The sequence below is a fragment of the Balaenoptera physalus genome (assembly GCF_965194825.1).
Source record: "Balaenoptera physalus genome assembly, chromosome: 3".
Taxonomy (NCBI): Eukaryota; Metazoa; Chordata; class Mammalia; order Artiodactyla; family Balaenopteridae; genus Balaenoptera; species Balaenoptera physalus.
The window spans coordinates 175718859-175789767 of NC_138890.1; the positions used below are offsets into that span (position 1 = coordinate 175718859).

The window sequence follows — 70909 nt, forward strand, 5'->3', positions numbered from 1 at the left end:
TGTGTTCCGGAGGGCCTCTCACCTGCACGGGGGTGTGTGGGACCGCAGGGCACGTTCCCGAATCGGAAGAGGCAGCGGGCTCCGCGGGGGGCGAGGGGGGGCCTGGGCCGGGGCAGCACGGGAAGAAGGCCCCCCGAAACACAAACTAGAGCGTGCCCCGAATTTCGACGGTGCCATCGGCGGGCGCTCCAGAAAGGAGGGCTGCACCCCTGCCAGCTGGGCCTCGGCCTGGGGACCGGGGGCAGGAAGAGGGAAAGGCAGGAAATGGTCCTCAGCCCGAGGGGAGCGCTGGCGAGGTGAGAGTTTAGCTGGCGCGGCCAACGGGTGGTACAGTGACCCTGGAAACCGAAGGTGGAGGACTGGCTCAGCCCAGAGATATGGGGAAGAGTAGGGGGGAAAGCGCCGACCTGCGCGGCTGACCTGCCAAGCCCGCCCGCGGGGCTCCCCTGCCCCTCCTCCAGAGAACCAGGGCTGCTTTGTTCTCAGTGTGAACTCTTGTCCCCCAGACGCCACCTGAGTCTACCTGCCTGGGGGCCGCAGCTCCCTGTCCCTTCAGAGCGCAGTCCTAGGTGTTCTCTGCATTGATTCTGAATCCCTCCTGGAGTCTGTAGTTCGTACACATGTGGTGGTTGGATTGTGCTCCCCCGACCCCCTAGAAAAGATGCAAATGTGACCTTCTTTAGAAATAGGGTCTTTGCAGATGTGATTGAGGCAAGCATCGGCCCAGATTGGGAGGGCCTAAGTCCAAGACGGATGCCCTTCTAAGAAGGGGAGACAAGGTGGAAGGCCACCAAACACTGAGGCAGAGCTTGGAGTGAGGCCACCGGGAGCCCAGAGACAGAGGCTGGGGCACCAGATGCTGAAAGAGGCCTCAGGAGGGAGCTCGGCCCCGGGACAGCTTGATTTCAGAGGTCTGGCCTCCAGAGCTGTGAGGGAATACATTCCTGCTGTTTTAAGTCACCCCTTTGGGGGTCATTTTTTACATCAGCCACAGGAAACAAATACAACTGGAATTCCATTCTGTTCCCTATGAGACTGGAAGTCTGTGCCCACATTCCCTGGATATGCCCACCTCCCCACACTTTTAGGAAGCTCTCTCTTGCTTCCCTCAGGTTTCTGCTTAAAGGTTCCCTTGTCAACGTGACCTCTCATGGCCTCTGACAAAATAGCCCCCTGCTCGCTTGCCCTGTTGTCCTGTTCTCCCCAGCACTTCCCACCACCTAAGAAAACAGATGGATTCAGTGGATTCTCCCGGCAAAGTCATCTCAGGTACGTGTCTCCTCAACAGCAGACACCTCCTGGGGCCTGGGCCCAGCCTGGCCCTGCAGACCCTGTACCTGGTCCCTCTCTAACCTGTTGTTTACCAGGTCTGCACCTGTCCTGCCATGAGAACTGATGGGACTTGACCACAGAGACAAGCCCCAGCTTTGTGCCCATGGGATTCAGGGATGCCTTACACATGGATGTGTCTACGTCTGCCAGCAAAGACCTACAGAAGATCCATCAGGTAGAGACCCCAGTCCTCATTCTACCCTTAGAGCACAAGCCTGGAATCCAAGTTGGTGGAGAAGACCAGCCACCTGACACACACGGACCTGGAAATGTTATTCTGTCCAACAGCAAAGGCAATGGAGGCACAGGTGAGAAACCGTGATTACATCACAGTTGATTAAAACCACGTTGGATTTTCTTAATTTTTTCATGAGTAAATCAAGTTTCCTTTGATTTGCTGTCACTTGCTTGCTTGCTTAAGCTGCAGTTTAGAACTGAAGATTCAGTATTTGTTTCAGGTTTTCGGACGTTTTTGCATTACCAATAATCACACTAATTCCTAAAACTCAACTACCTTTTTTGTCTTTTTCTTTATAACTTCTTATGCCTTTTGAAAAGGGCTTTTATCAAACCAACAAAATACATGGAAGCCTCAGCCAATGGAATGTATCATATTAATGTGAAATTTGCATTGCTAAAACAGCACTAATTTTGTCTGAATATGAACTAAAAGCACAAGATAAAAATGTTTATCTTTTTTTTTAGATTATCATGATATATTAAGAAATAAAGATTGGAATGAAGATGGAAAAACAAAACCAAAACAAGCAAACAAAAAACATGTTGGAAATGGATACAGGTGAAGGGGAAGCTCATTGGAAACAAAACTGTAATACTTTTTTTTTGGCCACACTGTGGCACGCAGGATCTTAGTTCCCTGACCAGAGATCGAACCCGGGTCCCCTGCAGCGGAAGCTCGGAGTCTTAACCACTGGACCGCCAGGGAATTCCCGAAACTGTAATACTTTTAAAAATGAAAATGAAAGCACACTCTAAGCCCTAGAAAGATGAACGTATCCTTCAGCAAACTTGAGAGACAATGAGAGAAACCAGAAGAGCATCAGTGATGAGGGGATATCGGAGTCTGAACGCCGGCCTGTGCCCTGGAGCACGTGGGATGCATTGGGGAAAGTTGGTCACCACACGGGATTCTGCGTGAGGTGGCTGGAGTCTCTTCGGATGTTGGCAGGAGACTCCTGTTTTGAAATTCCAGCACTCTCTGTTCTGCATCATTTTATATATTACATAACCTGGTTAAGGTTGGCGTGCGTGTCTCTCCCTGTCTTCTAATGGGTACAAGAAGAAACTCTGCTGTAATCTCTCTCTGCCCCACAGTGCGGGGTTCTTCTGTACAAAGTCAGCACACAATAAAGGTGTACGTAAGTGAATAGAACACTCCGGTGCCACTGTTCATTCCAGCTTTGGTTCCCTCTTCTGTGAACACAGGAACGAATTCCCAAAGGGAATAGCATTAGATCTCACTGACAGCCCCTTCTCACCCAACCTGCACAAAGTTTGGGGGGGGCCGCTGTGGTCTTCGGTGTCTGCATCAGCCCCTGGCAAGTGGTGGTGCCTGGGGAGCATAGGGGCTGCTTGCCTCACCTCCCAGTCTGCTAGTAGTCTGCCAGTTGGACACCGTGACTTCTATTCTATTGAGCCCCATCTCCAGGGACAGGTCATCTGGGAAATGTAAGTGGCAAATTACATGCTCCCTTAACTTGATGGTAGGGTCGAGGGTAGCAAGAGGGAGATTGCTGCAAACCAGGCGGAAGAGAGGGGTCACAGTCAGGAAAGGCAGTAGGAGGCTCATGTGGGCATGGCCACTGGGGAATGAGTGAATTTCCATCCTCACCCCCAGCTGAGAATAAACCCCATGCGACCACACCTCTTTTTTTCCCATACTCATAATGGCATTCACGAAGGTGGACCTAGTGGCTCTTACTTCACAGGTGTTTGTATCATCTGCTCCGGCTGCCCTAACAAAGTACCAAGACTGAGCGGCTTAAACAACCGGAATTTATTTTTGCACCTTTCTGGAGGTCAGAAGTCCAAGATCAGGGTGTCCACAGGGCTGCTTCCCTCTGAGGCCTCTCTCCTGGACGTGTAGAAGGCCATCTCCTCCCTATGTCCTCACATGGTCGTCTCTGTGTGTGTGTCTGTGTCCTAATCTCTTCTCCTTCCGAGGACACCACTCATACGGCAGCCGGGCTCGCTCCAATGACCTCACTTCAGCTTAATCACCTCTTTAAAGACTGTATCTCCACACACGGTCACATTTGGAGGCACTGGGGGTTGGGACTTCCACATATGAATCTGGTGGGTCCTCAGTTCCTCCCATAACCGTTTTCCAAAAGTATTTGTTGGCATATTTAACTAACTAACTAATTAAGAGAAAAAGGAAGATAAGTCAAATGTGACTTCAGATTCTCTTACACCCTCGGGCATGAGGACAGAAGGTCCCTGGGTAGGTACAGTGTCTGGTCAGGTGTGGAGGGCGAAGCAGAAGATGGGGAGCCTGAACACCTCAAGGTTACATGTTGCAGAGTCGCCCAGGGTTGATGGTGATGAGACAGGTCACCTGTGCACTGTGGACCACAATCTAACTCTCCTGATGATGACTATTTGGGTTGTTCCCAGTTTGGGGCTATGATAAATGATGCTACAATAAACATGGGGGTCAAATGGTTGGCGGGACACTTGTTCTCTTTTCTCTTGGGCAGACCTAAGAGTAGAATTTCTTGGGCACGTGGTAAGAGTATGTTGAGGCTCATATCAGACGGCCCAGATGGTTTTCTGAAGTGCTAGCCCAGTTTTACATTTCCACCAGGAATGATTTAGAATCTCAGCTGCTCTCCCTCATCAACAACACCTGATATTGTCAGTCTCCTTAATTTTAGCCTCATTCTAGAAGGTGAGTAGTGGAACCTCACTGGGATTTGTTTGCATTTCTCTTACAACTGCTGGTGTTGACCATTTTTGAAATTATATCTTTTTTGACAAGTGTCTTTTCAAGACTTTGCCCACTTTTTATTAGACTCCTCATCTTATTGAAATGTAAGATGTGTTTGCATATGCAAGTGTTTTGTCAAAAAATATGCTATATATAATATGTCACAGACAACAAATTATACACTGTGGCTTGCCTTTTTATTTTATCGTCTTGGTCACTTAAAGAGAATTTTATGAAGTCCAATTTATCCCTTTTCACTCTCATTTTTTAAAATTTCTTTCTTTATTTTATTTTAGGCTGCGTTGGGTCTTCGTTGCTGTGCGCAGGCTTTCTCTAGTTGTGGTGAGCAGGGGTTATTCTTTGTTGTGGTGCACAGGCTTCTCATTGCGGTGGCTTCTCTTGCTGTGGAGCATGGGCTCTAGGCACACAGGCTTCAGTAGTTGTGGCTCGTGGGCTCTAGAGCGCAGGCTAAGCAGTTGTGGCTCACGGACTTAGTTGCTCTGCGGCATGTGGAATCTTCCCGGACCAGGGCTCGAACCTGTGTCCCCTGCATTGGCAGGAGGATTCTCAACCACTGTACCACCAGGGAAGCCCCTCTCCCCTTCTCTCTTTTTTTTTTAAATTTTATTTATTTATTTATGGCTGTGTTGGGTCTTCGTTTCTGTGCTAGGGCTCTCTCCAGTTGTGGCAAGCGGGGGCCACTCTTCATCGCGGTGCACGGGCCTCTCACTATCGCGGCCTCTCACTATCGCGGCCTCTCCTGTTGTGGAGCACAGGCTCCAGACGCGCAGGCTCAGTAGCTGTGGCTCACGGGCCTAGCTGCTCCGCGGCATGCGGGATCTTCCCAGACCAGGGCTCGAACCCGTGTCCCCTGCATTGGCAGGCAGATTCTCAACCACTGCGCCACCAGGGAAGTCCCTTTCCCCTTCTCTTTTAAGGGTATTCTTATGTGTGTCCTCTCTAAGGAATACCTTCAAATTGTAAAAGTTTACTCCTATGTTTTAGCCTTTGCATTTAGGTCTATGATCCATTTCAAAATAATTTTGTATATGGTGTTAGGTAGCAATTATTATTTTTTTCTCATATGGATGTTGAGTTGTTCTAACACCAGGGCATTTTTGTCAATATTAAGTAATCACAAATGTGTAGATCTATTTCTCAGCTCTCTATTCTGTTCTGGTGATCTATGTGTCCATCTTTTCACCAATAGCAAGCTGTCTTAATTACTGTAACTTTATAATAAGGCTTGAAATCAAGTAGCAGAAGCTCTCCAGTCTGGTTCTTCTTCTTCAAAATTGCTTGACTATTGTCCTTTGAAATTCTAAGTAAGCTTTAGAATCAATCATCAGTTTTTACAAAAATTCCTACTGAGGTTTTGATTGGCACTGTACTCAATTTACATATCAATTTGGGCAGAATGAATGTCTTCACGATATGGAGTTTTTCAATCCATGACTATGTTATATCTCTCATTTTATTTATATTTCCTTTAATTGCTCTCAGTACTACGTTGTAGTTTTCCATGTAGAATTTGTATGTTTTACATTTGATTTAGTTTATTTCTATTTGTTTAATATTTCAACAATACTATAAATGGAATTTTAAAAATTAAATTTTCTTATTATTTGTCACCACTGTGTGGAAATACAACTGATTGACATTAATGTGGACTTTGTGTTTTGTAACCTTGTTAAATTCACATAGTAATTCTAATAGGTATTTTGTTTTGCATAGGCAATTGTGTTGTCTAGGAAACCTTTCCAAATTCTGTCTTATTTCTTGTTTGTTTGTTATTTACGTATTGTCTTATTACCATGGTTAAGACTGTGAATATGATGTTGAATAGAAGTGGACACCTTTGTCTTGCTCCCAATCGTGGAGAGCATGCAATCTTTCATGATTAACAGTGGTGTCAGCTTTAGGTGTATGCTGATGTCCTTTGTCAGTTTGAAAATTTTTCATTCTACCCATAGTTTTCTGAGTGTTGTTAATAAAGGAATTGTAAGTTTTGTCAAAAGTTGTTTCTGCATTTATTGAAATAATCATATCATCTTTCTCCTTTATCTTGTTAATATGATGAATTACATTGGTTGATTTTGCCAAGTTGAGTCAACCTTAAATTCCTGAGATAAACCCCATTTGTGCATGATCTGTCATCCTCTGATAAGTTGCTGGACTCGATTCATTAACATATTTGAAGATTTTTGTTTCTATATCATGAGACGCACAGGCCTGTAAAATGATAACGTACCCATGACCAAGTGAAGTTCATCTCACTAATGCAAGGTTGGTTTGACATTTGAAAGTCAATTAATGTAACATACTATATTAATAGAATTAAATTTTAAAAAATATGTTTATTCAATAGATACAGAAAAATAAGTTTCAAGAAAGTACAGCCCCCATCCATGATTAAAAACTCATAGCAACCTAGGAAAAAAGGGAAATCTTCCAAACTTAAGGACATCTTCAAAACTTACAGCAGCACCATGCTTAGTGAAGACAGACTGACCTTCCCAACTCGGGTGATGGCAAGGATGCCTCCCTCACACTTCTGTTGCATCACACCAGAGATTCTGGCTAGTGCAAGAAAGGCAGACAATGAAGGAGACAGCAAGCAAGCTGGAAAGGTTGGAATAAAACTTTATTCACAAAAGACATAATCATTTATACAGAAAATTTTACAAATCTACAGAAAGCTAATACAACCAACAGCCAAAGTTAGCAAGATTGCAGAACACCTGGTCAATATACAAAAATTACTTGTACTTCTATATAAACAATGTCAAAATATGTCTCACAAAGGCATTCCCAATGGCTTAAATAAATAAATAAAATGCTTAGTAATAACTTTAATAAATGTTGTTCAAAATTTCTACCCTAAAAATTATAAAACATTCCTGAGAAAATTTTTAAAGGCCTAAATAAAAGGAAAGGTAGAGTATATTTACGGATTGAATGAGTCAATATTTTTTAAGAGAGCGGTTTTCCACGACTTGATTTATATTATCAATTAAATCCCAATCAAGCCCCATGGGCCTTTTTGTAGAAATTGAGGAACTAATTCAAAATTTACATGGTAATATAAAGGACTTAGAAGTTCCAAAACAATTTTATGAAAGAAAATTAAAATTAAAGGACTTATGCTTTTAATTTTAAATCTAAGACTTTCTGTAAAGAGATAAAAACAAAACAATATGGTATTGAGCTAAGGATAGACAGATCTCAATGGGACATTGTTGAGAAGCCAGAAATACACCCACACTCAAACGGGCAACTGTATTTTTTGGCAAAAGTGACAAGATAATTCACTGGGTTAAGTATAGTCTTCAATAAGTGGCACTGAAACAACTATGTACTAGATGGGGAAAAAAATAATGTTGACTCTTACTACATACCACACACAAAATTACTCCAAAATGAATCATAATAGGTAAATGTAAGAGCTAAAATCATAACAATTGCAAAAATTACATAGGAGAAAATCTTCATGACCTTGGATCAGGCATATATTTCTTTAAAAGGACACACAACACACATACACATCCCACAAGGCAAAAAGAATGATTTTTGAAAATTGAATTTTATCAAAATGGGAAGTTTTGCTTGTTGAAAAACTCCATTAATAGAATAAAAAAAATGAAAATGCAAGCCACAGTTTGGGAGAAAATATCTGCAAAACCTATATCTGAAAAAGGACTTGTGTCCAGAATATATAAAGAACTCTTATAATGCAAAAATTAGAAGAAAAACAATGCATTTTAAATATGACCACAAGAATTGTACAGCCACTTCAGAAAATAAGGTATATGGATGGCCAACAAGCACATGCAAGGATGATCAGCATCATTAGTTATTTGGAAAATTCACATTAAACCATAATGAAATGCCACTTTGTTCTGAAACATACGTGTGGGATTTTACCTCAGGGGGGTGACTGAGTTCCAATATTGAGAGGTTAATGCCATCGAAAGAAGAATTTATTACTCACTTTTCACATATCAGATCAGGCAACATTCCGAGTTTCTTTAAACAGTCTACACTGGTTGGGATGTGAAGAAACGTGCAGTCTCTTATACTGATATTTGGAGTACAAAACAGAACAGAAATTTGGCAATTCCAGCTAAAACCACACATTTAGTCACCCTACGGCCCAGACATCCCATTTCTTAGGTTCCAGGCTGAAGCTGCGCCTTCCCCAGCAAGAGCCTGTAAGAAAGCTGCCTATCGCAGCACTATTAATAAAGTACAAGCTTATAACCAGCACAAAGGCCCTTCACTCAGGGTCTGGTTGAATAACTATGATGCACCCTTGAAGGCAATATTACTCAGGTACTTTTGGGAAAAAAGGGAAAATTCTGTAGAAAGTAATTCGTAGTGATCTCCTTGAGTTATTGTTAAGAAAACATAGCAAGTTTGGGAAGGAGGTATGTAACCTGAGAAAGAAAGGGAGAGGGTTTATTGACTTATGGTCATGAACGTGTGCATGTATTTGCTCACATTTGCAAAAAGGAATGCTGGGAAGACTTGTAGAAGTTAATGAGGGCAGAGACGGTCAGCTGGAGGGCAGGAGAGATGGAAAACGGGGGAGACAAAGGGGCCAAGACTGTTGAGCACAATTCCCGTGACTCTTGACCATGGAAGTTATTGAATTACAAAAATTCAGTCAAAAAGAGGAAAAGTCCTAAAATTAATTTAGGTAGGAAAAAAATAAATCTTTGTGTAAAATTGATGAAAGTTAAAATACTATCTTCAAGTAATTTTGAATACTGTTTTGTGGATCCCAATTGTGATATGTTCTATATGCAAAATGATTTACAAAGAAAAAAAAAACTGTACTGAGTGATTTATTGTTAGTAGTAATGTTGATATTTATGGTTTTGAAACTTTATGTATATTTCAGAATAAATCAATAAATATACATTGGTGAAAGAAACAAGACTTTCAATATATGAGGAGAGATATAAAGAAACTTTAACATTAAATATGAGTTGAAATATATGTGTGCTTATTTCAGATATAATTTAGTATCTACCATAATTCAGGATCTCTATATATAATATATATTTTTTCTCAGACTAATGTAAAAATCTAGAAAAGTCAGAGATTTCAAAAGATAAATATAAAAACATGCTCTTCTTCTCATCCCATTACAGTATACACCCAATTCATCATATTTGTATATAATTTTTAAAAATTCAAGTATAGTTGAGTTACAATGTTTTGTTGGTTTCAGGTGTACAGCACAGTGATTCTATTGTATGTGTATATATATATATATATATATATATATATATATATACACACACACACACATATGTATTCTTTTTCAGATTCTTTTCCATTATAGGTTATTATAAGGTATTGTATATAGTTCCCTGTGGTATACAGTATGTCCTTGTTGTTTATCTATTATACATATATAATAGATTTGTTAATCCTAAACTTCCAATTTATCCCTCCCCCGACCGTATATAACTTTTAAAAATCACCAAATATTTATAAAAGTCAAAAAATATAGAAGGCAGTTCCTGGCTTTGCACCTCCAGGAGAATGCTTCCTCTACCGTCCCCTTGTCACGTGCCCTGCCTTCCTGTGCTCAGAGAGGGCATCATATAATGTGGGTCCCACATCTTCTCCAGCCCTCATGCCCTGAGTGTCTCTGAAGACACACACAGTCAAGGTACTGACCCTTATCACCACAAGGTTCCTTCCTGTTCCCTTTTGTAAACACGCCCCCTCCCTCTTACTTCCTAACTCCCTCACTTTGTCTCTCCTACCTGGCAACCACCAAACTGTTCTCCATTTCTCAACTTTTGTAATTTCAAAATGTTCTCCTGGTGGAATCACGCAGTGTATAACCTTTGGCATTGGCTTTTGTCTTTCGGCCTCATTCTCTGGAGATTCATGAGAGTTCTTGTGTGGACCAATAACTCACTCCAGCATACGGTTGAGCATTAGTTCGTTCTACCTACTGAAGGACATCTGGGCCGATTCCAGTTTCTGTCTATTATACATAAAGCTGCTATGAACATCCGTGTACAGGGTTTGTGTGAACATAAGTTTCTGTTTCTCTGGGAATGATGCCCAAGAATGCAATCTCTAGACTTCATGGTAGCTGCAAGTTTAGTTTTATAAGAAACTGTCAAACTAGTTTCCAGAGTGGATTTACCATGTTATATTCCCACCAGCACTGGATGAATGATCTTGTTTCTCTGCATTCTCACCAGACTTTGATGTTATCTCTATGTTATTTTTTTTATTTTAGCCATTCTGATAGGTGCATATATTTCACTGTGGTTTTAGTTTGCATTTCCTTGATGGCTAATGACGTTGAGCATCCTTCATATGCTTATTTGCCATCTAGATATCCTTTTTGGTGAAATTTCTTTTGACTAAATTTTAATTGGACTGTTTTTTATTGTTTTAGTTTACTATTTTGCTTTGAGTATTCTTTATATATTCTAGATACTAGTCCTTTGTCGGATATATGGTTTGGCCAAAAAGTTTGTTCAGTTAGTGAGTACATTGTTGAATAAAATTTCTGGTGAAAATGAAAAATGTGTCTTTTATTTTTACTTACAACCAAACAAACTTTTTGGCCAACCCAATATTTTCTGTCTGCAACTTACCTTTTCATTCTTTCAGAGAACAAAAGTTTTAAATTGGATGAAGCCCAACGTATCAAATTTTCCTTTTATGGATTGTGCTTTTGGTTTCCAGTCTACAAATTCTTTGCCTTGCTCTAAATCTTGAAGATTTTCTCCTCTATTTTTCTAAAAGTTTCATAATTTGACAGTTAAGTCTGTGATCCATGTTCAGTTAATTTTTGTATAAGATATGAGACTGGGTTGGAGTTTGTGTGTGTGTGTGTGTGTGTGTGATTTATGGATGTCCAATTGCTCCGACACCATTTGCTGAAATGCTTTGCACCTTTGTCAAAATACGTCAGGAATATTCATCTGGGTTTGTTTCTGGATTGCCTTTTCTGTTCCAATGATGTCATGTCTTGATATCCGGTAGACTGATTCGTCCCACTTTATTCTTCTTTGTCAAAATTGTTTTAGCTATCGTAAGGTTTGTGCCATTAAAAATAAGTTTTACAGTAAGATTGTCTGTATCTACAAAACCCTTGCTCAGATCTAAGTAGTGCTTTAAACACTTGTTCTCACTGAATTTTTCACTAAAAATATCATAAAAGTCCAGTTTGCTTTTGGTCAAATTTCCTTTTTCCCAAATGTCTGTGTGCTGGGAACAGGTCATTTGAGATGCAAAAATAAAAATGCACGCTCACTTTCCTCAAGGAATGCAAGGTTTGGGGCTGATTGCTAACTCAGGAATTTATTTTTAAAACTAAATGTTGTTTTAAGTGCGTATTTCCATTGGGCCCTAAAATCTAACATCCCAAATCAACCGTGCTTTACACTGGAGAGCAGGGCTCCTGAGGCGTGATCGGATCTGCCTAGATTACGAGTGTCCATGACACTCAGGTGCAGAGGAATCTCCAAGGAGGGAAGCGGGGGTAAAACATAAGCAAGTGTCCCTGTGATTTTTTTGTTTCTTTCCCTCAACACCCTGCTGTACCTTTTAGAAGTAAAGGTGAATAACCAAGAGCAAGCCATCCACTCATTCTTTCATTCATTCAATCAATACTTGTCTAGCTCCCACGATTTGCCAGGCCTGAAGGCAGAGGCAGCACTGAGGTCAGAGAACCTTCACACCCAGACGCCAGCAGCAGCTCTGGCTGCGGCTGCCACAGAGCCCAGAGGCAGAGGGATGAAGGAGCCCCGTGGGCAGGATGCTCTCAGGGGAAGCAACGTGTAGAGGCTGATGTGCGAGGGGGCGTGGCTGCAGGAAGAAGGGTCAGCAGGCCAGGGGGCCCGAGCAGAGAGCAAGGGGGCAGCCAGCCCGATGGCTGCCTGCCAGTGGAAGTAAGCCGCAAGGGCCTTCCACCCGGTGGTGGACGCAGGGGAGCCTTTGGAATTGTGGGGATTCCCAGGAAGCAGCACCCTTTCCTAACCTGGCTCTGAGCAGGTTGGGGAATAGAATGGAACGTGGAGGCCTCTGTAATCACTGCCGGGGCCAAGCTGCCGGCCTCTCTGCCTGAGCAAGGCCTCTCCGCAGATGTGTGTGCAAGATCCAATCCGTTTAGCTGAAATGGAGAGAATGAGAGCAGAGAGAATTGTTTCTAGAAGCAGCTTAAGTGCCAGAAAGGCACAGAGTTGTATTCTGGGAGTGAGGGCTGTGTGGGGGGTGAGGGCCTGCCGGGGCCTGGAGTCTTCCTACCCTGCCCCAGCCTCTCTTCTGCTTTCCTTTCTAGGCTACACTCTGCCCTCCCCCTTGGCCATCCCCCCATCTTTCTGTCTTCCACAGCCCTTCTCTCTAATCGTAACTTTCATTTTCTAAAATACATGTACTGTGTGTAGAGAGAAGATGCAGAATTCCATCCAGGGCAAAGGCATCTCTCTCCCCATAGACGCGTGCAGGTGGCCGGTGGCAGCAACGCTGTCCTTCCCCTCCAGAGCCCTCTGTGACGGTGCCTCGGCCCTGAGCAGAGCAAGTGGCCATGGGGTGAGCCGCTAACCTGCAGGTCCCAGAAGAGGGGCCCAGGGTCCTGTAGGGAGCGTCCTGCCCAGGAAGCCCCTCTCTACCTGCCATGCTCTGGACGATGGCCCAAAGACACATGGGTGACTGTCCGTTCAAAGGTCTAAACTGCAAATCCAAGACTTTGTTTACCTTTATATTTTGAAGGGTAGGGGGATGAAGAGAGGAAGAAAGAGACAGAAATGCAAATTTTTGAGAACCTGTTTTTTTGTGTTTTTTTAAAGAAAGCTCTCCTAAATTAGTTCACTCTACTTCTGTGCTATGACTCTTCTTTTTAAATGATAACACATATTTTTCTTTTAATTTTCAAAGTGTGAAATATTTCACATGGTAGGAATGTACAGAGTAATAGAATCCCACGTAACCATCATTCCAAGTTAATAATCTTGTGTGACGTTGGCAGCAGATGTATTTTTCAGAAATAAAACATGACTAACACAGTGGAGTCCCCTCACCCCCCTTCCCAGGCACTCAGTGGGCCTGCGGCGGAGGGGAGACCTTCCTCCCCACAGCATTACTGCACTCCCCACCCCATGTGTAAATAGCACACATATTGCTGGGTCTTGTCAAATTCTGTCATGGGCATCAAGTTGTCCGTATCCTTTTAAAAAAAATTATTATTATTTTCCCCGCTCAACTCTGTATTCTCAGGACTCACTCATGTTGATACCAGCAGAGCTATCTTACTCACTTTCATCCCTGGGGAACATTCTGTTCCATGGAATATGCCACAGATTCTGTATCCAGGCCTCTCCTGCCATTTAGGACGTTTCCAGCCCTGCACTTTGCAAACAATGCTGCAAGGGCTATGCTGGGGCCTCCGTGACCCTGCCTGGCATTTTTCTTGTGGTGGACGATAAGGCAAGGCATCCAAGGGTGAGAGGGAGTGGGCATCTCCTGCTCTTTCAGATGTGGCCAAATGTCTCCCTAATTCCTTTGTAGCCATTTCAACTAGCATGGCAGGGAGAGTGAGTGCCCTGTCTCTGCACACCCTGGGCCTCGTTTGGTGTCATCCAGTGGGCGTAAAGAGGCATCTTATACACTGTATGATTTCCCTGTCAAGAGTGACTGTGAGCCTCTGCGAACTTGGCTCTTAGGTCTCCTCTGTGTGGAGGGTCTCTGCCCGCATCCCTGACCCATTTCTCCACTGGGTGGCTTGCCTTCACCCGTTGACCTTGGGAACCCTTCCTGATTCTGCAGAGCAGTCTTTGCCGTTTAGGTGGGCTGCAAATATCTTCTCCCCGGTTGGTGTCAGCAATTTATTTTCTATCCAACTTAAGTTTTTACTTTTAATGCAATCAAATGTATCAAACTTTTCTTTCTGCATTCCCTCCAGAATTAAAAAAAAAAAAAAAAATCCTCCCTTACCCCTGGCTCTGCAACCCAGCTGTGTCAGAGTGTGTGGGAGAGCTTGGGGAGGGCTGGTGTGTGCGCCTGACTACGCGCCGCCGAATCGTGGTCTGGGCGAGCCATTTGGGTGCACAAACCGAGAGTTAGCAAAAGGATATGAAGCGTGGCCCCAGACAAACGCCCTATACAGCCTCGCTTCTCTGATGAAAGCAATTGTCAAAACACACTTCCTTCTCCTCCCATGTTTTCTTGCGAGCGAGGATCCTACCTGCTCCGGCCGGTCGGAGCGACTCGCGCGGTCTCTGCAGCCCCCTGGGCGCGCTCACACCCGCACTCACGTCCCACGGTGCGCTCCGGAGTGTAAAACGGAGAATGCGAAGCGAGTGATGGAGTAGCTGCCGGAGGAACTGAGGGTGGGGTGGGGAGAGGTGGGGGATGGAGGTGAACGAAGTTCTTCCAACGACTGTCTTGCAGAAACACTTAAAGAAAAGTGAAAAGAACAAACTGAGAACTCATCTCTCTCCACTTGCCCAGAGCAGCTCCCGCGGCGCGCGGACCTCCCCGGGCAGCGCGCGTGTGCGCGCGCACGTGTGTGCGAGTCCACGCCGTGAACGTGGAGGGCTGAGGACTCCCGAACACTTCTCCTTCCAGGCAGCCGCCGATTGCAGGACGAGGGCGCTCGGGTCTTCGCTGCTCCGGAAACGGGTCTCCGGTAACTCGGATCCCTCATCCCGTACCCGGCCCGCGCCCCTCCCCCCCCGCACCCGCCATCCAGTTCCCGCTCGGCGCTCCAGGCCCGGGACTCGGACGCCGGCGGGGACCTGGGCGCGGGGCCGCGCGCACGCCTCGCCTCTAGGGTCTGCGGTTCCGGGCGGGGAGGAGGGATGAGCCGAGAGCCAGGGGAGCACGCAGGCCAAGCCTGCGGGATGCTGAGAAATGGCGAGGGGAGGATTCTCGGGGCGCAGCGCGGGAGAAACTTCAGGAAGCGCGTCGGAGGCGGGGCATCTGTGCTGCCACTAAAGGAAACCGGGAGGGACACACGTTAGCGGCCAGGAGACCTCGCAGTCGTCCGAGCTCCGAGGTCGAGCCGCTGGTGGGAGAGCCGGGTCGCCGGCTGAGCCCAGAAGGTGCAGAAGAGAGCTCCCTGCGTCCTGGGGCCCCAGCCCGGGTGCCCACCCGCGGCGCTGCCCGCAGGGCCCAGGCTTTCGGGCCCGTTTGAAAACCCCGGGCCGCGTCCCAGCTCGGGGTTCCTGGACAGGAGCGTCGGGGACCCCTGGGCCTCGCGCGGGTTCGCCTACGACTTTGTTTTCCAGACACACGTGGCCGCATCAGAAGAGAGTTTGAGAACCTCGCAAATCCAAAGTGTCCACAGAATCGTGAGCGGGCTCAACCCCGCTTGGAAGGCATTTACGTTTCAGTTTGACTTAAATTTTGTACAATTTATAGCGACGTATTTCGGTTTTCCAAAAAAGAAAAGAAAAACAAAGAAAAACGCACAACCGAACTCTCGTGCTCTTTCTCCTGGTTCTTGCTGTCACTCGCTCCGCAGTCCCGCCAGGAAGTGCGGGCACAGGAAGAGAACTCGATTAGGAACACACTGGAAATGTGCCTTATACACTGAAACGACTTACATTTCACACGTGACTTTATTCGGGGGAACCACGTAAAATGTGTCTCTTTAATCTTAACTGACCCCCCCTCCAAATTTACACGCTCCACAATGGCACCTATTTTCCCACCAAACTCTTACAAACTCCCCGGAAGACAGGGCAGAAGGCGGAACGAGAGAAAGGTCGAGTGAGGCTCAGGTTTTATTGAAATGCTCCAGTGTTATTGTCCTTCTTCCCCGAATCAAACCGACGTGGGAGGAGGCAGGTCCGGGACTCCCGCCGCCCGTCGGTGGCCGGGGACAGCGCCGGGGCCACCGCGGCGGGGACGAGGCGGCAGCCGTGGGCCACAGCGCCCCCTCGCCGCCCGCGCGCACGACTTCGGGCCGCGTCGCCGCTCAGCCTGCCCGGCTCCCGGGAGCCCCAGGAAGGAGGTGGAGGGCGCCACGGTCTGCGCCGCAGCCGCTTTCCGGAAAGGGCCCGGAGCCCAAGCCCGCGAGCGTTTCTGCCGTTTCCCAGAGCTTGGCCTCCAGGAAACCACAGCTTCTTGAAACGTGCATGTCCACGCCGACTTGTTCCAAAGGCATCGGCCACTGTTGGGACAAGAAACAGAAATGTGACAGTGCTAACCATCACCACCCCCGCTTTTTTTTGTTTTTTTTTTTTTTGAATCTATACCTGGGGCAAAGGGGCGAGGGGATCCACCGTAAACCTGAAAGCTCACTGCCCAGGTTAATGGTTCCGTGTGAGCGCGCTTTCCCGGCACTTAGCCGGTTGGCCCTGCGTGCCGGCCCTTCTCTTTAAATCCAGCTCGGAGGGCAACTGAAAGCCACAGAAGCCAAGTGTACGTCCGGACGCAGACGCTCCACAGGCCTGAACGCCCTCCACGCCCGTGAGCGAAGCATCTAGGTCCCTGCTCTCGGAGAGAGGCGGCCTGGCGGCCCGGGGCGCAGCCGAGCGCTCCCCGCGGTGACCCGAGACGCAGTTCCAGCGAATCCAGGCCACCGTCGCAGGCGGCCGCGCTCCCAGCCACCGCGTCGAGCCTCGACACATGCAGCCTGTTCTTTCGATTGAGTTTTTAAAAAGAAGACCCAGCCAACTTTAATCTATGAAAAGGGAAAGTGATTTTAAAAAATCAGAGAGCTTTAAAGCGAAACGGAGTTTATATATCCCAATAACAATGCAGAGCGTTAAGTTTTAATGTCTCTGCGTAGGCATTTTAATTTGCTACAGTCACTACTAATAAAAACGGCATGTAGGGCGATTCGACTGTTTAATAGTGCAAGGTAGACGGGTTTTATTAGTAGCAGGCAGCAGTACGGAAAATTCAGATTTCAGTGGAGGAGTATAATTGCTGGGGGATAAATACACTCGGAGAAGAGGCTGTCTTCAGAATCAGCAGCGCCGAGCTAGAGGCAGAGGGAAGAGCCTGGCAGCCCTTTCTGGAGATGCACCCTGGGCGAGTCGAGACCCTCCAAAGCCACGTGCACATGTCTGGTTATACACTTAATTGATGTCAAAATCGAGTGTATCGGAGCTTATGCTTCTGCTCCAAACCGGGGATGTTTTTGTAATAATTCGCTGTTTTCTTTTCTGCCCCTGGCAGAGATCAGGCCCAGGAGAGAGATCGGGGGAGGGGGAGGGAGGGCGAGGGGGGGCAGGCCCAAATGCTAATGAGACAACAGCAGGAACTGGTCTTTAGAAATGGAAATACTCAAGCCAGTCTTCCTTGGAGATAAAAATTAGACCTGATTTTTTCACTTAAACTATGTAATTGGAAGCGAACCGAAGGCCTGTAACCTGATCTGTTGCTGTTTATGTTGGTCATCCAACGTGTGTCTGTCTCATTTATGGCCTCTTCCCGGCCGAATTCCCTCCCAGGAAGACCACAGATGCCGTGGGTCCTGTCAAAGGCATGCTCCACAGGGCTGCTGGGGCCTCTGGCTCTCTCTCCTTCTCTTTCCTTTTTAACGCTAGGATAATTGATTTAAAATATCTGCCCTGAACTGAATTAGGACGTCCTGCTTGGGGTCACAGCATTGTTGAAACTCCCCTGCTGGGTCCTCACAGCGGCCCAGAGTGTGTGGGAAGTAGTGGGGGAGGGGCGGGGCGGAGGAGGGTGTGTTGGGGGGGAGGTGGCCAGTGAGGTGCGGCGGGAGCGGGCTGGGGTTTGTAGGCAGCGTGGGGGGACAGGTGGGGGCGAGTGGTTTGGGGGCTCAGGGGACAGGCGGCTTGTTAAAGGGCCTGGACCGCACCTACCAGGAGCCACCCACCCGCAGGCCAAGGACGGTGGGTTCTGCTCAAGCCCGGCACTGCCGTTTACAACTGGTCCCCTGGACCTAGGGAAAGACAGACGCACCCTGACTGCCTCGAAGGTGCCGCAGGCGACCAGGCCGCAGACTGGGGCCTCATGGTCCCCGCGCTGCAGCCGCAGCCAGCAGAGCGGCCGCAGGACGCGCGCGCGGCGCCCGCGCGACCGCGACCCGAAAGCGATAACTCTGGTCACTCTGAGAGCTGCCCAACCAACAGGGGGCTGCGGGAAGGGGGGGGTCTGCGGGCCGGAGCTCCCAGCTACCGCGTTCTCCCCCTACAGGTCACCCACCCGAGACGGCCGCCGAAGAAGTGACACCTGTTGTGTGGGCCACCCCGCCGTATCCGCACACACCCGACCCCCCGTGGACCTCCTGAGCGCCACCGGTGACCTCCCCAACCCTCGGCCCCCCCAGCCCAGTCGCCAGACGCCCGCTTCCGCTGGCCCAGCCCCTGGAGAAGGTATGGGGAGAAGGGTGTTTTCGAGGGACTGGGGGGTCCCAGGGCCCTTTGCTAAGCATCTCGCCGCTGGGCCCTGCGAAGCACCTCCCGAGTCGCCTGTTACCTGAGCTACCTGTGCTGCCGACTGCGCCGCCCTTGCCACCAGCCTGTCGTTTTCTCGTCCCTTCCCGAGTGACAGCGAGGCTTCACGTCGCGCCAGAGGCGGTCTGTCCGGTGACAATCATTCCCCCGAGTGTTTTACAACACAAATCCGAAAGAGGAGTCAACTTATTAAAACAAAATAAAATAAAACCCTTTGGGGGGGCTGCGTCTTCCCGGACGAAGCACTGGAGGCGTGGGCTAAAACGCTTCCTAGAGCAGAAAGTCCAAACACCCCGGGACCGGCTTGCCACTACGGATTTCGGGGCAGAAAGCTCACCTCAGGGCCCTCCTGGCAGTTCGCAACGAAAGTGCCCCGGATCCGGGTCCCGCGGGGACACGCCGGGCGGCGCGGGGCCGGAGACCAGACGCGAGGCCACGCGGGGAGCTTCGCACCGTGCGGCAGGCAGGGTGGACGCAGGAAGGTGGAAGTGAGAGCCACGCACGGCACCCCCAGGAGGACCCGGGCCTCGGGTGCCACACTCCCGCCCCATCACCCGCGGCTCTCGGCCCTGGCACTAGGGTCCTGCGCTCAGTCACCCGGGCGGAGAGGGGGCACGGGCAGTTCGTCTCCCCAAGTGGCAGCCCGGCGGCCTCTGCCGGGTTCTCGCGGGCCAAGCTGGGGGCGGGGCAAGGGAAGGGGGCCAGCGCGGCGGGGTCTGGGGGGCTGGCAGCGGAAGGTGGGAGGGCGGGTGCCGGGAGTCCGCGCGAGTGGGAGGGGGTGCGCACTGCTCGGCCCCGCCAGGCTGCGGGGCCGCGAGCCGCGGGCTGGGTCTGCGCGAGAGTCGACTGCGCCACAAAAGCCTGCGCGTCCCCACCGCCTCCTCTTCCCTCCCTCCTCCTCCTCCTCCCTCCTCCTCCTCCTCCCTCCCGCAGCCCGCTCCTCCGCCCCCCTCCCCGGCCCGTCTCCGCCCCTCCCCCGGCCGCGGCCTGGCGGCTGGAGCGGGCGAAGCGGGCGGGGCAGGGGAGGGGGCGGGCGCCCGAATATGCAGATGAGCTCGTGACGGACAGCTCCGCGTTCCAATGTCCCTCGGAAACTCGAGCGCTCCTTCCTCAACTCCTCACTCCCGAGTCCAGACTCCCCCAAACCCCGACCGCCGGCCTGGCGCGCGGCTGCGCCCACCGGCTCCGCGCTGCCGCCGCCGCCGCCGCCGCCGCCCAGCCGCTCCCCCGGCCCGCGGGCCGCCCGGGCTAGTGCGCAGGCCGGCCTGCCTCGGCCGGCGGTCCCCGCGCCCGCCTCCGCCGCGCCGCGCCCCGGCCGGGCGTGGATGGAGGGCGCCGCGCGCCCTGCCCGCTGCTCGGCGTGACGCGGGCCCGGCGCCCCGCGCCCACCATGTCCTACCCGCAGGGCTACCTGTACCAGGCGCCCGGCTCGCTGGCGCTATACTCGTGCCCGGCGTACGGCGCGTCGGCACTGGCGGCGCCGCGCAGCGAGGAGCTGGCGCGCTCGGCGTCGGGCTCGGCGTTCAGCCCTTACCCGGGCTCCGCGGCCTTCACCGCGCAGGCGGCCACGGGCTTCGGCAGCCCGCTGCAGTACTCGGCCGACGCCGCCGCCGCCGCCGCCGGCTTCCCATCCTACATGGTAACCGCGCGCGGGCGGGCGGGCGAGCGGGACGCGGGACGCGGGACTCCGGGCGCGGAGACACTGATCGCGGCGCTGGCGGAGCGGGGCCGGGGATCCGCGAGCTGGGCGGCGGGGAACGTGCCGTGGGAGGTGTCTCCGCAGTCGCCGACTGGGGTCGCCGCGCTGCTGGCGGGACGAGAGTCCAGGGCAAGAGGCAGGGCGGTCGGCCGGCGACGTTCTGAGCGTGGGCCGAGTCTCGCGCTCCACGCCCTTCTCCTCGGCTGCAGGGGTCATTTTCCCCAAGAGCCTGTGAAGTGCGACTCCTTTGGGGTCGGGATGGGATCTGTCCTGGGTGGTCCTTCTTTCAGGCGCCGAAGCTCGGCCAGGAGTCCGGAGCGGGCCGGGGCTCGCTTCTTTCGGCGCGGGGCGCTAGGGTCGGCGCCACTGGGGCCTCCGGGGCGATTACCGAGTGTTTAGCATCTACTTGTAGGAGCTTGGAGGTCACCGGGCTGGGGAAGGGAGGGAGCATCGGCAGAGGCTCTGGGGCCCGGCCCGGCCGCCAAGATCTCAGCCTTAATCTGTCCCACAGGCCATGCTTCGGAAAAACGTGTCGGCCGGCGTTTGGCCAGCTAAGTGCCGCCTCGGTCCCCTGCGCACCGAGAGCAGCTCCTGCTTCCCCGACCCGGGGTCGGCCCGCGCTCCTCGGGGTCTGCAGCTGGGCCCAGCCGGGTGTGGCAAAGCGCGTTTTAGATGGTGGAGGCCGTAACGGGGGCTGGTGGCCACCTCCCGCCCTCGGCGGAATTCCAGGGCAGCGATGGAGTAGCTGGGGCCTCGGCGAAGGCTGTAAAAGTCTCGAATTTAAACGTTAAAGGCTGAATTAACATGCTAATTACCACGTATTTGAAGAATTCGAAACGGTGACTGGCTTCTTAGGTGCAAATTGGATTTGCCGAGCTTTAGGATGGTGAATAGCGGATCGGGGGCTCTGGAGTAGTTTTTTAACCATATAAGGGCGGGGGAGGAGGAGTAGGGGAGGCAGCCGCACTTAACATCCAGAGAAATTTAGATATCAAGAAACTACCTGTGGGCCTGTATGTGCGTTCGTCTTTGTGTACGTCTGTACCGGCGGCCCAGGGGCATTTGGGGGAAGATGAGTCATTTTAGGAAAGTGAAATAGTTGGAAATTTTGAGAATAAAACCATATCGCTTTCCTTGATCAACAGCTGGCCTTAAATTACCCGCTGCGTCCTTTTGCTCTGTTGCTGCGGGAAGCGCAGCTCTAGCGCCGGAGGCATCGTGGGAAAGGCGGCCACGGGCGGGTGGAGGGGTCGCCTTGGCGCTGACGCCCGGCAGGTCCCCAAGGGACCCGCTCACCAGGCTCTTGTCGGTTGCAGGGTGCGCCCTACGACGCACACACGACCGGGATGACGGGCGCCATCAGCTACCACCCTTACGGGAGCGCGGCCTACCCGTACCAACTCAATGACCCGGCCTACCGCAAGAACGCCACGCGGGATGCCACGGCCACGCTCAAGGCCTGGCTCAACGAGCACCGCAAGAACCCTTACCCCACCAAGGGCGAGAAGATCATGCTGGCCATCATCACCAAGATGACCCTCACGCAGGTCTCCACCTGGTTCGCCAACGCGCGCCGGCGGCTCAAGAAGGAGAACAAGATGACGTGGGCCCCCAGGAACAAAAGCGAGGACGAAGACGAGGACGAGGGCGACTCGGCAAGGAGCAAGGAGGAGAGTCCGGACAAGGCGCAGGAGGGCACCGAGACTTCGGCGGAGGACGAAGGTGAGAGGGGCCGAGGCGGGCGCAGGGTCGCAGGAGCTTTCTTCCCAGGCGGGGCGCCAAGCTGAGGTCAGGGAGGATGAGGTCCGGGGTGGGGGGTGGGGGGGGCGGGTGCTGCCCGCCCGACGCTCCAGGTTCGGGCTTGGAGTCTCGGCCGCCTGGCAGCTCCGGGGCCGAGAAACTCCTCGGTGAGCGCGTCCTGGGAGGTCACGCTCTCTCGAGGACGCGGCTCGGGTTGGGTCGAAGTGAGGGAGCAGGCGGGGCAGAGAGCCCCCGGGTGCCACAGACCGTGCCCGCGCCCCTGCAGGGATCAGCCTGCACGTCGACTCGCTCACGGATCACTCGTGCTCCGCCGAGTCGGACGGGGAGAAGCTGCCGTGCCGGGCCGGGGACCCCCTGTGCGAGTCGGGCTCGGAGTGCAAGGAGAAGTACGACGACCTGGAGGACGACGAGGACGACGACGAGGAGGGCGAGCGGGACCTGGCGCCGCCCAAGCCCGTGACCTCGTCGCCGCTCACCGGCGTGGAGGCGCCGCTGCTGAGCCCCCCATCCGAGGCCGCGCCCCGCGGGGGCGGCGGCGGCGGCGGCAAGACGCCCCTGGGCAGCCGGACGTCGCCGGGCGCGCCGCCGCCCGCCAGCAAGCCCAAGCTGTGGTCTCTGGCCGAGATCGCCACGTCGGACCTCAAGCAGCCGAGCCTGGGCCCGGGCTGCGCGCCGCCGGGGCTGCCAGCGGCCGCCGCGCCCGCCTCGTCCGGGGCGCCGCCGGGCGGCTCGCCCTACCCCGCGTCGCCGCTGCTCGGCCGCCACCTCTACTACACGTCGCCTTTCTACGGCAACTACACAAACTACGGGAACTTGAACGCGGCGCTGCAGGGCCAGGGGCTCCTGCGGTACAACTCGGCGGCCGCGGCCCCCGGAGAGGCGCTGCACGCGGCGCCCAAGGCTGCCAGCGACGCGGGCAAGGCGGGCGCGCACCCGCTGGAGCCCCACTACCGGCCCCCCGGCGGCGGCTACGAGCCCAAGAAAGGTAGGCGGCCTGCGGCCCGCGGGGCCCTGGGGGAGGGGGCGCCGGCGGGTCCCCGGTTGGTGAGCAGCCTCGAGGAGCCTGGGAAGGGGCCGGGGGACCTGTAGGTCTGGCCAGGGAAGCTTTGTCGCTTACACGAGAACAGGAAAAAGGACGTCTTTGGACGGTGGTTCTTGGACTACAAGTTAGCAGCGAAGGGGTGGTGAGGGCAGAAAGGGGGCGGAGGGCCAGGCGATCCTGCCTCGCAACGGGACTTGCCCCCTTATAACTGACTTTTCATTTGATTTATCATTATTACCGTTATTAGTATTCTCGTGACTGTTTTCATTTGGGCAAACACAAATTGCCACAAGATGCAGCTGACAGCTTTCCCCCTGCTGACTGAGCCTAAGCTTCTGTATTTTCTGTCCGTTTATAGAGTCTCAGCTGAATCTCCTCTTCTGCCTTTGGCTGGAAGGAAACAAAACGTTCTAGTTCTTCCCAGAGGCCTTAGTTTTTAAATCTTCAAAATAGAAAACGAGAACCTATTTTCTTTCCCTCCTTTTCTTTATATCGTCTATGTTGCTCATAATTCAGGCTTGAGCTGATAAGACCTGTAAAAGGAGTCGAGGGGGAGAGAAAATGAGGACGCGGAAACGTGACCGAAGTCTGTCTCAGGCAGTGGTGGTGGAGACAGCGGGCTCCCCCAAACTGCTCGCTGGGCGCAGGGGACAAGGGCATTGCAAGCGTTGGTGTGCGGGCTGGTGGCTGTGCTGCTGTCTGGGAGACTGATGGCTCTGGGGGTGGGTTCTGACTAACTGCCCCCTCCCCTGACAGATGCCAGTGAGGGCTGCACCGTGGTTGGTGGAGGCCTCCAGCCCTACCTATAGAAGGGCCGCACACAGCAATGCAAGTAAGTGGGCTCCCTGGGGTTCCTCCCTACCCCTTGGGGAGCCTCCCCGAACCAGTTGCCTTGTAAACTTGCTTAATGTGTATTTCTTGCTTTTTGTCAGGGGGTTTGAGGACAGAGCACTGCAATCTTCCCCGGTTTTTGTTTTGTTTTGTTTTGTTTTTCCCTTTAAGTGGGAGAGGATCCATTCTCTTTTAGAGAGTCCCTCTTTTTCTGCTCAAGTTCTGCTTTACAGAATCACTCCTTTAACTGGAATGTATTTATTGCACTACTGCTGTTGTTTTCTCTTTGGAAAAAATAGATTCTTAAAATCTGGGTATTTGTATGCAACTTGGAACTTTTTTTGTTTTTTGACTATGCTAGACCCTTAATAGACACTTGCTTTGATGGGCGAGTGCTCCTGAAACTTGGGGTATCAAACCCCTTTATAGATGATCTTTGCAGAGTCAGACTGTAGAGACATAGAAGGACTAGTCTAGTCTTTTATCAGGCTTGTCCCTATGTCCAGATGGACTAGATAGGGCCGTGCAGTTCGCCTGGCTGACAGCAGTAACTCAAAAAATACCTACTTTACAAGTAGGCACAATTGCTAATCACAGATCTTGAAGATGGGAAAGATGCAAAACCATTTCAGATGGACTCTTTTTTAGAATATGATGATGTTGGCATGGGACTGAAGGATTTGGGATGATTTGGTTTTTTCCTTGGTCCACAGGTAGGTGTCACAATTGCTTTGGAAAAAAAAAGTCAGCAGGCCATTCTCTCTTCCCAAGTTCATAAATATACAGATATATAAAACAAAAAATGATCTCTAAATCCGGACCACATCTTGTGCCACTGTAAAAGAGAAGGATCCACAGGGCACTGCCAACCCACAGACTCTATTGGAACAGACTTTTGTTGGACATATGTGAATTTGTTGGCATAGTATAGCTTCCCCAATGTATGTGTGACTTTTGAAAACAATCTTTTTTCTCAGGATATCTTGAATTGATCATTTCATTGCCACGGTATATATTCTATAGGTGTGATAGGATTTACTGTAAAGTTTATTTGTAAAAGATGTACACAGTAGAAATAAAACGTGATTATAGAACTTGAGTACTTAAGAAGTGGAAACAAATTTGATATTTATTTTTATAATGATATAAAGCTTCTAGTAATTTATGCAAGTTGTATTGCAATGGAATCTAAACCTTTTGTAAATAAATTCTGCCTGGTTTTTATTTGAACATTGCTGGTTATATAATCTTTGTTGGTTGTTTAACAAGAATTCTTTACTAATTTATATCTTAAATTGTAAATAAAAACAAACTAGTCTACAACAATGTGGTGTCTGGGGCTCATTTGTCCTGGAAGAGTGATTTGGGTAGGGAGTCCTGGTGATAGTAGCCCCTCTGCCCAGGTGATCTGACCTCAGGCTTTTTAATGAAAATGTGTAAAATAATCTCTCCCTTCTCCTGCTCCTACAAAAAGGCAGATGGAAGAGAAGTACACAGTAGGGAGATATGTATGGTTTTAGGTTATTTATATACACATGCATTGCCAGAAAATTCAGATTTTGTGTTCTGAATATGAAAACGGCTTGTTAGTGTACATTTTAAAAGCATGGCAAGATAAAATGATCTGACATGCCTGTGCATTAGGATCCATTTTATATTTATTTCTGGTATAGGCTTATTGAACCTTCTCAGTAACTAGAGAATTGTGATAACATGGATAATAGTTACACCCTCACCATAAATTATTGAGGGAAATAATTGTTTATTATAACCTTGAATTATCCAAATTGGAACAGATTATTCAGATTTATTGGATGACTTCTTAACTCTCGTTTTCATATAACTCACATTAAACACACGGTGAAAATCTGGGAGGAGAGATTTATTTTCCTTGCAGTGACTCTTACCCTTACCCTGGGGGGAAAGAAAAGTTTAAAGAACCTTAGCCTATTGCCTCGTTATTGTGTTACTATCTAATTATAGGACAAGCCTAGAATTTGTAGTCAGGGAACATATTCCCTTTGATTAGTATCATAAAAGCAGCAAAACTGTCACTTTAATTTTCAGCAAAATTATATGGATATCCATATAATATAATTTCAGAAAAGAAATGAACAATCATTTATTTCCTCTCCAAAGATAAATTGAGTGAATATAACTTACAGTTATAAAACAAGAATAATAGCTTCTTAGATTGCCCTTTAATCAATCATACACTTATTTTTCAAGAGGTTCATCTATTTTATTCCATGATTAATAATGTTGCAGCCTGAGAGCATTATTGGATCCCAGCGGGGGTCGTCCCGGATGCTTTTAGCTGCTTTGGAATGGTCAGTTGGGGTTCATTATGGGCTGATATTGAACAATTTATAAAATCTTGTCTAAACATCTGCCAGCTCCGATAGGCCGATGTGTCTGAGGGTAGGAAATTGCTGGACCAGTTGATATTGACAAACGGATCTCTCTCCAGTGGCTTTTTGTGCCTTAGAAATTAGTGGCCTCTTGCTGGGGTCTTGTTAGAAAGGGTATTTGAAAGTAATCTTAGATACTTGAGGCAAATCCAGGGGGCTGTGAACTGGTCACAGAGCCATGCCTATGGGGAGGAACGGTGGGGTCTGACTGCCAACAGAGACACAGGCCAAGGTTTCGGTTTTCTATTACTTCTCAGGCATTTTGTTGGCTTTGAGTAGATAAGCATTTGGAGGTTAGCAGAAAGTGAATCTCTGGGGTACACAACTATTTTTTTCTCCTTCCTGCCTCTCCTAGTAAGAGACCTTGACATGTTTGGATCTGAGCTATCTCTTGGCAACAGGGAAGATTTTTCACGTGGGCAGCCTGGTTACTCTTTGGCAGCACGTCTGGAAGAAAACAAATTCGAGTCTGTGGACATAAAAGTGAGGCGGGAGCTCCTTTGCCTGTTTTTGTCTTAGATGAAACCTTTGTAGAATTACTGTGACGATAATGATTTTCCCTCCAGATAGCATTTGACATTGCCATACGAAGGCATTAAGTAGTTTTGCTTTTACTAATATTAGCTATATTTCCTAAGTCAGCAGGGAATACAATGCACATGGCAGCAATATCTGCTATATGCAATATTATAATTTGAATATTTGAAGACTTCAGTGAAAAGTATGAAAGTTAACAATATTTAACAAATTAAGCACTGAAAGACCATGCCCCCAGTGAGGATACACAGCGAGGGCACTCCATCTCTTAAAGAAGTGTGGAGTGGAGAAGTAGGAAACCCAGGCAAAAGCTGATCTCCCTTGCACATGTTCAGAAATTGAAGCCTGGATAAAAGCTGTCTCCCTTTGGAACTGAAGATTGTTTTACCTGGACATGTGATCCCTTCCCTACACACACACACACACACACACACACACACACACACACACACACACCAGCCCTCGCTCAGGGACAACGCATACCTTTCAATGGGTGAAAACTCAAAGCAGCGCAGGAGATTAGCCCAGGCTAACGAATCTTCTTTGATGTTTATAAGTCCAACAAATTATCAAAGATTTCCATAACTTACCCACCCTGCCTCCTGACCTGAATTTCTTTCTGGAAAACTTGATTTTGAAATGTGCTCTAAGCACATAAAAGCTGCAGGTGTTTAGCGGGATCTTTTTAAGGAAATGCAGAGTGAGTTATGGTTTCTCCACGCGGATCCTTAGGGAAGATGAGGGAGAAACAGAGACAGATAGAGACACAGACACAGAGACAGAGAGACCCTTCTTAGGGAAGGAAGTTGCTGCGTCTGATTTTTATCTTTTGCTTTAAAATCTAGCTAATCAAACATTACGTCCTGGCCCACGAAGACTTTCGCAGATGTTAGCGGAGGCGAGGGAGGCGCGCAGTGGCGAGCACTCGGGGCCTTGGGGACGCGGGCCTGGCCCGGCCTCCCGCCCCTCGGCTGGGATGCAGCCCGCGATCCGGCCGGCCGGCCTCTACCCCGCGCGGCCCCGGGTGCTTTAGAGCAGGTTTATCGGAATTCGCGCTTTAATCTCAGGTGGGCCCCGGGGTCGGGCCGAGAGCAAGGGTAGCGCTTGCCCGGCGGCCGCAGGCTCCGCTCCCGTCAAATGTCAACATTTGTTCCCAATAAAAGAGTTATTGTTTCTGCAAAGCTGCCGGGCAACTGCCTTTGAAACTTGAAAAGAACTTCATCCACCTTTGTCTGCAGCGAGGCCGCGGGGGCGGTGGAGAGGAAGGGGCCGGGCGCCCGGGCCGGGGCTCCGCGCAACCCGCATCCCTCGCTGCCGCCGCCCCCGCCGCCGCCGCCGCAGCCGCCGAGCAGGTCCAGGAAGCGGGGAAGCGGCCGGGTGCCCGCGAGGCTGTCCTCCGCGCGTGTTTATCCGGCATCTTTGGACCTGGCCCGTGCGCACCGCTGCGGAAAGCGCGGACGGAGCAGCCGCCCTCCACTGGCCGCGTGCGTTTTAGGGTCATTTAAAATCGCACTGAAATATTATCAAAGAGGCTAAGAGTCAAGTCGACCCTTTTGTTTCTTAACGCGACGGAATAAATGTGCCCTAAACTTTCTCTGCTCGAGTCGCAGTAAAGAGACAATCAGTTTGCAAAAATCATTACAAAGCCATTTATCTTTTCAGTCGGAGGCATCCCTTTTCAGATGTAAATAATACGCTGGATTATTAGAAAGTTCCTCCAAGTAACAGTCTACACTGATTATCCACCATATACTTTTTCTTTAGTTTCCCAGTGCATTGAAAGTCCCAAGGAAAACATTCATTTTAACCCCAAACTAAGGATATAAACAGACCCTTTAAATATGTGTTTTTACACTGCCTTTTACAAAAATAACATTTTAAACATTAAAAAAAAAATGTGTTAACCCAAGAGACAATCTTGGGAACAATACACAACAGTCTGTGATATGTGGATATTATGATTAACATCATTTGAATTTCTACAAATCGCAAAGGGGACATATCCCTTTGATGTATTTGCAAACCTTTATGTAAGTGACAAATCCCTGCAGATATTTTAAAGGCTTATTATAAGGAGAAGTAATCTATGACAATATAATTTTCCAGTTGCTGGAAATTACTTTCTATTGGCCACGATGAAACCACACGCCAGCCCTTCCCTTTGCTTGGGCTAGAATGTTAGGAAACCGGTGTTTGATGCTATGCACTTGGATGCCAGGCATTGGTAGGCGAGGGAGACACCACTTCTACCCCCAGTTTGGGGAGCAAATACCCCCATTTTCATGCTCTCCTCTGCTTTTTCACCTGCATCTCCTGCAAACAGAGGGATATAGTCTCAGCTGGCACCTACACCCTCCACCCTCCAGGCAGAGAAAATAGGCTTGTATTCCCTCTACTGAGGGCAGAGTGTTCTTGCTCTTTCTAAGAAAGATAACAATTGAAGCTGTTAGGAAGGAGGACTCTACTGGTAATATAATGCAAATGGGATGAGTCAGGAAATCTGCCGTCTGTTCTTTTGCAACCCCAGGTAAGAGGAAAGAGGAAGAATGATTTTTGTTTGTTTGTTTAAGTGTGGCTCCAAGATAATAAGGAAGTATCTTTTAAAAAGGTGTCCCGATGTTACTTGGTTCTAGATGAAACTGAAAACAAATTAAATCTAAGATTCTTAAAGAAGCAGCTGTGAGGTTTGGGGCTGCCTCCAAATGGGAACTGAGTGGATCTTCATAGGCAATGCTCAGAGGGGAGGAACAAAATAACACTACACAAGCACTCACGTTTTTTTAGGGGGGGCGGGGGGAATTGACAATTGATTGTGTGTAAGTCCTGATCAATTATTCACCATTAGTGTCAACAACCGGGTTATAATTACCTTTGGTTATTTTAAAGAATATATATATATATTTTCATTTCTCTGATTGGGTAATTAGTTAATGTTCTTGAGTAACCATTTTAAGAGATGATCAGACCAGGCCCCTTCTGTTGGTGACCTTTAGGGAAAACACACATTCATGCTCTCCTTGTCAGAAATTCCCTCCCAGCCTCCATTCTACTAACGGGCACCTTTATGTCCCCCCTGTGCCATAAATAATGATTCGGGAGGAAAAGGGGAAAATGACAGACAAATAGAGTGCAGCTGGAATTAATAAGGCTGACCAAAGTTAGTGGGGCTGGGACTCGCAGCCGCAGGTCTAAGCAAGGCCGGTAAATGTGCCAGCATTTCCAACCTTACCCCTCCAAGATCAAGAGAAAGCGCAAAGCGAACATTTTAACCCCTGACATTTTCTAACAGGGGAAGGTGGGCTGGGGGAGGCCCCCTGTTTTCAGGCCCTGCTCCTACCAGCACAGTGGGACCACCCTGGCCTAGGGATGGGAAGGGTACCGGGCGTTCGTCCTGAGCAGGTGCGGGTCCCGCGTGACCCGGGGGCGTCACGAGCCCTGAAAAGTTGGGAGGTGAGTTAGCAGGTCAGGTGGGGACAAGTAGGTGGCCCAGGAAGACAGGGGAGGCCCATCGGTGCCCAGACGTGCTGGGTGGGGAGAGGCAGTGTCAGCCCAGGAGGCCGCTCCGCAGCGTGCGGAGGGGGAGCCGTGGGCGCCGGCGGCCCCGGGTGAGGTGCGTGACCTCGAGGCGCCCCGCTCCCGGCCGCGCTCTCCACAGGGACCCCCGGGGGCCCGAAGTTCATTAAGGGCCTTTAACCCAGGGTCGGTTCTGAGCCCACGTTTGGCCCCTGCACAACTACTACAATCATTTCTTCAAGGAACTGTCTTTCCTCCACGGTCTCCAGCCCCCTGGGCCGTCCGGGCTGAGGACGTCCTTCAGCTGACACCCCTAGACCCATTTCTGTCCTACTGGCCTCCAGGGCTGCGCCGCCACGTGTGCGCTCACTGGTCACATCGAGGCCCCCAAAGGCAGCGGCCAGGACCAAGGCGGGCTAGCAGAGCAGCAGCAGGTCCAGGGACCGCGGAGAGCGCGGGAGGGACCGCAGGGCCCGGCTGGGAGCCCTCGCCCGGGGCACTGGGAAGTGCGGGGGGCGCGGGGGCCGCTGAGGAGAGGGCAGAGCCCCCGCCCAGATCTCGCTCCGGGAGGCCCGGGTCCAGTGGCCTGCTGATGTCCTCCCGCCAATTCCAGGCCCCGTCCCCTCGAGGGAGACGGTCTGGCCCTTCGCAGCCTCCTTAGGGGAGGCCGCAGCCAGGCGCCCGGGGCCGTCCACCAGCCTGCAGGGACGCGCGACGCCTGCCAGCTCCCAGCGGAGGCCCCATCCCGGGCTCCTCCGACGACTCCCGCCCCCGGCTGCACTGCGCTAGCCCCCATCCTGGCCCTACGCCTGCTCCCTCCCCTGGACAAGTCTCCCCTCCTCCTCCCGGTCCCTCTCGCGGGCCCCCTGTCCTCCAGCCCTGCTCCGGACACCCTCGCGGGCGGCTCTGGGTGCCCCACCCCTGCCCCTCAGGAGCGCGGGCGTGCGCGGGGAAGGGGCGACGAGTCCACACCCCAGCTGCCGCAAATCGAAAGCACTGCCTCCAAGTTTAGGATGAGGGAGGGTCGGCTGGGCGCCCTCCCCACGCCCAGGAGGGAGGAGCCGCCGCCAGCCTTGCTGTCCGCCCCCTTCCCTCGGTTCTTTTGCGGATCTTTACGGCACGCACAAGGCAACTGCGCGGTGCTGGGAGCAGAGCTCGAGGTGATATTCGCTCGGCAGCTGAGAGCACTTGCCCCGCACCGGTGGCCGCCTTCGTGGCGCGCGCCCGGAAGGTCCCGCCGGGCAGTGACCGGGGCGGGGACCCCGCGCGCCCCCAGCCGCCTTCCCAGGACCCGCGCGGAGGAGCCTGACTGCACAGCTGGCCTGGCGGGGCCTCCCCTCTGGGACGACCTGGATAAACCGAGCCAGGGGCTGGAGGGCGCTCGACTGAGCCGCTGGCGTCTGGGTGCGACTCCCCGCAGGCCAGTGGCCTGAGACATCTCTTCTCCTTTTCAGGGAATTTACCAGGAGAAGTCAGGGTTTTATAGGCCCGATCAAGCAAGTTTAGTTACCTCGACACACTCTCCCTCCCCCCCACTCCCGCCCCGCACTTCTCTTTAAGAACAAGCTGGAGGGCTGCTTGGAGGTGGTGACAAGCCTACGTGGACGCAGCGGAGTTCACGGCCTGGATGGGGGCGCCCGCGAGCGGCCAGGTCGCCTGGGTTTCGTCCAGCTACAGCTCCTGAGGACAAGCTCTAGAGTCAAAGGCGGTGGGGGGGCGGGCGTCCTGGAACCCAGCCTCACTGCCAACACTTCATTTCTGGGACTCCTGGCTGCCAGACCACACTGTGGCCCTCGTTCTCGGGTGGCCACTGGCGACTTTGACTTGGACGCTCAGAGCTGGTAGTGCCGGGGGGGACCATGGGAGCAGCGCCCCCATCCTCCCACCGGTGGGGAGAGCGTCCCCGGGAGCAGGACCTGCAGGAGGCCCCAGCGGCAGCGGGGGAGGCTCTGGGGTGGGGCTGGGGCAGTGAAGTTTGGGTCCGGGGAGGCGGTGTGCTTTGTAACCTTTGGGAGTCGGGCCCTGTTGTTGATCTGGGTAAGTTGTGCCCCCGACCCGACCTCGGCCCCGTCCCTCCCGCCATCCGACTCCCGGGGGTAACTCGACCCTGGAGGTCCGTACAGCCGAGATGGGGAGATGGTGGACCGGAGCGGAGATGGTGGACGGGAGCCTGGACCAGCCCGCCAAGGCCTGGAGGCGGGAAGGGGGTGGGGCGGGAGTCAGGAGGCGGGGCCTTGGGGACCCCTGGGCCCAAGTGCGGGGCAGATCGGGCGCCAGGACGCTAGTTTATTTAAATAGGAGGCCCAGGCCAGTTCCAGGTTTATTCTTTCTGGCTCTCAAGCAGTGGAAAAACAATCCGTTTAAAATGATTAGTGATACTCAGCCCCTCAAATAATAGTGAGTTAGGTGGTAATGGGCCCAGATGTAAACAGGAGTTACTGAAAGGGCCCGCTTCCTCCGGGAGGGCCTGTCTGCGGTGGGTGGGATGAGCCCAAGCCCTGATGGGAAACACAGTTGGTTTAACCTCTCCGTGGGGCTGGACCTCTTACGAAGCAGGCGCTGAGTCAAGGCTGTGCTTTGAAAGAAGGTAAAGCCGTCTTGCCAGGAGTCAGCACACAAATGAGTTATAATGTAAACTTTCGACTGACGTTAGATCCTTAAGTAGAAGCAAATGATGTGCTCAGGTGCTCGAAGCCCCTCCTCTCCCTGCCTTCCCCGTGCAAGCTCGGCAGAGTGCGCAGCGAGAGGCTTCGCTGCCGGTGGGCTGTGGGCTGCAGGAGTGCCGCGGGCTGTCCCAGGCTGGGTGCACTCCTGGCCTCTTACCTCGAGGTAAGGAGAAGCCGCTGAGAGCACATCTGTGGGAAAGGGACCAGTCGTGTTCCTAACTCACCGCAGTGTTAGGAGGCCCAGGAGGCACTTCTTTTCTGGTAGGGGCTTATGCACTGGAGTACTGGCAGCCTCAGGCTGGGTGCTTAGAGGCAGGTGCTGACGACCGTGATGGGGTCCTCGCTTGGAGGGTGTCCCGCATGAGAGGATGGGGTGCAAGCTCTGAGCAGGGCGGGCAGGCGCCTGCTTAGCAGGGCCCCAGTGCTGGCTCTGGACAGCGGTCCTGCAGGAGGGGTAGTGCCTGCACTCTGCTGGGCAGAGAACCCCGGACAAGGCAATGGAGGCCGGTGACCTCCACAACCTAGGCAGGGGAGGGAGTAGCACTCAGCGATTCTGCCGTGGTCCTTTGTGTGCCCCAAGTGGCTCTCCTCCCAAAGCCCAGCTCCTCCTGCCCCGGAGGCTCTGCCAGGGTACTCCCTGCTGGGCTAGGCTGGCCCTGGAATCACTATCCACCTGCCCCGGTCGGTCCACTCACAGACCTCATCCCAGCCTGAGGCCCAGTGACGGCCATGCAGGGGTCAGGCCAAGAGGATAAATGAGGCCCCTTCAGTGTCCAAATCCTGAACATTTGTAAATCAGGCTTATAAACTGTTCCATGCAATATGTTTTAGCTTTTCTACCTGGGAAAATACACCTTCAACTGACAACAGTCACAAAATATGTGCAAAGCATAACTTGCACGGGAGTCATCACCATATCAAAGAGGATTGAATTTAATGATTACTGTGCACGTCTGAGTGTTTCATTCTGAGGGGTGGCAAAGCTTGGATTAGTAATAAAGACTGTAATTCATAAATTATATATTTATTCATTTTTTTCCTTGTCTTCTTTGCAGCAGGATCACTCCTTCCCTTGTAGTAATCAAGATTTTCATATAATTTGTGTTCCACTGACAATAATGATTCAAAAATTAAAAAGTAATTGTATTCAAAGTGTACATTTAAGTATATTTTCAACAGAAACTGTATAGTAAACCACATGCAAAAAGTAAGAATAAACTTAACTGGATGTTCTTTATTTTTATTTGCTAAGTCTGGCAAGACTATTACTGATGAGATACATTAAAAATATTTGTCTAGTGAGATTTTTTCGTACATGGCTTGGAGGAGAGGTGTATGGAAGGGAGAAATTGAGGCAGAATTGACAGAACTGAATTTAGTGACTGTGAGTGGATAGAATTAGAGGTGAAAGGTGGCTTGGGTTCAAGCCAGACTCCCATCACCCTGTGGTAGAAAGCAGGCAGACCTTGTCTTTATACACAGAGACCTCAACAGTCCTTCCCACCAAAGGTTGGCCCTCCAAGCCCTCCATCTCGCCTTTCTCTCGTGAAAACCCGTTCCCAAATCACATGCTCCTCTCATAAGTAAACGCTGCTTTTTTAAAACGGTCACTTTACCTTGGCATGGATTTGTTGACAGTCACCCACATTCAGGGCTTTTATGTTCCACATTAAGTGACTTCATGCATTAATCCAATGGACCTTAAGCCAGGATGGCACTGGAGTCACCTGGAAAGAGCTTGGGGGTCCATTGGTCTGGCAGGGCCATGGGTGCAGGACTGAGGAGAGAAAACAAGAAAAAAGAAAACGCCTGCAGTGGAAATTCAGGCAGCATTCGAGTGGTGGAGCCCTGTGAGACAGAGCTGGGGCCTCTGTAACATGGGTGTATTTCCTTCAGGGCAGATCGGGGATGTGATGATCCCACAAGCTCTTGAAAGTGTCAGACTTTTCCAGAGGCCACTGACGTCCTGCAAACAGAGCTGTGTGGAGACAGTGGCTTAGCATGGCCACCACAGGGTGATCAGAAAGCCCTTTGGTTTCCATCAGAGGCAGGGAAGTGTCTGCATTATAGGTAGTGATACCCAGGGTAGGAAGAGGCTTTAGCCCTGTGGGCACACAGATCACCCTTCACCACACTCAGCAGGAAGGAGGGATGCTGGTGTTCAAACTTGGGCCCTGACCCCTTTTGTGCAGACAGTTTGATTTACAAGTCTGTGTGTTCCAGCTTCAGCCAGCTCTGAGATCCAGGAACGCGATAGGTAGGGAGCCTTCCTAGGTTTGCCTTGTTGTGAACTCAACACAGTGAATATTTGTCGACTCAAGTGTTTACAGATAGAAAAGGTAAGGAACAATATGATAGAATCAAAGTGATAGGTTTGGTCGTGAGGCTTTTCCTGAGGTCTGGAATCTTGGGACGTGTAGTCACCTGCGCAAGCTGCTTTCCAATTGGTTCATGTTGGAATCCTGGGCTCTTGGTAGTGGACTTGGGTTTCTTTAAAGTACTTACTTTTCAGTTCAACAAGAATTAAAAGCAGGAGAAGCAGGATGAGTTTTGAATAATTTCTTGTTGGATTTCATTGTGTGGTTGATTCACAGTCCCACCAGTGAATCCAAGCGTGTTATCAGTGAGCCCCTTAGAATCCACCATAAACCTCTAGGGGACGTGGGTTTCTTAGGAGCTTCCTATTGGCATCTGAGAATTTCAGTCACTGTGCAACCATCGAAGTATGTATTTGGAACACAGTGATCTTTGGTCTTCGGTCCATGGTCTTTGTCCACCAGCACAGAGCAGAGTAATCCTATGCCCAGAGCCCGGGCCTGTCCATTTCTCGTTCATGGTGGCTACCTGGCATGTCTGTGGAAAGACATCGGGGTTTGTTCAAAGAGACCGTGACTTTCAAGTAGTAATTTATGCTCTAAGCAGAGAGAACTTATTGAGAAGGAAGAACAAGAGATGCACTAAGCCACAGACTCAAATGAAATTGAACATTGTCCTTTCAACAGGTTTTTTAAGTCTTTACTGAATTTGTTACAATATTGCTTCTGTTTAATGTTTTTTGTGTTTTTGGCTGCAAGGCCTATGGGATCTTAGCTACCCCACCAGGGATTGAACCAGCACCTCCTGCATTAGAAGACAAAGTCTTAACCACTGGACCACGAGGGAAGTCCCAAAACTGTTCTGATGGGAAGACACGTGATAGTGGAAAAGCGATGCCTGAGGTCCGCCTCCTCTGTCCCCTTCTGCTGCCTCTCCATCCTTGTCTTTGGCCTTCCCTGTGGCCCTCACCCCTCTGTCTGCCCCCTGCAACATCCAAGCACTGGGATCCTGCTTCGGAGGCCTCCTTGCCCCAAGCTGTTCTACACTGACCTCCAAAATATCGCAGACCTTACATTCGCTTGGTGGAGGGGCTGAGGGGGGACCCAGCTGCCTGCAGAATCAGACCCGAGACTCTCACCCCCCAGCAGGACCCGGACCGCCAGCTTCCTGCATAATCCTCCTCATTTCCTTGCCTGCTCTTGTTTGAAAACACATCTTTGTGCTGGGAAATTGCGCATACTGCTAGCTGCAGGGGAAGGCTGTGTAGACAGTCAGGTGAGGGAGGCAGTGCAGAAAGTTGGGTGCAGGCGGCAGTGTGAACAGTCCGGTGCAGGAAGTAGTGTAGACAGTTGGGTGCAAGAGGCAGTGAGGACAGGTCCTGGAGGCCAGGACCACAAAGCCGTGGTCTCCGCCAGTACCCTGTGTTCTCTCTCCTCTGTGACCTCTGACCTCGTCTGGACCCCCTCCACACGGCGCTGCCTCAACTGCTCTTTAGCGCAATTTGTTAGATGCAGATGACTAGCATCTATTTTAAATATGTGTCCTGTGAAACACTTGTGAGATGATCCTGGAGTCTTGAAATGCCACGTGCAGGTGAAGTGTCTGCAAGGTGAGAAGCCGAAGAGGGAGCAGCTGGGGTTCCGTTCCCGTCCAGCCGCCTGCTGGCGGCTCCTTGCGGTGATGACTGGCCATCTCCTGCACGCCTCCAGCTTTCTTTATGCAGGAAGTGAGCAAAAACATGTCTTCTCACCTGAGACATCTTCTAGTAAAATTCTCTGGGGTATGTGCTGGATCCCTGTTAGGTAAAAATTCAAAGGGGGCTTACGTGGATAAAACAAGTTCGTTTACTACATTACTGAAGTTATGGGCTTTTAAGTGCCATGGAAGAAGCAATGACTTTTTAGCAATTACATCAATTAATTTGACAACTCTGCTTATAAATACATTTTGTGTATGTTATAGCCAAAAACTTAAAACTGCAGGGAACAGTGTGTGTGTGTGTGTGTGTGTGTGCACGCGTGCACACGCGTGTGCGGGTGTGCACGCGCATGTGTGGATGTGCGTGTGTGTGTGCACGTGTGTGTATGCACGTGTGTGTGTGGGTGTGAGTGCACATGCGTGCGCGGGTGTGCACACGTGTGTGTGGATGTGCGTATGTGTGTGTGCACATGTGTGTATGCACGTGTGTGTGGGTGTGAGTGCACATGCGTGTGTGGGTGTGCTTGCGTCTGTCCACACAGGCACCGGATTGAGGGGCGGGGAAGCTTTCCGTGAAGCACGGCTTTACTTCCATCCCCTTTTCCACCTCACAAGCCTCAGCACACACACATGTTGATCGGGTGGGCAACTCAATGATGAAAAAGAGACTTTTATTAACGTTAACTGCTATTAATTTTAATGAGTGGCCTTGAAAGAAAAGTTAAATAGGTTAGTGCATTTGAAAACTTTCCTCTCAACCTAGTAGTTTAGTTGTTTAATCAGTGGCTACTAATTTGCTTCATAACTCAGACAATGTTGGGCTGGGAAAGGAATAGATCAGAGGTGTGTTTACTCTTTGGCTTCTGAGGAAATTTTGTTTTGGGGTGATGGTGGTGGCGGCACGGTTATCCCACGTGGAATGTGTGGAGGGAGACATCATTGTGTCGTGCTTCAGCTGACTTAGCCCTGGGCTTCTGGAATGGAGCAGGTGTAGTGGGGGGAGTCTCAGAGGACAGAGGTTGGACGGACTGAGAGCTGCCAGTGACCCGGGAGAGTTTTCATTCAGCCACTGCTAGGCACAGCCATTCCATCCTTACGTGTCAGTTTCTATGACCCAAAATAGACCCACTCATCTAAAACACACGTACCTTTTATGGCTAATGTCTAAACCTCAGTTTATTCCAGTGATCTGGGTGAAGTTAAGGAGTTGGAAGGTTCAGTAGTTTGGAAGAGAAACTGGGGAATCTCATGGAACTTGCATGGGGTGGGGAGTCTTTTGGCTGGAGATGCTTTACAAGCAGAGCTGACCCACATCCTTGTGGATTAGCTGTATCTCCTTCACCTGGCAGACCACATCCAGTATCTCATTTAAACGACATCCCTCAGCCCTCTCTGAGTTGATGCTACTTTCCTCACGTGGTACACAGGGGGCACCGGAAGTTCTGAACGTTTTGTTTGAGGACACGCAGTTAATAAGTAAAGGAAGTAGCTGCCGGTGTTTAGTTAGTGCTTACTCTGTGCACTTGCTGTGGGTTATCTCACCTAATCTTCCCTACAACACTACAAAAGAGTCATGATTGTCGTCTTGGCTTCACAGGTGAGACACCTGAGATCTGTGAGTTGCCCAGATTAACCCGGGGCGAGGGCTGTGCTGTGGATTCCACTGTGGGCCAGACGCCAACCCCACGCTCCTCGAGTGGTCCAGCCGAGACCTGCTTTTCCAGGCTATTTCCCCTCCCTGCAACGCAGGCCCTCAGCGCTGTCCCTGGCCTCCCCTGCTGCGGGCCTTTGAGCAAACGAAGGTCATGGATGAAGTGAGGACAATGGGCTGGGGCCGACCAAGGGTGGCGGGGGTGATGCATCCTCGTGTCTCAGCTTTGCCAGAGGGAGTGGCCCAATAAACGCCCACTGGACCTGTAGACAGGCGCAAACACAGCAACGTGATATCCTGCGTGCAGCCTGCAATTTCCTCTGCAGGTGGGGAATGGTGGAAAGTCCTTCTTGGTTTCAGTAGCGCAGCTGCCAGCATCATTTTCTCCTTAAATTTTTCTACAGCAAGTTCACAAAAGAGGGCTTCAGGGTTTGCAGAAACAAACAGACACACTGTAACATCCAAACCACTGCCCGGCAGAAAGGCAGGGATGATGGTGGTCTCAGCCCTCAAACCTCGGGGGCCCACCTGGTGGGGAACCACCCTCTGCCATCCTCCAGGGGTACTCACATGCTCTCTGCCCGGGCTCAGCGAATGAGGGCTAAGAGGGCCTCTGGCCTTTTATCTTCTGGAACTGGAAACTAAAATTTTAGCCCTTGGTTTCTTTCCTGAGACCTTACAGTTTTTTGATATGATATACCTCTCTCTGTGTCTCTGTCTGTGTCTGTCTCTCTCTCTCTGTTTCTGTCTGTCTGTGTGTCTTTCTACACACACCACACATACACACACACTCACCCATGGAGTTTAAATTTCCAAGAATAAATCAAAATGTGAAAGGGAGATGAAGTCTAGAGCCGTGGCTTATGCAAACATTGCTTGAATTTACTCTCTTCTAAAGAGTAAACTGTTAGCTTCCAGTTGACCTGAGTTCCACAGGACGACCCCCAGGCTCCCTCAACTTACATAGGCAGGTGCCATCTCTTTGCCCTTTCCAGTAAATCCCTTTCCTTTTTTTTTTTTTTTTTTAACGGAGTGTTCTTGGCACAAACAGTAGTTGAAATTGCTCAAACCTTAGGAATCAGGCACAATATCTTTGCCTTTTGGTTTCACACACACACAAACACACACCTTGTTAAGTTCCCAGGGCAGACCGTGATTCTCCCCTAATTGCACACTGAAGCTGGGCCCCTCAGATTCCTGCCTCACCTGCACAATCTAATTTGGAGCAGGAGGTATGTCTACCTTACATCATGTGGAGTAACAGCCCTTAAGCAAGATGTATCAAGTTGACCGAGTATTTCAGGAATATTTGGGGACTGTCACTCATCACCCGTCAGCAACTCGGCACCGTTTGTCTTGCACCAGCTGCCTGGGGAAAGACAGGCCCGAGTGGAGTTCACTCTTTCCTTGCGTTACTCTGTCTCTTTCAGATACATCGGGAGCTGAGTGAGGAGGGTCCATGTGCCTAATTTCAGTGGACACGCATCTCCAGATTCTGAACACAAGTAAATATTTCAAGTTCAGGATGACGGGTAAAGACACCACTAGGGGCTCAACAAGCGGGGTGCTTCTGGGGAGTGATGGGCGAGGGTTGGGACTGGGGCCTGAGGTCGTCTTCCCCCAGCACAGCCTCCTGGTGACCTGGGTGCCCCTCCTGCTGTGTGACCTGGGCATCCTGCTCCCAGGCCTCTCCATGGGGGCTGTCCTCGTCCCCGCCCCTCCGGGCACCGCCTGGTCCCCCTGACAGCGCCCCTGGGGGCAGCGGGGATGCAGTGTCTCTTCCCTGTGGGGGGCAGGGAACGTCCCGGGAGAAACTCTCCCTTACCTGCTGTTGGCTCCACTCTTGGCCCCGTGTCTGACTCCTGTGTCCCAAGGAATCATTGTAAGAGGGAGTAGTTTGAAAGCCACATTTTAAATGTGCCTTTATTGAGTATCTTGTGATCTGAGAAGGCGTGGGAAGGGCTCGTCGAGTGAGGGGTCAGACGCGGCCTCCCTCAACTCCCCAGCCTTCTCCGTCTCACCCGTGCCAGAAGCAGGTCATAGGAAACCATCCCTAAAGCCATATCCACACAGAGGCACTGGGACTCGGGGCCTTCCCGGATCAGGCAGCCCTGCAATTCTACAAAATTGAAAGAATATCAGATGACATAGTCATTAATGTGTTATCTGGAAGGAATGTCTGTTTTCATTCTAGAATTCCTTAGCTGCAAAGTGTACATGGTGGTAACAAATTCAAGACTATTTTCTCATGAAAAGGCTGTGTTTAAAATGGAGCCCATGTGAATATAAAAAAGAATGTGTGTGTGTATGTATATATATATATATATATATATGCATACCTGAATCACTTTGCTGTACAGCAGAAATTAACACAACATTGTAAATCAACTATACTTCAACAACAAAAACAAAAATAAGTAAAATGGAGCCCATGTGAAACACCAGACAATCAGAAGATTTTCTGATACTGTTAAGGATTATGTAATGTATTATTCAATTCATTGAATATTATTAACTCTGCTGTGCTAATTATAGAATTCTTTGTTGGAGGGATAACTCAGAAAGGTTCCTAAACCTTATAGACGGCAAATAGCTGTTGTGTCTACTGTCCATGAATGTGATTCCAAACCTAAAACGAAATAGAGAAGAAAAAGAAAGTGATGTAACCTTCCAGTAGAAGGGGGGAAACTGACAGAGACTTTATAACATTGAAAAGAAAGCCAGGGGGAGCTCCACTGATTTAGGACCTTTGTTGGTAAAACAGAAGAATGTCCTGGCTAATTGTTTGTCTAGATCGAAAGTGGGCCCCGGAGCTTCTGTGTTCCGGTTTTAGGGAGGACATCTGAATTCACGGAGTCGCGGGCTCACGGGAAACTAAGAATTAGGGCGGACTCGTAACTTACAACGGGCATTTAGCCTGATTCGTATTTGCACGTCTCTTCCTCATGCGTTCTCACTCTGAGAGAAGGCGTGTGATTCCTGACCCCGGAGACCCTCTGCAAATAGTTCTCAGTACTTTACAAATATTAATTCATCAATGCACCAACAGCTGGGGGGGCAGGAAGGCGGAATCAGCATCACCTGGGGCTGCGTCCCAGAGACCATGTGCCTTTTCTGAGGTCACCTGGCTGTCCCAGGACTGGGGAGGAGCCCATCACCCTTAACGGTTCAGGTGTCACCCTGACCACAGCCCAGGGTGGCACACGGAGCGGCAGGAGATTCTGTGCACTCTGAACGGAAACCCTGGCTTTTTTTTTTCCTTGCGAACAATCCCCTTTTTTCATAGTGCAGCATTTTCATGATGTGGTTTTGGAGAAAAAAGTCAAAAGCGATTAGGGTGATGGCTTGCCATCTCTAAGCTGCTGGCTCGCTTCGGGTCGTGCTGGGAAAGGAGGGCGTCACACATTGACAAACTATTTCTGCTGCCCTTGCAGGTAATAAAATATATTGGAAGACATTTAAAAATACCTTTGCCCGATGGCAGGGCTCTGGCAGCCGGGTGAGGAGAGTTTAGTATGCTTCGCGTGAAAGTTCCTCATCGGAAAAGCTGACAGGTGCCCCGTTTTTATGAGAAGAACCAGCTGTTGTTATCCAAAGCTCTCAGAACCCCTAACACTCTGCTTGTCACAGGCAGATAGATCAGGGTTCTGTCTGAGTGGAATTGTTCACAATTTCTATTAATAATTCCTCACAAGCACCTCACTAGTGACTAAAATGACCTTGGATTTTACAAATGAAATACCTTCCCAACCACATCCAGGGGTGAGAAGGAGGCAGAAGGGCCCTGTGGGTTCCTGCCCCTCCCTATCATTTGCGTGGCCCTTCTTAAGCAATTTCCATTTCAAAGTCTTATTTTAACTTCCCTTGGGAATGCCATCTCAGGGGTGTGAATATAGATTAAACAAAACTTCCTGTTCCATGTCCCCCCCACCCCCCGCCCCAACCATGTTTTCCAACCTCATCAAAACATGGAGCTCCTGAGGCTAGGGTTGTGGGTTTGCCTTCCAGACGAGCTTAGGAGAGATGAAGCCTTTTGGGGAAGCAGGACCTCATCTTATCTCTCAACTCAGAGGTGTGGGAGGCCACGCAGGAATGTGCAGATGGTACAGAGTTGCCATAATTCTGCTCACTCTGCTGGGAGCGCCTTTGGCTGTGGGCAAGCGGCTCCTCTCCCGGTGTGAAGGTGAGCTCGGACCACGGACACTGTGGTGCAAACCCAGAACTTCCCACACACACCACCGTGGATCCAAAGTCTGCATCCCCAGCCTGGTGCCTGTTGTGTGGCCTTGACCCTGCCCACGTTGGCAAGTTCATTAATTCAATTCGTATAACTGCACTGCCATTGTGTACCAGATGCTGGGTGGGACAATTTAGTCCACAGATGCTTTCCTTTTAATTAATAAAATAAGAATTGCGAAGGAGGACCAATTCGATTTCTTCTAGACCTAAGAGTTTATAATCCCAAGAGTCTCTGGATTGACATGTGATCTTTTTGGAGTTAGTCAGAGCTCCTTAAACAAAGGACGTCCCGTATGAAGTTTGCTGATAACACCCATCTGTTTCATGAAGTTGTTTAAACTACCTTGGATGAAAGCTCAAGTCATAGATTCAACTACACACGGGCTCAGTCAGCAGTGGTGGTTAGAAACCACACTGAGAATCTAGCTCGGTGTCTCTTGAATACACATTTCTTGTGGCTACAGAAGCGGAAGTGTCTCACCCTACGTGGAAACAGCCTAGTGGACAGATGCTTGTGGCCGTGGATCTGTAGGGATGCAGCTGTGAATATGCAAGACGGTCTAAGCAATTCAGGCTTATTTTCAAACTGTGGGTTTCTATCCACTGTGTGTCCAGTTTTCCTTAAATGAAATAGGATAGAAGAGAAAGTATCACCGGGAATATAAGGAATGTTTTGTGAACTTGTATTTCAGAGGTGTGTGTGTGCGCACACGCACGTGTGTGTGTAGATAACACAACATATTTCTTTCTGAGGATTTCGGTCAACAGTCTGAAGGCCGCTGCTTGAGCAAGTAAGTGATGGCTCATGCTTTTCTGATAGGTGACCAGGATTTCAATTGTGTTCTACTTGGGACCCTTCATTTCCATGGGGCTTCACGCAGCAAAGCCAGGGTGCCTGGCTGCAGGGTCAGCGAACCAGCACGGAGCTTGGCCTGTGTTATTCCTAGTGTGGGGTGAGGCAGCCCAGCCGGACACTCCACCACCCGCCACCCCAGGCCTCCATTTCTGTCTGTCAAGAAAGAATAAATAACCCTAAAAGGTGAGTGAAACAGAAGCTGATTAAGTGGAAACGCGGGGACCATGGGGACTGTTCCTAGTTTCAGTGAACAGTTCATCGGTACAAACTTCATCCTTGAGCTGCTAGCGATGACTGGTGATGATCATAGCTTCTTCCGTCATGGAGAGAAACTTCCCAAGGCCTGGAAACGTCTCCGCAGTGCCCTTGTGGGCGTTCTGGCCTCTGGAGGCTCCCAGTCTTCCTGCTTCTGCCCTGAGTGCGGCGTAGTTTCACTCCATAATTCCACCAGCCATGACGCATCCACGGACCCACACAGAGACTGTTTTACAAATCCTTGGCACTGTATTCTGAGGAAGGAAATCCCAACAAATAAAGTAGCCCAGACTTCTTAGCTGGGTCTAAGAAAGATTCTTGAAATGTGTGGAAAGACAAAAAGCACACTGACAAGAACCATGTGACCAAAAGCTTGATTTCCAAGTGTGGTCCCCCCACCCCTGCCCTTGCCATGTCGGGCCCCAGGATGGATTCACAGACCCAGTTGTCTTCCAGGACAGTCTTCTCTCAGGAAACCCACTAAGGAATATTAGTCTTATTCCATTTAATCACCAAATCCGAACAACGAAGAATCCTCTTCATTAAAGGCACTCAGAAATTCTGGCCAGCTGTTTCCTGCCACTTGGCTGAGGGCGAGCTTGGGAACTCTCCGAGGTGCTCAGCGCAGTTGGCTGCGTATTTATACTTTCATCATCTCATTCCTGAGCTGGAATCCAAATCCAGGAGAGGTTCTGTGACTTATGGGCTTAACTTTTGACATGCTTTAATACATATTACACACCCTGAAAGTTCTGGAGATTGTCAAAATCGTTTCCAGCTAAGTCTTTGTTTTGCCAAGTACAATTACCCCTTAAAATTCATTGAGCTTGAAGTCCCAAGATGGTTGGGGAAAGAAACCGTAGTCAGCATGCCAGGTACAAGTATAACTAACTGGTGGTCTGTTCACGTGCCTGGTGCCTGCGAGATGCTGTGTCTTTTCTGTGACTCTACTTTAGAATACGAAGGACGCCTTTCCTCCAAAATGTTTCTCCAGTGCGCTATGCTCTCTTTGCAGTTGTCCTGAAACCTCACATTCTCTGGCTACAGTGCCAACATGGTGAATTGGAAGTTCTGGTTTGTTTAAACCAATAAATGGACCACTGCTGAGTGCTGGAGCCTGGTGTCCTGGTGCACTGTGGACCCTGAGGTGACCAGGGTGTAGGAGGGTCCCCCTAGCCCAGAGCGATGGGACGCTGGGGTCTCCTGTCTGCAGACGCCCACCTTCATTTCCATCAGTAAATTCCCTTCTCTCCTGTGCAGACAGGTCAGTGGTCACTATGCACTATGACAAGATGGAATGACCTTGGCACATGTGACCTCGGCTCTGTTTCTGTTCTGATGGGGAATAAACCCTCTCCTATGTGATGTCCCAGCAACATGTTAGTGCAGCCAGGACATGCCACTGGGGTGAGGGCCACTCTCCTTCAACCTGGCCATTCTTCTTGATTTGGGGGCTCAACATTCAGTGAATGAGGAGCTCCCAGGACTCACAGGGCTCTAGTGAAGACCAGGTGGGCAGTGAGGGTTCTTCTGGCTGAGAGTGAAAGAGGAGGAGGCCGTGATCCTCTGGCTTGTCTTTTATATGTTTTGTATTTTCCAAATTAATCATAATGATATCCACAGTAACTAAAACAATGTGTCCTAACGTATTCCTAAAGGAGTACGCATTTGTTCTGCTTATCAGAATCCCAAGAGACACAGTTATGAAGTTACTTACAAAGCTGGGATCTGCTGGCTTTCCTCAAAGATGCTCCAGGGTGCACAGATGGACCTGACTTTGGTGCCTGCCTACCTGAGATGGGCTCCGGGCCAGAGCTGAGGGTGCGGGACCCCAGGGTAAGGCTGTGTAATCACACTTTGACACTTGTTGGGTTTGAGAATATTCAGCTCTGACTCATCACATCACTCTCCACTCTGCTCACTTATTTGCAATTTGGCAAAAGCTAGAGAGTATTATGGCTTCTATTTTTAAATGTGAGGCAGGGATACTCTACTCAGAATTACTAAGTTTTAGTGACTCCCTAGAGCCTCCAGAGCCTGGGATAATTCAAAAGTATAAAGTGAAGTTTGTAAGTAATTTCATGAATGTGTATATTGGGATTCTGATAAGTAAAACAAATCCATATTCCTTTAAAATAAAATATTTCTAATTGACAAATAACATGTAAATCTATATAATCACATAGCGACTTTATTCTAAATTACTCATGTGAAAGGTTAGTAAAATGCAGTACTTTAGACATGTCATTATGTTATGAAGTTATTTTTTATTTCTGAATCTGTGTTTCGGTACTGCAAAGCCAAGAAGCAGACAAAACCCATTCTGAGATTATTTTCCCGATACTCTATATGTCAGTCACAGATCTTTGCTTTTCAGCCAGAAGTGACTGATTTTATGCCGAAATGAATCACCTTTCCGCACTGCTTCTTCCCTCTTACTACAGATTTTTTTAAATGATTCATTTTTGGATTAATTAAAAAATACATTTGGAAAAAAATTTCTAAACATTTATAAAAATAATGGGGCAATCAAAATTAAGCACTTGAAGTGGTCACCACCTAAAACAAGGTTGGATTGATGGCCACTCTTTTGACTGGGTGGCCCTTCAGGGACCCCTGAGAAGGTGGCTATGGCACGTGGAACCTGAGGACCCAAACCTACTTTTTGGCCCCCAGGATGCAGCCCTTCCATCCTGGAGATGAAAGAATCGATAATGCTAATTGTACTAAGATTGTGACAATGTCTCCCCCGAAGGCATCACTCAGTAGTCTGGAGAGGGATGGTTAAAATGTAAACCTCTGTGCACAGTGTCTCTGTGAGCTGTCAACCTTCATCACCAGAGTGGCCGTACCTGAGACACAGGGAGGAACGTAGCACAGCAGCCTGGAGAGCCTGGGACGGACTCTGAGGCAGACGCCTGTGCCCACGTCCCGGCCCCGCATGTTTACAGGGCTGGGCACAGCTTGCTAGAGGGCTGTGGCCCACACTGTGGGCTGTCCCTCATGCCCAGCCCCTTCCCCCTCCCCCCTCCCCCAGTAGAGCCTGGAAAAGCTGTGTGTTTACTCCTCAGAGGTCCCTGCAACCCAGCCTTGGCTACAGGACCCACTCTATTCAACGAGGCAAAATGGAAAATGTCTGTGGGCCTTTTTTATTTATCAAGGACTTGGCTTTTGAAGTTGAAGTTCTGGCTCCCAAATCTCGTGGACCCCCCCTCCCTTTTGTAAAGGCTATTTTGAAAGTCACAGCCAAGCCATGGCTTCCTGACCTTCAGTTGCATCTGTCCTTCCCCAGAAGCTGTGGCTGCCTTGGTTTAGGGGCGAAATGAGCCATTAGCTAGAGAAGAATCGACAGGAATTAAAAATATACTGGGCTAAAGAAAATAATAATACACGAGGAAGAGCTGACAGAGTGTGATCCCACCACAGGACCTCCTGTACATCTCCGGGAAAGACAGCACACTGGGAACGAGATACGGAGAGAAAAACCTTCCCTGAATTCTAGGAGCTTAGACGGAAGCACATAGAGCCAGAGGCTGAAGGACTCAGCCCAGAGATGACTATCTATTTCCCTGCATCGGTAATAATCAATATTTATGTCACTAATAATCTCTTCAGAGGGACTGCCTGTATCTTTTTGTGATGAGGCCTGTAAACTCTTAAGCCAAGGGCTATTCTAGCAGACAGACAAAAGGCTGCCTTTCTTAGAAACAGTTACAGAGACTAGTTAATTATAATTAATCAATTATTGATTCATTTCATTCATTCACCTAACGCACATGCGTTCAACGCCAACTCCAAGTGAATTTCTGTATAAGGCCCTTTTCCCCTATAACCAAGAGCTGTAAGTGGAAAAATCAAGTTGAAATATTACTGAATATCAACATCAAACATACAACCTTTAAGATGACTAATTGTTAATTCTAAACCAGAAGATATTTTGAAGAGAAGCATAAGAAAGCTTTTGGATTTCAGAGTATAAATTAATGAGCGCAGCAGAAAGCACCCTGAAGAAATGTTTTCAGAGTTCAAGACTTAAACCCTTGAAAATCATTTTTTAAAGATAGAATTTTATTTTATGGAAATCAGAAGCATGTTACCACAAACCCAGTTCCACCTACTGCATATAAAAACGCCGTCACCTGCCTCAAGGTAAGAAAATAAGGTTTACTGCTATTGAATCAGACTAAAATATCCATCCGTCAGTACTTTGTCAACCATGGTTTTGATGGCATTTAAATCGAATTCAATATAAATTTAAAGGCATCTCCATTTGGAGTAATGAATAATGTGGGATCACCATCAACTTCAATTTTAATACCTTAAATGTAATCCTTTCCACCGCCTTGATGCATTTATCGTTAGCAGTTACTTGTTCTGATATATTTTTTAACACTTTGTTATTTTAAATTCGTGAGTAATACTGAAGCCAGAGGTAGAATCCCCACCTTGACATCGTGCTCCTGAGTGGGGTCCACAGGGGACTTGCTGCCATTCCTCCAGTGGTCCTTCCTCAACACCCAAAGGAGAGCAGGCCCCGCCCGGCCCATCTCCCGGCTCTGAAAATGATTATTCTAAATATGCTGATGGCAGGGCCTCCGTACACAGCCCGTCTGTAAATATTCCATCAATGCACAGTGCAAGAGAACTATACTTCTCTTTTTTTTTTTGCATAATATTTTCTTTGCTGGTTTTGCTGTTTAAAAACAGCTAATATGAAACATTGAACATTGTCAGAAGTAGGAGTCTGAACAATGGTCTAAAGTGTAAGTTGTAGAAATTGTTTTGTGTCTGTGCACCTGTGAGATGACCCACTCTGGGCGTTCAGGTGGGCTGGAAGCTTCCAGCAACAAGACCAGGAACTGTATGTTGAAATGCTTGGGCGTGGTTACCACGGAGGGTCCACCTCCATGCAATGGTTTATTAACCATGAGATAGTTTACTGACTGATCACTTCTCCGTGAATTGTAACTAAACATGCAACTGGGGCTGTAATTGTGGGTATTTTGCTTAAACTGTGCATGAACTAACCTCATCTTTGAGGACAAGGATATGCTAAATTCTGTAAATCCATGGTTTATTTTTTGTCTTAGATTTGGTTTTAGGCTGTTTTTTAGTTCTACATTTGCCTATCAGATGGAAAAAGAAAAGTGCTGACATTTGAAATTGAATGTATATGGTACAGAACTTCACAAAAATGCGATTGAAACTCTAGAATCTGTCTTCTGGTAATTCTATTGTGGTTTTGCTTCTCCCGGGAGGGCATCTGATCCAAGAGTTTGTGGAGATACCCCAAACCCTGGAATCAGCTGGAGTGCCCCCTGCAAAGTGCTCTGAGGAGGGGGTTGGGTCCTGTCTGATTCTATCTTCCCCGTTTCCATCCTGGCTCTGAAATCCAGGCCCTCGCTGTAACTCTCAGACTCCTTCCTGAACGCTGAAGCTCCCTTTTTGTGTCACCGGATTAAGGGTTACGGGCAAGGGGCTGCAGCTCAAACAGACCTTCCACTGCCCGAAGGGGTGATGGGAGGCTGGATGCCTCGATAGGGAGGATGGAAGCCTGTCGGGAGTGCAGGCTGCCTCCTGCACCTTCCCTGGTCTCCTGAGGGGCAGGTCCGTCCTGGACAAAGGGTCACCTCGAGCTAATTGTCCCGTCGGTGTGAACAGGGGTCTCCATCAATTACAACATCCAAGGCCTCACCTGCCTTCAGCTGGGAGCTCCCTTCAGAGGCCCCTCCCCACCCCATCAAAGGGGTCTGGGCCCAGGGCGTGGGGGAACTCTCTCTGCTCTGAGAAGATTTCCCTTAGGGGATCCCAGAGTAAGTCTAACTTTCCTCCGAAAGGCAACCGCAGCCCGGGGTCTCGCTGCTGGTCAGGGCCAGGCAGGGTGCCTGCGGCGGGGTGGATGCCCTTGCTGAGGATGCAGGCCCAGTGGCCGGCACGGGCTGCAGGGTGGGCAGATGCTCTAGAAGCCTCTTTCCGGGAACTGGCCTAAACGCAGGAGTGAGCCAAACCATGGGGAGGGGGGGTGGTGGTGGTGGTGGTGCATGAAGCCTGATCAAACCCGAAGACCCAACCGGGGCGGCAGCTCCATCCGAAGGGGAAGACTTTCTGGAGCCAGAGGCGCCAGTGTGACCCCTGGGACCCTGCTGTCCCCCCTCTGCAGGCAGGAATCTCTGGACCAGACCACCCTGCTGGCTGCTGGGCTGACCTCAGTGCAGGAGTGGCTGCACAGCCGGGGGCCCCACTGGCTCCAGCCCCACCACCCACCTTTTCCAACAGGCTCCACAATGCCTGCTACACAGCCCAGCCCTCCTCCTGAGATCTGGATGTAAGAATTTGGATAAGTTTCATCACTGCTATTTTTTGTCTCCAGTTTTTCCATTTTTCTAATCTGCCTATGTGTGCTTTATAACCTTCTGTTTTATTTTTCCACAAAGAAGATTTTTACTTTATTTACTTGAGAATGTAGTACACACTTGCTTAGCTTAGTGTTTCTTGAAAATTGCTTTGCTATTTTCTCTCTTTTTTGGCCACACCACATGGCTTGAGGGATTTTAGTTTCCTGACCAGGCCCTCAGCAGTGAAAGTGAGGCGTCCTAACCACTGGATCTCCAGGGAATTCCCGCTCGGCTATTTCTATATCCTCCTTACTGTCGGATGAAAATAATCAATAAACAATGTATAATAGGAATGGAAAAGAGTTTTATGTGAGCCAAACTGAGGACTATAGCCTGGGAGACAGCCTCTCAGATTACTCTGCGGAGCTGCTCCTGAGAAGCACGGTTTTCAGCACAGTTTTATGTCTCGTCAGAACCAAGAACATCAAACTAGTCAGGGAGGCATTCCTGGTTTAAAAAAAAAAAAAAGATCTGCACATACCCAGTGAGTCAGTATGGCCTAGGTGCCCGGGAAGGGGGTCTTATCGTCAAAGGAGGACCAGCATTAGCGTCCAGCAAGAGGGGCATTTAATCTTTATTTTTAACATGGACATTCTTTCCTTCTAGTCTATGTGCCCTTTTCTTTAATCATTAAAGCAGATGCACAATGTGTGTTTGACGGGCCGCAAACAGGCTGTTCTAGTTAGAAGAAAATTCAAGTTATCTCATGTATAAGCTAGAATGACTTCCCCACACCTCAATATGTGAACATTTCTTTGATCATTATTGACGTCTCCCATTTATGGGACTGTTAACTGTTTTTCAAGTCCTTGTGTTTTAAGAGCTCATCCTGAGCAGGGCCTCTCCTGCAGGGTCCTTTGCCAACTGTTCCCACCTGCTTGGAACGCAGTCCCCGGGGCAGGCACCTGGTCCGGCCTCATCCTGCCCCGACAGCCCAGGTCAGGGGCTGCACACAGGTGCACTGGGGGCCTGGCTTGATTTGAATGCGTGGCTGGGCTCATTCTGGGCAGGAAACTCATTCCCAACCTCAACCCTGAGTGTGTGGGAGTGAGTGAGGGGTGGGTAATTTCAACCCTTTCCTGGATGGGCAGCTTCCTGCCGAGACCCAAAGTTCTCACCCACCAAGTCCGGCCCTGCACAAGGTGAGCGCTGATCTCAAGGACCTGTTTTGCTCTGGGTCCACTGTGACCATGGGCCCCAGCCTCCGGCATCACGATGCACTCCACCCATTTCCAGCCACAGGGATTCTCCTTGCTTGCTTTCATGGGTGGCTGTGCATTTTTTAAAATATTGAATAATCTTTATCTACCATATCCGTGTGTTTAGAGAGAAGATTCAACTCTTATCCCTTTATCAACATGACTTTGAGAGCTAAGCAAATTATTTAAATAATTAAAAGCTGCCTTTAGGAACATTTAGGAGGCTATAAGCCTAACCAACAAAAATCAATCTCCTTCCTATGGACCCACAACGGCCCCTTAGAAAACGTAAAGAAAGAGAAAATCTTGTTTAAAACAACTAAGAACATGAAATTCTTATGCCCTTGATAAGAAATTGTAAAATCTATATGGGGAAACTCTCAAATACTTTTCAAAGTCTCCGAGGTAGACTTGTACCTTGATCTTGGATAAGAAGAGTTAATTCTACCGAGTTAATATATGAATTTAGCATAAATCCAACACTCGTGCCAGCAGGTATTTTTTATAGACATGCAGTTGACCTTAAAGTTTGTATGGACAAATAATCATGTAAGAATATGAAAATTCCAAAAAGAGGAGTGAGGAAGAAGGACACGCAAACATGGTATAAATCCTGTAACTAATAGCTCTAGCACCCAGCTGGACAAATGGGTCCTAGGGGCAGAGTAGAGAGACCAACCCAGGGGACTTTGTTTATGACAAAGGTGGCATCTCATACCAACAAGGTAAAAGTAAATGACATCAAGGGAACTGAACATCCATTTGGAAAAAGGCAAAATTGGACCCAAATCTCCCTCTAAACAACAGAGCAAACCACAATGGGTCAGTCACAAAAATGAGACTTCAAGTACATTGGAAGAGCACACATTCCTTTTTAACCTGACTGGTGAAAGCCTTCCAACTACGATCCAAATAAAGACTCAAGTAAATAAGAAAAAAATGAATAAATTCAACACCATATAAATGTTTGCATGGCCCAAAAATCTACCCCCTCCCAAACTGCCTTGATCCAAAGCAATGGCAAACTGGGGGATATATCAACAGTTCCTATCTTAGCTTGAGGGCTAAAAACCTTAAATTTTAAGATGTTTTAAACAATCAAGGAAAAAAAAGACCAAAACACTCAAAAGAAAAGTGGACAAACAACATGAAAAGATATTTCACTGAAAATGCAAACACATACAAATTGCCTTTACACCCATGGATAGATGTTCAAGGTCACTTGTGTTAAGAGAAATGCAATCCATGGAAGCGAATTGGACAAAATCTAACAAAACCATGCAGGCAATCACCCTTCAAGTCTCAACACCTCTTCTAGAAATTGTGCCAGAGATTTATCTACACAGCACAAAGCGGCGTGTGCACAAGGTGGTGTTTGCTACAGTAAGACATGGCAAGCCACCAACTGCAGTGGGCTGAGCAGTGTTCTCCAGAATACTGTCCACGTCCTGACCTCAGACCTGAGAATGGCACCTTATTCAGAAAAAGAGTCTTCGAAGATGTAATTAAGGATTTCGAGATGAGGAGCTTATCCTGGTTACCTGGGTGGACCCTAAATCCAGTGACAGGTGTCCTTCTAAGAGGGAGATTAGACAGACGACAGGGGGAAAGAGGGACACAGAGGAGGAGGCCACGTGAAGATGGAGGCAGAGGTTGGAGTGTTGGGCGCCCAGAAGCTGGAAGAGGCAGGAAGGAGCCTCCCTTAGAGCCTTTGGAGAGAGCATAGCCCTGCTGACACTTTGATCTCAGACTCTGGCCCCCCGAGCTGGGAGAGAAAACATTTTGGGTGTTGTAAGCCACTCATTTTGCGGTGCTTTATCACAGCAATCACAGGAAACAAACACAGAGAGCCCGTCGGGGAGGTGACCATAAACTCGTGTGGCCACACGCGGAAGGGGTGTGGAGGACTGTCCCCCAACCCCAGAGCAGGATATGGTGACGCTGTGAAGCCAAATGCTCAGGGGTGAGGATGTTACATGTGTAATCAGAGAGAAGGTGAAATAAGAAGGTCAGCATCTTCCTTACTTTGGTAAAATGGAACACAGAAAGGGCCCATGGGGACCGATGGTGAAAGTGGTCACTCAGGAGGGGAGTGGGGAGGGTGTAAGGGGGAGAACTCTGTGCAGAGTGCCGGCTGATGTTTGCAACAAGACATGTTGCACGTGGCAAAACTACAATCCAATCTTAAAAGAGATAAACGGCAACATCAAAATAGGAATAAATGTAGATCACACTGATATAAGTACAGGGGAAAAATAACCAATTTGATTAATTTTTAAGCGCTGCACTCTGTATACCTTCAGAGGGATATATTCTAAGGCCAACGTAATAGGTTGCCAAGAAGTATTTGATGACTGTTTAACACGTGACTTGATGTACATCACATAGAAAAAAGACCAAAAGATACATGGTTCACTATTAATACTGCTTTTCCCCCTGGTGATGGGCGTTTGTATTCTTATGACTAACTTCTGGTATTGGCTCACTGCAATAAGAAACATTTTTTTTTAATATGCAGAATAAATGAAACTAATTGTTATATTCTTTGTAAATAAAGATAGGGCAGAGAAAAAATCTAGACTAAGAATTATAAATGTCCTTGTAGGAAAAGCTAGGGCAACTAAAAGGGAAGCATAATTAGAACTAAAATTGAAGAAAATTTTCTTTCATTAAGGAAGGCAATTTTAGATGCTTAGAATATTCCAGGCAGAAATACTGCTTGCAGTTCTATCATTTTTTAAATTACAGAGTTGCAACAAAAGTTCCTGTTCTATAAAGGGAACAGAGGTTAGGCCTCCCCAACTGCACAGAGGCCAAAGAAATACACTTATTCTAGCATCGTCGTGGGCCCAGACAATGGGCTGTTTATGCAGGAAGTCAGCAGAACTCTGTCCTGGAGGGTGTGTTCCCCACTCCCTCTTCCCAGATTGTGTTGGGGGCTCCTCATGCTCCCCCTGTGTGGTCACAAGCCTCGTCTAGCAGCAGCCCTGACTGCTCTAGGACTAACCCTATCCCTGCCAAGCCTGACCCCTGGGAGGAACAAGAGTTGACGATGAGAGCTCAGGAGAGGTTTGTGGAGGTTGCTTGGAAAACACTCTGATGGTGACACATGAACCACTCTCTGTCCAGAGGACATGACTAGGGAAGAGGTGTGCAGTCCTGCTGGGCACTGGCAGCCCTGCCGTGACCATGAGGGCTTCCAGCCTAGGACGACCCTGGTCGTCTGTGTCACAGAGAGAGAGGCAGAACACACCTGCGACATCCATGGCCCCATTTAACTTCTCCATCTAGCACCCGGGTGGCCTCCCTCACCCCTGCACACAGCTGGGTGTTCCCTGCTGCTCCAGCCTGTTGGAGTAGGGCCTGTTGTTACTGCAGCTGAAAGCTTCCATTCCCACAGACAAGCCACCCAGATCGACAGTGCTCAGAGAGCAGGGTGCGTGGTTGCCTTCTTCACAAAACAAAAGCTCTACAACTTGAGGAGGCATAAGGAGGCTGGGGGTTGAAGCAAACCAGAGTGGGGCAGACAGACCCAGACTTGGCAGAGGGTCTTAGAAAGTACATATCAAGTAAATCCAGAAAGAGGTTGGAGAGGTGTTTACAAACCACAATGAAAGGAAGACCCCAGCTCTTCAAAGGAGGGTAACTCGTGTCTCAACCCTCAAACTTGGTCAAGAAAATCTAGGATGTTGGGAAATGGTAAAAATAGACTGAAATTTTATCTTGTATGAAGAGATTAAGATGATTGTAATTTCTGACTCTAATGATAAAATATGAATTAACACATTTCTAAATTTAAAGTAATCATGTGAAAAATTGACGGCAGAAGAAATATATCCTGCAGTTTCTTAGAAAAGACAAGGTAAACTAAACATAATTCAGACAGCAAAAGACTGAAACATCAAAGTCATTTATTTTAAACAAAAAATAATGAGCAGAGACCAAACATATAATTTTTTTTTGTGACAGTAAATGAAAGGAGCAGGACATGAAGTCATAGAAACCGTAAATAAACGGAATTTTATGAAAAAGTTTGCATATAGAAAAACACTGAAACAGAATATCCAAAACATGACAGTTATGGGCTAGTCAAATCACACAGGTGTTTTTATTTCATTTTTCAATTTTTTGGTAATAAATGAGTGTATTTATCACCATGAACTTATCCTGAACTTAACTAAACTTGAATATCTATTTATTTATTATGTATGTTAATTATATAAGTGCAGTCATGAAAATGAAAGAAAGATACTTTGGGTTTTGCTTTTGTCATACATTTTGCTTTAATCATTTCAGGAATGATAGAGAACTCAGGCTGAGGAAGGAGTTAGGCCCCAGGCGAAGCAGCTGCAGCTGGTCTCCTGCTGATGCTTCGCGATGGGCTCTGATTGGGTGCATTCCTGTGGATTTCCCAGCCCAACATGTGTGCAGAGAAGACCCTCAGTCTAGGGGAAGGACAAAAGGAGGGAGAAGAGGCAGCTGGAATCCATCTTGGCTGAGAGATGCGCACACACCTGGAAGGACCCTGAGTCAGACCAAATGTGGGCACAAGTGAGATGATAGGCCGGAGACAACCCAGAAAACTGTCCCCACATAAGCAAACTAAGCCTCCCCTGCTGCCCGCATAACTCACTCCAAGTTCACCCGTGTGCCCTTCCACATGTACTTTGCTTTAAATAAACACTGTTTCTATTTCACAGCCTTGGTCTCTTTGCTGAATTCTTTCTTCAAAGAAGATGAGAACCAAGGTCATTCTTCTCCATGGAATCAAGAAGGGAATGCTTGGCCAGGCGTCCACGAGTTGCAATTCCTCCCCACCAGGTGCTGCAGAGCCGACCAGCATTTGCTGGGTTGACACCAGCAGGCCCCCTGTCATCTCCCCTCGTCTTCTTGGAAGAGTGAGTCCTGGTAGAGAAAGCTCCATGTGACCAAGGATGAGGGCCTTAGAGGTGCTGGCCTGTGCTCTGGATCCCAACTGACCTCCATCCGAAGGGGTTGGGGGAGGAGGGAGGGTCCCACACTCACACAGTCCCTCAACAGACACCCATGCAGCGGCCCTGAGCAGCGGCTGAGGTCACCGCTGTGGACTCCAGATGCCTTCCTGCAGAGGTTTCCTCACTCCAGGCTCTCGCTCCAGAGCAGGCAAGTCACTGGTCTGGAAGGGAGACATCTCTACCAATTCTAAGTCACCTGAGAAATGTGGTTTTCTAAGGAAAAGATGCCAAATCACTCTCAGCCTGATGGAGGGGAGGTTAGCATTAGTGGCTGAAGGTGGGAGGTTTGGGTGAGAGGGCACCTCCACCCACAGCCTTCGGCTAATCCATCTGCAGAGCCAGAGGAGGGAAGCCAGGCCCCGTGAGCCCGGGGGAGCTGCTGGGCAGCGACCGTAAGGAGGGGCAGGCGGTGGCGTGGGCACACCCCAGGGAAGTAAGCGCAGGAGACATCAGAGCACAGTGAGAGTGGACGTCCTGCCCCAGGCTCACACCACTCGGTCCTTCTAGAAGGAAAATGCCACAGCAGTGGTTACTCAGAGATAACGTGAGGATAAGGCATCATTTCCAAACTGATCTGTTGGTAATTCTCGCTGTCTTTAACATCCAGCTGTTTTTCTGGGGCTTCTTGTTTCCTATTCAACATCTGGAGGAGCCCATAAAGTTGGGGACAAGGCGGAGATATAGAGTTTCTTCTAATTAAAAAAAGCAAACTAATTAGGAATATGTCCCGGGCGAGAGAGAACAGTGATGGTTTCTCTCTAACCTGCAGGGCAACTTGATGGAAGAAAAGGGAAGCTTCACTGGATTGTGCAAATCCACCTAGACTTGCTGATAAAAGTGCGTTGTTGTCATCAGTTGTCTATTTTATACATAGTATCAATAATGTATATGTGGTGACCTAAATGGGAGGGAAGTCCAAAAGGGAGGGGATATCTGTATGTGTCTGGCTGATTCATTTGTTGTGCAGTGGAGGCTAACACAACATTGTAAAGCAACCACACTCCAGTAAAAATTAATGATAATTTTAAAAAGTGCACTGTTGTTACAGGAGGGCTGCGTGTCCTGCACGTGGCTGAACCCAGCCTTTCCCTGTTTCTAATCATGGAATCCAACGTTGGTAACCTTGACTGCATGGCGTTTCTTCTTCAGCATCATTATCAATTCTTTTAAAAGGGCAAAAGGGGGCATTTTCTGAGATCTGAATCCCTCTCTACTCTGCCCCCTGAGCCTCCCCTGAATTCCCCCGAGGGGACCCCACGTCTCCCTGTCTGCCCGTTTGCACAGCCCTGACCGTCCTTTTGTTTTTTTCCAGGAGGCATTCTGCTAACACTTCCCCCATTCATGCCTCATAATCGCTTGCAGTGACCCCAAAGCAGCTTCTGAGTAAAGGATTTGAGGACAAGGAGTTTATTTGGGAGGTGATTCCGGAGGCTGGGTCAGGAGACTCCTTGGTGGGAGTCTTGGTGTCTTGGCGGGGCCACCGAGGGTAGGCGAGCTGGGTATCTATCCACTGATTCCCAGCCCAGTGGCTGCAGGTGGCTCCCGGGCACAGAGGAGGGCTGTCAAGCAGGAAGCCTTGGCCGGAGCAGAGCCCCCTGCACAGGTGGCCTCCAAGGTGGGCTGCAGCGGGCAGGGCCCCCAAGCTTCTGCTCCAGCCTCATCATGGGCACAACGTCGTCTGTGCCGGGGGTCACCTGCCCCCCGTGCCTCCATGCTGGCCGACGTGCCTGCTGTCTCTGCCTTGTAAGCATGGCCAGCCCACACCCTTGACCTCCTCCCGGCCCCTGCCATCCCCACGCACCCGTCCGGTTTCCCTCCATTCTCTGGCAGACCCTAGAAGGAGCGTCCACGTTTCCCTCTCTGTGCCCACGACAGGACACCTGAGCCGCCTGGAGTCGGTCCCGTTGAGCTGTTTCGTCCTGTCCAGAGGCAGCGTCTTCAGGCCGCTGTCCGCAGCCCCCAGGCCGTCCCAGGCAGCTTTCCTTCTTTATGGGAGCCCACCCCTCCTGCTTTCCCAGGTGACCCATCTCTGGCGGTGATGCTTCCTCTTCCTTCTCCTCCATACGTAGCCAATCCCTAGAGGTTCCTACACTTTGTGATTTGCAGCCAAATGGCCAAATGTGCAGTGTGGGCCCTTGACCACGGGAGAAAGTGAGGTGTTTTTTTAAATTAATTTTTATTTACAGTTGCTTTACAAAAGTGAGGTTTTGTACGTATTATCTCATCTTCCCACTACTGGGGAGGCTGAGAGCTGTGAGTTATCCCCCCGTGCTGGCTGGGGGCTGGCCGGGGCCGCCTGTGGCCTGGGGACCTCCTCGGCATTCTCCGCAGACCACGCTCGTGGAGAGATGCCTGCAGAGCCTGTTTAGGGAGGCCATCCCTGGCCATGGGGGTGACCCTGGCCATTGAGCACAGAGACTGACAAGGGAAGCAGGGGCTCAGTCATCGGTTTTAAAAATACAGAAATGCTTTACTTCAGTGTCATCAAAATAGAAGCTTTTTTTTTTTTTTTTTATAAATAAGTTTTCTGTTTTGTCACATTGCAAGGCTCCATCTATTTCAGTTCCTGGCCTGCATCCCCCCCACCCTTTCCCTGTCTCAGATGATACCAGGGCCCACCCCAGCAAGGAGGAAGCACATCTTTTCCAGGAACTCGGAGGATTTTCAACCTCAGCAGTAATAAATATCCTCGGCCCAGATCTGACAGAACACGGACTCGCCCCTTTAACTCTGTCTAATAGAAATATTTTCTTGCTGGTGCATGATTGTCTGTTTTGGACGCTCCCAGCGGGAGGGTGTAGAAGCATCACCAGGCCAGGGAAACTTCCAGAGAGCCATCCTTGCACCGTATCGATGGGTTGAGACCTTCTTAACACGTTTCACTTGTGATCTTTTAAAGCTGTCAGACCAGAGTGATTTTCAGTCACTTTGCTCTGGAGTGGATTTAAAATCATGTCCCAAAGGTGGTAGATTAATAGATTAAGAAGGCAAAGTATTAATCTAGTGCATTGTCCTGTGTCCTTACCCGCAAGATACGGTATAACTGTCACGAGGCCATGGCAGCTCTTCAATGAAGCATCAAGGGGCTTCGAGATGCTTCCAGCAACGGGTCCACGGAGTGTTGGGACCAAAGGCTACCTGGTCTGACCAGATGTCGGGGAGGAGGAGGCGTGCCCACCATCCCCCCGAAGTGATTAGTTTTATACTTTGTTCTTTGGACACAGGGGAAAACCTGTTTACTTGTTCCAGGTAAGTCTTGGAACAATGTGACCCACTGTGTATTTATCTTCACAATTTTCTTGAAAGAGATAAATATTATTCTTCATTGTTTAATGTTGAATTCCCAAGGAAGGCAAGAGGACGATGTTAGAGACATCCATTGCCTTCAACATGTTGCTTTTCAGGATTTGTGGGTAAAAATGAAAGTTTGTATCAACAGCCGTCTGAAACCTCACCAGCTGCCCAGGACTTTTTTTGAGTTGAATCAGCTAAACCATTGCTGTGTTCCAGGTAGGCTGAAGTTTTCATTCCTCCTCTTATGTTTTGCAGTTTAAGGTCAATTTCTGGAGCAGAACTGGGAATTCTGTGTCGTGCAAGGAAACTCCAGCTTTGATTCAGAAACGACAAAGGTCTTCTGGTCTGAGCGGCACTTGGTGTGCGTGTCATCAAGTCCAGAGCGAGTCAGCCCCAAGGAGCCGGCTCTGCGTCCCTCCCGTGGCGGCCCGGGGGCCTCAAGTGCGCGAGCGGTCACGGTCACAGGACAAACCCTCTACCTGTCCCCGCTCTCTCCCCAGAGCCTGGTACGGACCAAGCACCCAGTAGGTGCTCACTAAGTGCCCAGTGCATCCAGGTATGTTTGGGTAAATCTGTGCTCTGCCTACTTGGAGTCTGCAAGCTCATTCTGGGACCTTCACGTACCCTGAAGAATTGCTTTGTGACTCACTCACAGGGGTTGTTCTAGAATATTTTCTCTTCTGTGCTTTATACAGAGAATTTTGTACAAGACTTTGTACTTGAAACGCTGTCTTTAGTGCTGCTTCCCCTGACCCCAGGATGCGAATGCCTGCCGACAGCCAGACCCTCACGGCACATACGTTCTTTTTTCTTAGAACAAGCACCAGCTAAGCAAAGCTCATATGAAACTTTGAATGCTGACCGTACAGGCTCAGCTCAAAGGTGTGTTTTCTTGCTTCTGAAATTTCAGAAACAAAAAATCCTTGCAGGAGCCCCTTCACGGCCTCGCCCCCTAAATCATGAGAATGTCTGAAGCTTTGTGTCACTGGGACCATATTTTCTATGGTGTTCTTTCAAAGTATGTTCCTGGAAAAGTACTTTGGGAGGTAGAATCTGAAGTCTTAGAAATTATTATTATTTTCATTTCACCAAGAAGCAATGGGGCAGAACAGCCTGGCGGCCGCGTGCACAGTATAATCCCTGGGGGAGCCCCGGCACATCTTGTCTGAGAGACCCCCCGGCTGGGTCCCGGTGGATGGCCTGGTGAGGCTTGGCTTCAACACACTTTGGGGTCTTGTTTTTCCAAGGCCAGGCTCCCTGGAGCTGCCGGACGGTGTCACAGGGATGCAGACGGCTCTTTACAAACACCAGGGCAGTTTAACTTCCGAGGCTCCGCGTGTGTGTTACACAGAAAATCCCGTAGCACAGTTGTTTGTGCAAGGGACAAAAATACTAAGTTAGGGGGTGCCCAGCAGTGTGGTCAGCTCAGTCCCTGCTCTGTGGGGCCCTGAGGCCAGCCTGGTACCCAGAGACGCTGGGACTCACAGGAGACCTGGGAGGGGCTGGCTGGTCCTCCTGCGAGCCAGGCAGCCCTGGCCGAGGCCCTGAGGAGACAGGGCGGTTTTCAGGGATTTGGGGCCACCCCACAGGGTGACAGAAAGAGGAGGTACAGGCGGGCATATGTCAGGACCCACAAGCTGGTGGAAAGGCCCTCAGCAAACGTCAGCTGATGTGCTGGTGTCTGGAAAGACGCCATGCATGTTACTGACACAGAAAAGACACTCACTTCCTGTGTTTTTAATGTCTGTGAGATCAAAACGTATACGAAACTTGCTTTTTTCCCCCTCTCAGAAGTATGTTTTTAAGGTCTGGTCATCTTCAAGTTAAAGCTGGAGCATTTCCTTTTAACTTGTGTGGGATATTTTGTCCTTGGACTTTGGACTGGGTGTCAGTCTCCCCTGTCTTGAGTGAGCTCCAGGTGGCCACCTCGCCTGTCTCATCACTGCTCCTTCTTATGTCCATCACAGGGGTCCTGTGTGACCGGAACCGACCAGGGGAATGAGTGAGTGAGTGAGTGAGAGAGTGAATGAGTGAATGAGTGAGTGAGTGAATGAGTGAATGAGTGAGTGAATGAATGAGTGAGTGAATGAGTGAGAGAGTGAGTGAATGAGTGAGTGAGTGGTTGAGTGAATGAATGAGTGAATGAATGAGTGAGTGAGTGAGTGAGAGAGTGAATGAGTGAATGAGTGAGTGAATGAGTGAGTGAGTGAATGAGTGAATGAGTGAGTGAATGAATGAGTGAGTGAATGAGTGAGTGAGTGGTTGAGTGAATGAATGAGTGAATGAATGAGTGAGTGAATGAGTGAGTGAGTGGTTGAGTGAATGAGTGAGTGAGTGGTTGAGTAAATGAGTGAGTGAGTGAATGAGTGAATGAGTGAGAGTGAATGAGTGAGTGAATGAGTGGTGGAGTCGAATGAGTGAGTGAGTGAGTGGTTGAGTGAGTGGTTGAGTGAAGAAGTGAGTGAGTGAATGAGTGAGTGAGTGGTTTAGTGAATAAGTGAATGAGTGAATGAGTGAGTGAGTGAGTGGTTTAGTGAATAAGTGAGTGAGTGGTTGAGTGAGTGAGTAAATGAGTGAATGAGTGAGAGAGTGAGTGGTTGAGTGAATGAATGAGTGAATGAATGAGTGAGTGAATGAGTGAGTGAGTGGTTGAGTGAATGAGTGAGTGAGTGGTTGAGTAAATGAGTGAATGAGTGAATGAGTGAATGAATGAGAGTGAATGAGTGAGTGAATGAGTGGTGGAGTCGAATGAGTGAGTGAGTGGTTGAGTGAGTGGTTGAGTGAAGAAGTGAGTGAGTGAATGAGTGAGTGAGTGAGTGGTTTAGTGAATAAGTGAGTGAGTGAGTGGTTTAGTGAATAAGTGAATGAGTGAATGAGTGAGTGAGTGGTTTAGTGAATAAGTGAGTGAGTGGTTGAGTGAGTGAGTGAATGAGTGAGTGAGTGGTTGAGTGAGCGAGTGAGTGTCCAGTGTCAAAGGCAGACACCATGTGCTCCTTCTCTCAAGGAGCTCGCAGGCTAATAAGGAAACAGAGCTACCTCCAGGGGCTGTAACACATCCAGTTGTGGTGGTGCTGTGGATGGTAGAAAAGGTTGCTCAGGTCTGCCAGGCATGGGGAAAGCAGGGAAGGCTTCCTGGAGGAAGAGACAGGATAGTAAGCAGCAGGTGGGACCAGTGAGCAGCAGCCCAACATTTTCACCCCAAGACAGCAGTCTGATGTGTGGGGGACAAAGCAGGGGGTCCTGAGGCAACACCTGTAAGTGTCCCTTGGTGGGCATGGAGGGCGGGCAGGTGAGGGTGAGCAGAGGGGGCTGCACTGGTCCAGGGGGGTTGGAGGGGCCCCAAGGACACAGTAGAGGTGGAGACAGGCAGGGACTGGAGAGCAGATGACGATGTGACGGCACGGTGGGTGGAGGGGACAGGATCGGGGGAGGGGCTCTGCTGGGGTGCAGGTGAGCGTTGCAGAGAAGTAGAGCTTCAGGTGACAACAGGTGGTCCCTCTGGTGACCGGCAGCAGGCTGTTGGGTGGGGGGATTTGGCACGTTTGTAGGATGGGCAGCCGGGGGAGTACAAGGAGCCCCCAGGGAGGGGTGGGAATGGAGAAGAGCACAGGGCTGAGGGTGGAACCCCAGGAGCCCAGCATCTTGGGGGACCAGAGGGAGAGGATCAAGCGGAGAAGGAGCCCCAAGGGGGTCGGGAGTGGAGGCAGAGCCTGCAACCTCCTGGAACCATATGGGAAGAGCAGGTTTCCAGATGATTCCACATCCCCAAGATGCCAAGAAAGAGGAACTGAGAGAAGTGGTCTTTGGGTTTCTGCATCACATGACCAGGGTGGTGACAGGGTGGAACAGTTTGGTGGCAGGAGGGGAGCTGAAATCCCATGGAAGATGGGTGTGGCCATAGTCTCGTAAATATTTTAAATAATCAAACACCAAGAGCGAGACAGTCTCACACGTTTTCAGTTGTTTTGTATCTGAGAAGAGCAGATAACATTCCTTAATGTTTTTTTATGGAATATGAAAGGTGTTTAAATGTGTAAATTTGCAAATCAGTCTTCCAGCCTTGGATAGCTACATGGCATCCTAGGAATCCCCTTTCTTGCCCCAAATGCATGCACAGAGCCTTTGTGAGGACAGTTGTCTATTCTGCAGAACTCCCTGGCTGCCAGCGTGGCCCCGTGCTCACCATGCACCACTCAGCACACAGTAGAGAGGGCGGGGGGCAGTCCTGGCCGGGCTGGGCTCCCGAAGCAAATTCACAAGGAGGCCGGGCACTTGGCATCTTAGGCGGGGTTGGAGATGGAAGGAAGGTTTAATCAGAGTTGGAGGGGGAAGCAGGGTATGGCTTCTCTCCATTTCAGGCACAAGCACGGACCCCAGATCCCGCTGATCTAAAAACAATCAGAGCTGAGAGGTGTGTGTGTGGGGTGGGGGTGAGGTGTGGATGGAGAGGAGGTCGAGCAGGGAAGGCAGGAACACTGGCTGTGAGGTCCCTGGAAACTGGTCCAATTTTGACCCGAGTGAGGTCTTGTTGAGTGGCATCCTCTCTGGCCCTTCCTGTTCCCTGGGCCACCGGCTTTGGCCTGATCTGCTTCTGCCTCCGTTGGGCCAGATGCTTCAAGGAGTTTCTCGGTTGGGTTTCATCACTGCTAACATGCAGGTAAGATGAGGCTTGTCTGCGCCATCGATTCCGATTTTGTCTCTGGCGCGTGGAGCCGGAGGACACAGGCTGCTGGGGCGATAGGGATAGACGGAGCCGTCAGGCCTGGGTGCAGGGGTGAGGGGAGAGGCCCAGGTACCACCCGGATGGCTCTCCCGTGATGGGTGGGCTGTGGGGGTCCTTGTCTTCATGTGGAAGTCCTCGCCAGGTGCCACCCGAGGGTTTCCCCAGGGCTTCCAGCCTTTCTTGCTCCCAGGTGGTGAGTTCACGGGAGTGGCATCTCCGGAGCCCTCACTGCTCCTTCGTGGAGGCGGGTTCCTGTCTCTGTGTGTGTGCAGGTAGCCCTGGACCCCAGACGGTCTGGCCCCTGGTCCCCTTGTGTGTCCTGTCCTGTCCTGCTGCTTCCCAGTCACCTGCCCTCCTCTGGCAGGGCCCTCATCTGTGCTAGATCATGCCCAGGACACAGCAGGACACTCCCAGGACACACCCCAGGACACCCAAGGACACACACCAGGACATGCCAGAACACTCCCAGGACACACCAGGACACACCCCAGGACATAACCTAGGAGACCCAGAACATACCCTAGGACACACAGGACACACAGGACACACCAGGACACACCCGTAAGGTGCCGGTCCTTGAGGAGGAGGCGACTCAGACAAGGAACTCATGTCCCAAGTGGAAGGAGGAGGTCCTGAGATCCCGAACACAGCAGACGCGTCTCAGACACGAGTGGGCTGCAGGCCTGCCTGGTGCTGGGGGTGGACGGTGACCAGCTGCTGTCACCCCAGGGGTGGTCCCCTCCTCCTGGGGGGGTGGCCTTCTCTCAGGGAGGGGACTCAGAGCCTGGACCCCACGGCACATCTGGGGAACGAGGGAGCCGAGCACAGGCTCGCATTCCTCTCAGCGTCTGGCCAGTGTCCCTAGAGGCCGCACCCCTGCCCAGTCTGTGCCGTTTCCCCCAGAAGCTCTGTCCCTCATGTTTTCGTCAATTCCCTCCTTAGGGGTGAGAAGGGTAAGGTCAGCCGGGCACCGAGGGCAGCCTGGGCTGTGGCGTGTGTGTGTGCGGGAGGGCAGCCAGGAGCCCCGGCCATCGCCTCCACTCCTTCTGTGACTGTTCCTGTGCTCAGGTGGCCTCTGCTGTGAACCCCAGAGGAGAAGGCCAAGGACTCGGGCATCACCCTCCCAGAGATTCGTCCCTGAGGGGCAGCCAGGGCTGTGCTGTCCCTTCCCCCAGGCACGTCCACCTCCGCCTGCTCTGGGCGCGTAAGTATTCGAGTGTCCTGTGACAAACTGCTATAAACTGGGAGACTTTAGACAACAGACATTTATTGTCTCACAGCTCTAGAAGCCGGAAGTCCAAAATCCAGGTGTGGGCAGAGCTGGCTCCCTCTGAAGGGTCTGGGGACACCCTATCCCACTCCTCTCTGGGCCCCTGGTGGCTGTGGCCTTCCTTGGCTTATAGAGGCCTCTTCACTCCAGTCCCCACCTCCACCTTCACCTTGGCTTCTCCTCTCTGTCACCTCCTTTTCTGTCTTACAAGGACACCCGCCACTAGATTTGGGGCTCACCCAAACCCAGGATGATCTCATATCAAGATCCTCTGCAAAGTCCTTTAGTTCAAATAAGTTCACCACTGTGGTCTGAATGTGTGTGTCCCCCCAAATTCATACTTTGAAGCCCTAACGCCCAAGATGAAGGTATCAGGAGGTGGGGTCTTTGGGAGGTGATTAGGTCATGAGGATGGAGCCCTCAGGGGTGGGATTAGTGCCCTTATGAAAGAGCTTCTATCAGGTGAGGACCTGGTGAGAAGGCACTGCCTACAGCCCGGTGCAGGGCTCTCACTGGAACTCACCCTGCTGGCACCTTGATCTTGGACGTCCAGCCTCCAGAACTGTGAGCAATATGGTTCTGCTGTTTATAAGCCGCCCAATCAGTGGAATGTTGTCACGGCAGCCCAGGCGGACAGAGACAGCCATGTTCTGAAGTTGCCAGTGGACATAGCTCTTGGAGGGACGCTGTACAACCCACTACGGTGAGGTTTAGCTAAATGGTGCCTTGCACTCGAGGTGGCAGGATCAGAGGCACCCACCCTCCACGGTCCAGACACACCAGGCAGGTGTGCTCTGCAACCCCCCAGGTGCGCTCAGTATTCTTGTCTAGACTCTTGCCCCTGGGTAGACAAGTGCATCTCCATAGGGAGAAAATGAGAGCCAAGAAAAAAAGGTTTGTTTTATTTCTTGCATGTTTATCAAATCAGCATGTTAACTATTTTATGATAAACCAGTCAACATGGTTTCTAAGGGAAGGACAGAAATTCAATACACCTATTCAAACCCAGTGTCAAAGGGATTTTTTAAAAAGAAACTTCTTGTGTGTATATTTCCTTGAACTTTTTCTTTGGGCTTGCTTTGCATTTTGTCTTAGGAATTTGAGACTCTCTGAAAATCCCTTGAGATAATGACACGTTTTAGATGAGGAGCCACTGCTCTGAAAAACTCTAGTGCCCAGCAGAATCCAGCTCTCTTGGGTGAGGATGACTGGCCCGGCTTCATTCCTGGATATCTCGGGAGGGCTGGGGATTTGACCTGAATCTCTTTGTGCTTAGGTTTCCTCTCTTTTAAAATGGGAATGAATAAAAATGGAATCTCTCTGTTCACCATAATGATGTCAGGGTCATCAGATGGATATAGGGTTCGTGCCTGAGCATTAGAACTCCCCAAGGGGAGATTCACATAAGGACCACATGAAAACCCTGCCGAGCTGGAAGAGTCCCAGGTGTGGCAAGTTTAGTGTCAGGTGGGCGAACCTTGGGCTCCTGGGAGCAGAGGAGGAGCTGCTCTCCTGGACCTGGTGCAGCAAACCCTCAGCCCGGCTCCTGGGGCAGCCTTGCGCCTCCCCTTGCTCTCTTGCATAACTAGCTCCACCATCAAGTGGCAAGATGCTGGTACACACTTTCATTCTCCTGTGAATACTTTCAGGGAAGAACACAAATTTGCCAAGAACATCCAGGACTCTGGGTGCTTTGCCTTTGAAGACTTTGGAAAATTTAGATCACACATAATTTATACTTCAGAAGATAAGGCTGATCTGGGAAAATGTAATTTTGACTAATTTATTGGCACTTGCTTGACTCTTCTCCCTATGACACATCTGCAGATAATTTCCCTCCACAATCTGTTTTGGGGTTTCCTGGTTATCAAAGCCCCACACATCTGCCAGCCGCATGAGCTGGGGGAGCTCACGTCTGCACCCAGCCTGGCCTCCCTGGACACTCCTGGGTCCTCTGCCAGACGTGGGCAAAGAAAAGATTTCACACAAAGAAGGGGAGCTGACTAGCAGTCTTCCTGTTGCTATCGTCTTATTTTTCCTTCTCGTGTTTCCATCTTATTTGTCAGTGCAATAGAATCTGTGATGAGAAATTGGAGGGAACAATTTTGGATTAATATCAGGTCATGCCCCTGGCAGCCCCAGTTGCACTGCTCCCAGTCTGACACTGAGCTGACCTGGCCCAGCCCACTCTCTGCAGAGAAGTGCCATCTGAGGCTGTACACATGGTCCCGTCTGTCTTCCCAGGGGTCTGGACATCCTCCCTCCTCCCGGACACTCTCCTCACCTCGCTCGGCTGAGTTTCTCTCCATGACGTCATTCCTCTCCGAGCCCGCGGGGCGGTGACACCATTTATTCGCTGGTCAGCACCCACTGCCGAGCAGGTTAAGAAAGACAGTTCTGGAAGCCTGAGAGTCTGGGAATGTGATTAACACACCTGTCCAAACTCAGGAGGCGTCTGGATAGTGAATAACAGGGCAACCCAAAAGGTGGATTCGCTTGGTTTTCAGTATTCTTGCAGGCAGCAGAGAAAGCAGCTCGTAAGAGGAAAAAGCAACTCTTCCCAGAAAACCAACAAGAAAATAAAAACAAAACCAGAAAACTGTTTGGTGAGAAAACCTCATCTCGGCAGTTTCCTCCAAGAGCAGAAGTTCAGGCCACATCCCTTAGAGCGGCTGTCCCAGGTCTGGTCCATCAGTGGCTGCCCTGGGTCAGGGCAGGCTGAGGTCATCTCCATGGGGCCAGGGTCCTCAGGCCTTCTGACTCACATCATTGACTTCATTCTCTCCTGGACCCCCTGGGGACCTCCCAACCGCAGCCGTGATGAGCCCACGGGGAAGCCCACAAGGTCAAGGTGCTTGCTGTGGGGTGTCGGGCCTGCCCTCCATCCTGGGCCAGCACGTGTCCCCACATCACGGCTCAGGCTGCCCCGCTGGGAAGGCAAGGTAGCAGCTGGGGCCTGGGCCACCAGGTGGCAGGAACGGATCCAGGCTGGTTTCCACTCCCACAGAGGGGGGTGGTTGGAACCTCTCAGTGGCTAAGAGTCTGGAAGTCTGTGTGTACTCTGTCTCATGGGTAGACGGAAAAGCTTTCTGTATTAGTTTTTGATTGACTCTTCCTCATGGTTCTGCTGGGTGGGCAGACAGTCAGGGCTCAGGCCAGGCACTTGGCGACGTGTGCATTTGCGGGGACAGGTCCTCCCTGCAGTTTGCACAGCTCTCTCAGTGCCGCTGCGGCTGGACATGCGTGATTCCTGGGCCAGCACTTCTCCTGGAGATGTGAGTCCTCAGTGATGCCACCCGGTGAAACTTGTAGAGTCAGATCCAATTATTTAGATAGTGTTGCTGTTCATATTCATGTAACATGAAACCTCTGGACTCCATAAAGTTACCTGAAAACAGGAGGAACAAGACAGACAAAGGAACCAAAGGAAAACACAACACGACCTTGTGGTCCATACAGAGTCTGAGTACGGAGGGAAAGGGCAAGTCCATCCGCCCACAACTGCAGGGGAAGTGGGTTTCCCAACCTCTTTCTGTGTGTCTCAAGAGCTTCCAAAGAATATTAAGAAAGACAGAAAGGAGAGAAAGAAGAAAAGATGGGGGGGGTGGCGGAGCGGAGAAAAAGGAAGGAAAGGATGGGAGAAATCCCAGAGAAAAGTTCAAGCCCGAAGCGCAGGGATTTGCACTAAGAGGTCCTCCACTGTTGAGTGTTTATCTAGCCCCAGTAAGTGAGCGTCTCCTTGGATGATGGAGCCGTAGAGATCAAGTCTGTTTACAGGAAGGATGGCGTCTCATTTCCAGAATTACCTGAAGTGCTGGGAAGGACAGTGGATCCTGAGTCCTAGGGTCGTTGTGGGCAGTGAGTGCTCCTGAGGGGCCGGCGTCTAAGCCTTTGACAGTGTCCTCGTCCTGGCCGAGCTGGCCGTGCACACAGACCTGCACCAGCTCTGACCGACCAGCGCTTTGATCCTGCCCAAGGATGGTCAGCGTCTGGGGGAGCAGACAAGAGCCGGCTCGAACCCTAGCTCACCCCCGCTGCGGGGGCCCTACCGCCCTGGCCCTCACACTCCAGGCATTCTCGCGCCTGTCAGTGTCATCGTGCTTGCACGGCGGGTTCACCACTGTGCCCTGTGTTCCCGCGTCCACCTCACCTCTCCGTGCTCTGTCCCTGACGTCCAGTCCCCAGGGCTGGTGAACTTGCAGTGGCAGCTAATAACGCTCACCAGACCGCACCGTGGCCCAGGCCGCAGGCTGCTTCACAGGGCACTTCCTCCGCACACAGTTTCTGGAGGAAGGATCCCTGTAGTCGTTCCCCGGGGCTGCTGTAACAAAATACCACAAACGTTGTATCTTGAAACAACAGAAATGCATTCTCTCACAGTTCTGGAACCCCAACGTCTGAAATGAAGATCCTGGCAAGGCCACACTCGCTCCCTCTGGAGGCTCCAGGGGCGGATCCTTCCTTGCCTCTTCCAGCAGCCGGTGGCCGCCTTTGTTCCTTGGTTCATGGCTGAAATTGGAGATTCAGTTACTCATGTGTCTCATGGACCAGGTGCTATGATCTCCTCGTGCTACTTGGGCTTCCTCGTGGCACGGCAGCCTCAAGGCAGTGGAGCTCCTTGTGGGATGGCACAGGGTCCATACTGAGGGTTCCAGTGAGCCAGGGAAAGCCTGGGTAATTTCCAGGGACTAGCTTCAGAAATCACAAGTATCCTTTCTGCTGTATTCTTAGTTAAAACAACCACAAGCCCTCCCAGATTTAAGAAGAGGGGACAGAGCCCTGAGTCTCAGTTGAAGGACTGTCCAAGAAATTCATGGCCATTTTCCTTTAAAAGAATATTACAGCCTGTCCTCTGATCACAAA

The 70909-nt window shown here is 50.0% G+C and overlaps 1 protein-coding gene across 9 annotated transcripts; it reads left to right on the plus strand.

The window, feature by feature from the left end:
- Window positions 1-18215: 18215 nt before the first annotated feature.
- IRX2 (iroquois homeobox 2) lies at window positions 18216-56467 on the plus strand. 9 transcript variants are annotated; one of them, XR_014261998.1, is made up of 6 exons: window positions 19795-20335; window positions 21712-22117; window positions 22422-23141; window positions 23955-24030; window positions 26796-26923; window positions 27823-28182. XR_014261998.1 is itself a non-coding variant. In XM_082456097.1 (5 exons), exons 1-4 carry the CDS (start codon window positions 20087-20089, stop codon window positions 24005-24007), a joined length of 1428 nt encoding a protein of 475 aa, XP_082312223.1. In that variant the 5' UTR covers window positions 19795-20086; the 3' UTR covers window positions 24008-24030; window positions 56062-56467. The 9 variants fall into 9 exon arrangements, 8 of the variants coding, with proteins under 8 accessions (XP_082312225.1, XP_082312223.1, XP_082312221.1 ...); XM_082456097.1 differs by lacking the exons at window positions 26796-26923; window positions 27823-28182 and adding an exon at window positions 56062-56467; XM_082456095.1 differs by lacking the exons at window positions 26796-26923; window positions 27823-28182 and adding an exon at window positions 34212-34399.
- The last annotated feature ends 14442 nt before the right edge of the window (window positions 56468-70909 follow it).

Bases quoted from the DNA above. Each gene is read 5' to 3' on its own strand.
- IRX2 (XM_082456097.1), top strand. From the start codon at position 20,087: ATGTCCTACCCGCAGGGCTACCTGTACCAGGCGCCCGGCTCGCTGGCG. The intron at 22,118-22,421 runs GTGAGAGGGGCC...GCGCCCCTGCAG, and splicing joins GACTTCGGCGGAGGACGAAG to GGATCAGCCTGCACGTCGAC. The intron at 23,142-23,954 runs GTAGGCGGCCTG...CTCCCCTGACAG, and splicing joins CGGCTACGAGCCCAAGAAAG to ATGCCAGTGAGGGCTGCACC.